The sequence below is a fragment of the Triturus cristatus genome, chromosome 9 (assembly GCF_964204655.1).
Source record: "Triturus cristatus chromosome 9, aTriCri1.1, whole genome shotgun sequence".
Lineage (NCBI taxonomy): Eukaryota > Metazoa > Chordata > Amphibia > Caudata > Salamandridae > Triturus > Triturus cristatus.
In genome coordinates, this window is record NC_140592.1 from 304,040,214 (window position 1) to 304,112,302 (window position 72,089).

At 44.7% G+C, this 72,089-nt stretch overlaps 1 long non-coding RNA gene and 1 other non-coding gene across 2 annotated transcripts; both read right to left on the reverse strand.

Annotated features, from left to right (window-relative positions):
• Positions 1–7,799: 7,799 nt before the first annotated feature.
• Positions 7,800–36,096, reverse strand: LOC146797783 (uncharacterized). Its single transcript, XR_014968534.1, has 2 exons — positions 35,940–36,096; positions 7,800–9,064 (listed from the first exon to the last, which is right to left on the reverse strand). It is a non-coding gene; the product is annotated as an uncharacterized LOC146797783 (long non-coding RNA).
• A 3,849-nt stretch (positions 36,097–39,945) lies between these two features.
• On the reverse strand, positions 39,946–40,021 carry LOC146797784 (small nucleolar RNA SNORD83). The gene has a single exon (XR_014969398.1). It is a non-coding gene; the product is annotated as a small nucleolar RNA SNORD83 (small nucleolar RNA).
• Positions 40,022–72,089: the final 32,068 nt, after the last annotated feature.

Here is a 72,089-nt window from a genome sequence, read left to right on the forward strand (position 1 = left end):
TAATACTATTGTTCTCTCTTAGTTCTCTTTCCACTAGCTCTTAATGCCTGATTGTGCTTTCTTTTTCTCTCTTTTCTGCTCCTACCGTTCTCTATGATTTATTTTAGTTGTTATATATACATTAATTTGGTCAATTGTGTTGCTTTTACAGTTTCTCATTTCGCTTTGTCTTCTAATAAGTGATAATTATCTCCGGTTCTTAGCTTTTAGATAGTGCTCTCCTTTTAAATGTATAACCGGTTATGCACTGCTCTGGGGCTTTTTATGCTGTTGTTGCTATTTCTCCTGTTGGCCCCTCTCTCTTTCTTCCATGTCCCCCCTTGTATGAATTTGGTCTTTTTCAGACCTGCCGGATTGGCTCTTCCCTCTCTCTTTCTCTGTACTCTCCTGCCTTCTCTTTCCTCTTCTTTCCTTTCTTCTCTTCGGATCTCCTCTTTGGTCTCACCCTGTGTTGCGCTGGCTGTTGATGTCTGCTGGTTAGCCCTCCTGGTTGTTGCGCTTCATTTGCCACATATGGATTATCTTTTTTTCCTGATGATGGTTCTATGTCTGGACTAAATATACTTTCCCTTAATGTGAAAGGGTTAAATCATCCAGTCAAAAGGTCAAAGATTTTGGATTACTGTAAATCTCTTTCTTCGGATCTCGTCCTTTTTCAGGAGACAAAGCTCTCTGCCAAGGAGGCGTTGTTTCTGAAGAAAGAGTGGGTCTTTGATGTTGCTGGTTCAGATGCTTGTGGTAAAAGGAATGGAGTAATTACCTTAGTTTCTAAACACTCTGGCTTATCTATCGTTTCCTCTGAACAGGATTCGGAGGGGCGTTGGTTACTATCTAAGTTGTCCGATGGTAATGCTGACTTATTTGTCATGAATATTTATGCCCCCAATAAGGATGACCCGGCCTTTTGGACTGCGATTACCAAAAAGCTCGAGGATACTCCTCACTCTGGTAATCTTATTGTAGGTGGTGACTTTAACTTGCCAATGGACCCTATCTTGGATAGGAATTCTGCCTTTAACTTTCGTCCCCCTAAAGCACACAAACAAATGACTAATATGTGCTCTCTTACCCATCTTCAGGATGTTTGGCGTCTTCATAATCCCACTGGTAATGACTTTTCCTTTTTTTCTTCCCCTCATTCGTCCTTTTCACGCATTGATTATCTTTTGGTTCATTCTTCTCTGGTTCAATTTTCTTCTTCTCCGCTTATTCACCCTATTTTAGTCTCTGACCACGCCGCAGTCACATTTACTCTTACCTCCTTTGTCCCTAGGGCACGAGCTCGCTCGTGGAGACTCAACACAGAAATTTTACATGATGAGTCCTTGGTGCGAGAGTTTTCCAATGACATTGAGACTTTTTTTATTGAGAATGTTGGGTCTGTCAGCTCCCCTGTTGTTCTCTGGGACTCTTTCAAATGTACTTTTCGTGGTCAGGTCATTAAATGTATGTCTAAGAGAAACGCAGCCATTAAAAAGGAACTCACGGACTTAGCAGATGAGATCAAACGTCAGGAAGCCCTTTTCCGCCACTCTCAGAACAAGTCCTGCCTTCAATCTATTAAAAATCTAAAATATTCATATAATACTATAGTTACTAGGAGAGCTCATATTGGCCTGCAGGCTCAGAAATCTAAGAGACTGCTATTAAAAAATCGTGCGGGCAAGATTCTTGCTGCCACTTTAAAGTTCCAGGAATCTTCTTGTAACACTTTCCAAATTCCTTCTATTACTGACCAGCTTGGTAGGAAAAAATTTCAAACTACAGAAATCCTGGAGGTGTTCCGCGACTTTTATAACAATTTATATACCCCGTCGGCTCAAGCTTCTTTTGAACAATGTCAGGAGTTCTTGAAGTCGGTTCCTTTGAAAGTTGTTTCGGAGGAAGATAATCAATCATTAAATGGCCCGATTGCTGCTGATGAAATCATTTCCGCGATTAAAGCTACTCGGTCTGGTAAAGCTCCTGGTCCTGATGGATATCCTATTGCGTTTTATAAAACCTTTACTCCCGTGATTGTCCCTAAACTCCAAGCCGTTTTTGATGCGTTTATTAAGGATGGCTCTGTGTCTGGTTCTGCGGCGGATGCTACTATTGTAGTTATCCCCAAAGAAGGGAAGGATCACGCAGATCCCAAAAATTTTCGCCCCATATCCCTCCTTAACATGGAAGCCAAGATCTTTGCTAAAATTTTAGCTAAACGATTAGAATCCTTTATTCCTCATTTGGTTCATCCCTCCCAAACAGGTTTCGTAAAGGGACGTCTTGCACGGGATAATATACGTACGTTTTGTCATATTCTTGGCGCCGCTAAACGATCTAAGCTTCCGGCGGCAGCCTTGGCCCTTGACGCTGAAAAGGCCTTTGATAAGGTTTCTTGGCCTTTTCTACGAGCGGTCCTATGTGCCCACAATCTTGGTGATTCCTTTATTCGTATGGTTATGTCTCTTTACTCCCGACCTAGAGCTAATATACGGGTGAATGGTGCTACGTCTTCCTTTTTTAACCTTTGCCAGGGCACTAGACAAGGATGCCCTTTGTCCCCTCTCCTATTTTTGTTGTCCATTGATCCTCTCCTCAGAATGATTGATTCGCATCCAGATATTAAAGGGTTCTCTTTTGGGTCTCATCAGATAAAAACTGCGGCATATGCAGATGATGTTCTCATTTTTTCTGATGATATTGCGCTGGCCATCCCTGCGATTTCGGACACGATTGCTCTTTTTTCAAAAGTTTCAGGATACACTCTGAACAAAGATAAGACAGAGATGTTTCCTTTAAATGCTTACTGCTTCTCTTCTCATATGGGCTCGGCGGGCTTTAAATGGCAATCCCAACACTTAAAGTATCTGGGTATTTATTTTTGTTCCACCCTATATGCTACGGCTTCTTATAATGAATCCCAAACTATTCTTAAGGTGAGACGTCTTTTGGAAATTTGGTCTCCGAAGCATATTTCTTGGTGGGGCCGTATGCAGACTCTAAAAATGATGATCACTCCTATTATTAATTTTGTTTCATCTATGCTTCCAGTAAGGCTTTCTGATTCCTTCTTCCATGAACTTGATCTGCTCACTTCTAAATTTTTATGGAATGATAGAAGGGCTAGGATTGCTTACAAATTTTTACGGAAATCTTATGATATGGGGGGCTGTAATTTTCCTGATTGGGGAAAGTATCAAACTGCTTTTCTGGCGTCCCAGGGTGCCCTTTGGTTTTCTTCCCCATCTACTCATGCTCCAGCTTGGTTGACAATAGAACAGGAACTGGCCTCCCCTCTTCCGACTGCATCTTTTTTGACCACAAACACCCTTTCTATTCCATTTTCTCGTTCTATTATTTTAGACACTATTGCTGCGGTTCGTAAGGTTGATAAGAAGGTAGCAGTTCCAATACATAAAACTAGATGGTCGTCTATTTGGCGCAATTCTAAAATCAAACTTAATATTGACCCTGAGTTGATGTCTTACTGGGCTGGGAAAGGTGTCTCACTTGTTAAACATCTCTATGAGTCCAACAATGATCCTTCCCCTTTCTCATCTCTTGCTCAACATTTTTCTTTATCTAATTTAGATTTTTATACTTTTCTTAAGATTAAGGTTGCACTTGCTAAAGTACACCTTCATCCTTCTTCCCCGCTGATTACGCTCTTTCAGCTTTGGATTAGGACTGGTCATGTTGCGTCTCGGATTTATAAATTTTTATCGTCCTCTACACTCTCTTCCCATACTGTCACACAGCAAAAATGGTTACAGCATTTTGATCATTCTGTTACTGCCCATATTTCTTCTGATACCTGGCAAGATATTGGCAAAGTTTCTCTTCGTAACAAAATTGCCCCCTCTCTAACACAGTCTAAGTTTTTCTCTATTAATCTTCTTCACTGGACTCCCAGTCGTCTGTATTCACTTACTCTCAAATATGACAACTTATGTTGGAGTTGTGGGCTTCTACCTGGCGACTTTCAACATATGTTCCTTGATTGTTCCCTTCTCCAACCCTTTTGGGATTTGGTTCACAAACACCTTATGCTCATCTTTAACATCAAATTCCAACTGTCTCTTCCATTAATTCTCTTAGGTCCGTTGGCGGCCCCAGTCCCTCTGCCTTTAGATCCCATGGAGTTACAGTTGTTGGACCTCTTGTTAACTATTGCAGTCAAAGTAATTCTCATGGAGTGGAAATCCTTTTCGTCTGTCTCTTACCATACCTGGTGGGCTTGGGTTTCCTTTCTACGAAGTGCTCATACGTCAGTGGACCATGCTCATCTTTCTCCTTCTATTTCCTCTGCTGTATGGGAAGCCCTAGATTCATACATGAAGTTGGCCTCTGACGGGGTGGTGGAACAATATCCCTTTGATTTGTCTGGTTAGTGTTGTCTTGTGTGTTGGGTGATTCCTCTGGAAATCCTCTCCTCTTCCTTTCCTTCTTTCTGTCTCTCTTTTTCTTTTCTCTTCTCTTTCCTACTCTTTCCGTCTTTTCTTTCTTCCTTTCTTCTCTTTCCTCTTCTCCCTAATTTGCCATCTGTAGGTGATACTTTTGATATATATCTTTGCCAGACATCATTTTGGGTCTTCCCTCCTTAAGTATTTATTTATCTGATGTCTGCAGATTATTGAATGACAATGAATTGTTCTTCTACCAATTAATTTTATATTAATGTATTTATTATCTTATTGTCTGATATCATTTGTATCACTTTGGTTTATATCTTATGTGTCATATTTGCGCTTTTAAAATAATAAAATTCTTTTGAAATGAAAAAAAAAGATTGAAAGGCAAATTGCAGAGGTACAAGGCAGAGGTAAGGCAGGGTGTATGTGTACAAAGCAGTCCCTGAGTTCCAAAGTGGAAATCTGGCAGTAAACACCCAGGGGTGTAGGTACCAGTGGTGCAGCAGGTACAGTGGAACCAGGGTCCAGAGCCCTGAGGGACCCATTGAACCCAAATAATTGCTGTATTTTACTGTTCCAACAGCAGTCAAATGGGCCTTTTCTCTGCTTGCATCAGCACCCATGAATCTTTGGTATATTTCTGCACACATCTACAGTCTCCAGTGCTTAATTTGTAAAAAAAAAAAAAAAAACATAAGTGCCAGGGCTCCAGTCAGCAGGCCACTTCCACTAGCACTGCCCATTGCCGCTGTCAATTACAGTAACAGCACAACCAATAAGTCACACTCCTACAAGTGTGATAATTCTGACAATTTCAAGACCTCAATGTTAAAAGAATGTTTTTGGCAGCAGGTGTTAGTCATTCTTATTGTATATTGAATTATTGTTGTGCTCAACTCTGAATTAGAAAAACAGCGCCACCGTGTGTGTCACAGACTGTCATAGGTACCGGTGCTGAAAATTAGGTGCCTGTGCCAAGCACCGGAAACCACCGGCTCAAATTAAGGACTGCAGGTTTGTCTCCAAAATGACTGAGAGTGACGAAGAAAGCCCCTTTGACATCTTCCTTTCTTGTCCTTCACTATTCTGGGACAGGGCAGATAAGAGGGGGGGGGGGGCTGGGTGATTTCTGAAAGTTCTGATGAACGATAGCGCAATAAATAAGTTGGTTCATGTATCCATTACTCCGTTTATTCACTGCACACAGGACTCGCCAGGTGGGTTTTTAAAGCCTAGGCAGGCGTCCTCAGTCGAGTCCTCATGTGACCCGTGAGGCCACCAGGAAGGAACTGGGACAGCCCGAGGCAGCGAGAGCTCCTGAGTGAGATCTCCTCGTGAGAGGGAGGCGGGGCGGGGGGATGAGCATCGCGATGGGCGTTGTTAAGTATCCCACATCCTCCTCAGCGTTTACTGTTGACTCATCTGTGACTGGATTGGAAAGAAACGTTAAAACAAACCGACCTACTCCACACAACACCCCGTGATACTTCTGAGCCCCCACGTCTCTCGTTTACACCAAACACGGGCTCTCTCTGAGGCAAATACTTTCCTTCAAGAGGGGCAGTCTCTCCTCTGGGGCTCAGAGTTCCACCCCCCTCCCTGCCAAGCAGCTTCTTATATGATGCAAAAACGTCTGCCACTCCTTGCACTTTAACCAATAAGATGCATTCTGGGACTTGTAGTTTTACTGTAACATTGCAATTATAGGCTCAGAAATCCACTCAGAGCTCCGCCGGCTGAAATGCCAAGCGTGGTTTAAGGTGTCACGCGGCGTGGGACCACTTGACAACGTGACATCCAAGCAGGCAACCTTTGTTCACAGATAGCTATAAAGAACCGGTGACCCCACACACCAGAACAGCCCTTTGTACGTGACTGACTACATATACACACTTAAGCAAAACTCACCCGGTGACCGAATACTCTACAGGTGACCTCCTTAAAGTTTTCTCTGAACACAGTAGCGGTCAATTCCCTGCGACAGGGTTACTTTGATGAGCAAGGGTTTCCCAAAAACTCATCTGGGGCAATAAATGTTGTCCTTTTAGGAAACATACATACTAAGGAAAGTCAGTTTCTACAGTTTTTAGTCACAGTGGTGCAACGAGTCACAAGCCAATTGCTATGTGAAAAAGTATTACATTATATGCGTCAGAGATATAAAAAAAAAAGCAGGCTTTGTTACCAGTTAGTGCTCTCTTTCTATGCAAGCTGATCGGTCAACAGTACCTAAACATTCCATTGCGTGCCCTAATATAACAAATAACCATGAGTGGCAGGTGTTCTTTTGATGTTTGGAGATACCCAAAAGGTGCTTTAGTGAAATGCTTTAGTTTTAGCCTAAATGGAAGAAAAACACATATTTTCACACAGGTTGGGCACAAGGCACTCACGGAGTCTTCCATAGGCCTTTTCATGAAGTCACCTGTCACACAGGAGCAGGGCTGACTTTAGCGCTGGTGGGGCGCAGCGCGCCAATCTTATTTAGTGCCTCCTCCCCCCATGACCTCCTCCTCAGATTCCCTCACTAACACCCGGAAAAAGAGCCCCTCATCTCTCCATAGCCCCTTTCTCACATACATTTAATTTATTTTAAAGCACTGGTAATGACTGGCTTTATTAATCCACTCAGCTATCCACATAAAATACAGATTTGTTCTTTGCAGCAGGCATATTAACCCTCTGCGCTACTTTACGTGCGAGTCAAAACCGCCACTAGACCAAATATAGAGCTCTCTTTCTAGCAGGAACATTAATCACAAGAGTTATCTTGACATTTTTATTGCTGCAGGTTTACACGCTCCTTGCTTCTCTGAAAAGGCCTCAGGATCACACAATGAAACGACAAACAATGGTAGACTAGGACTGCACGTTCAGAATTTAGTGCCACGCTTAGTGGCCACCAGTACCGACAAGTGTGAGGTGGTGCTCCACCACAGCCACGTGACTTCTATGCCTGTGCTTGATATGGCCCAAGGAGTTGACTATAAGGTGCCCTTTGATGGTAATGGGGCGGCTCTGAGGCTCTCTGGAATATCCTACCATCAGCGGTCACACAGTTCGTGAGTCTATCCTGACCTAAACATGGCTTTTGGGCAATGCCACTGAAATTATGCGATTTCGCGGCCGCTGTATATTTTGCATCATTATCAGTTTGCAGCCTTAACCACATAAGCCATCATAGCCTGCATATTCTTAACAAAAATAAAACTTTCTAGCTTTGTTGGATAACAAGTTACTAAAAACACGGCAACACTTATTGCAGCACAGTGGAAGGTCCTTCCAAAGGATGTCTGGTCCCCTTTCTGTTGCTTACTGCCATATTTGGTTGTTAAACTGGTATTACAGAGGTCAAATATTTGCCCCGCCTATGTTAATCTGTGTAAAAATGACAAAATAATGAAGTAATACTATCACAAAATATGCAGCTTTATGCCGCATAATTTGGCTTTTATTGCAGCATAATTTGGTCAACACTGCAGCATAATTTGGCCCTTCCCTGCTATATAATTCCAGTAGCTTTGCTTTTGGGCCCCTTGAGTGAGCTACATATGTGTCACAGGAGACAGTGCTTCTCACAGAATTTGAGTACATAGCTACAGTCGATAAAATTCCAAACACTAATCTTCAAATTCCTGTTTCAAGTAAGCAGCACTGTTCTGTGACAAAGTTCTAAAGTTTCTGCCTTAGCACAACTAATGTCCAACTAAAGTCCTTCATATTTTTCACTATCAGGGGGCCTTGTGGCCTGTGCACTTGGATTTCCACTAAGCTCCCCTTGTGAATGATTTCTTGACACACCAAAGACAAGTCTCTGGTCCAAAAAGTCCCTGAAAAGTTCCCAAAGCAGATCCACCTGAGACCTGTAAAGCAATAAGGTCGTAGAAGACAAGCACCTTGATATTCCTCAAGTATTAAACCATGAAGTAACAGGCAACAATTCAGTCATTGAACAACGCCCTGCTCTATGCTGCCTGGACCTTCCAGCCGATGCTGTCGGGTCTCCAGTTCCAAGCTCAAGCTCTGCTGGAGGACAAACACTGAGTCGCAACAAGAAGGGCGCAGACGGACATCTGGTCAACAAGCCAGCAATAGGATGGCTCCTTCATCTTTAGACTTGGGGAAGTCTGCCAACCAATCATCTATCTTTACTTAATTGTGTGTCCCTCCTCAATGTCTTCTGGACGGACTCGATGCCTGGGCAGTCTGGCTCCCAGTCCCCATCGAAGCGGAGTCTCAGGATGTGATATATAACCAGTTTCTCCAGGAGAAGGGCGCCAAGGAACCAAAAGATGGCATACTCCAGTGTGATGAGCCCCATGAAGTGGTAGTTGTAGTGGCTGTAGTCCCAGGGGCAGGCGTTGAACTGCCTCAAGGCCAGGCCTGTGCTGAATTCCCACATGTAAATCCACAGGGTGTAGAGAAGGCAACGGGTGAAGGTGCTACTGTGGTCCTTGAGTCGCAGGTACATCTTCTCTACCACCAACATGAACGTGCCGTAGATGAAGAGGGCCCAGATGCTGGTCACTCCAGTAAACTTCCAATCCCGTGTCAGGATGAAGTCGTATATCGCCGTAAACATCACCTCGCAGAAGTAGCCATGGATGGCATAGATGTACCATCGTGAGAGGGTACCCAGAGGCTCAGAGCCACGCATGGTGTCGCTGCACCTGCCAAGGAAAGAGAGAAAACAGCAATGTCAACCAGCATCCAACATCCAAGCCTTTACCCACACCCTCATAGAGAGAAGCAATGCTTGGTTGTGGGTAGAATTAATGAACATGTGGACAGAGGCATGCTAGCAACTATGTACAAGGGGGCTTGGGCGCATAGGGGAGAAGGAGGAGGGCAGGAGAACTAAGGGATGGGATGGTACCAATGCCTTTGGTGTAAGGAGATGATCTATATTCATGATGGTAATTGCACCATCAGTCATGAGGTAGGGGGCAATCACAAGTGGCTAAGGGGCATGAAATCTGTGGGAAGGTTTGGGGCAGTTCACATGGTGGTAAATAAAAGGGGGTGAGTGCCCATGATGTCACAAGGACCCACGTTTGTTGATACAGTCAGGATCTGGGGTACGAAGAGGCGCTAATACATGCGTGGAAGTGGTGGGATAAAATAGGCCACTCAAACAAAGAGGAGTAAGAGAGAAAGAAGATCTGGACCATCCCTACTCATAGAAACACAAAACAAAAAATCCTGGAACAAAGATAACCCTGTGTTAGATGTCTGAAGTCCTCAGGTTATCAATAGAAAAAGGCATAATACTGCAATATTCTAACTAAACAATTCCTAAGGGAGTCAAAAAGAATTTTCTAAAAATTCCAACAAGGGCAACACCAATCATACAGAGTAAACTGTGTAAAACGTTTAAGGTGGCAGAAGAACATCAATAAGGGGTTCAACATCAAGTCAGGGACACCACTTGGGTGTTGTTTTAAGCATTGGTGCATCCTAGGTAGTAGCAAAGGGCATGGTGTGAGCAGGGTCAAATGTGGACAGATAGTAGGCCTGGGCACCAAGATAAAGGTGGCCCCCATGAGTGAACTAGAAAGCTAAAAAAGTGACCCATGTTTGCAAATTGGGATAGTTTTGAACTTGTAAAGACACTCCGTATAAGTGTGTTTGCAAGTGTGGAAGGCTGCGTGCATTTGTGTTTGCTATAGGCAATGATTGTTTTAATTTCGGAGAAGTCAACAATAAAAACATGCCCATCAGACCATAAATCAGGCCCGCAAACAGCCAAAAAAACCTGCTCACACACTGATCTGCCAGACTAGCCCTTCAGAAACTAACTGATTGTCTACAGGTCAGACCGACCCTGTGGGTGAGCGCTAGATGATACGCCCTACCATTAATCCTAGCTAATAAAACAGTAGTGTTCTGCCTCAGAGCTACCACTATTAAATGTATAGCACCTCAGGGCAGTCTAAATGTCTGAGCATAAAACGAGAAGGTGGGATCTCGAAACACACTAATAAGGGCTTTAATAATTATGTGTTAGCACCAGTTGAAACATGTAACACATTTAGGTTACTTTATGATGTTCCTATGCCCATGTAACCAGAGGCGCAACAAGACCTGTACTTCAGGGGGTGGGGGGGCAGTAACACTACCAGCCAGGGCTGGGTCTAGTACTGGTGGCACCCGGTGCGACAGTCTTTTTGGCACCGGCTCACCCATGACCTCCTTCTTCATCAATTTCCTAACTACCACTCCCCAACAGTGCACCTCATCTCTCCACAGCCTCTCTCTGATGTCCACTGTTTTTATAGTGCTTCTATTAGTTCATTCACAGTCAGTTCTGTGATCTGCATGGTACACAGTCTTTGCAGCAGACACATTAACCCTCCGTGCTACTTTACGATGAGTCTAAACTGCCACTAGACAAAATTCCTATCTCTCGCCAGTAGGAACAATAATTACCAGAGTTTTCTTGACATTTTTATTGTTGCCTGAAAACTGCTGGATGCACAAGGAAGTTCATGTGCTTTTAAACCAAAAGTTATTTTTTAAACACAGCACCCCCCACCAAAGTCAGCGACAGGTGCCGCTGCACGGGTCGCACTGCCCTAAAGCCAGACCTGCTTCCAGCAATGAAACCGGACAGGCATTTTCAGAATTGGGGTCGGAGCTAACCTCATAGCCATTATGTGAGGAAAAAGAAGTGACAGATTCTGCAGTTTAAACATATTGGACAAACTTGATAGTAAAACAAAAATATGTTTTGTAGATTTTACACTGTTCCTAGGCTTAAACTCCTTGCTAGTCCAGAAAAATGTTCCTCACCAATTGTTGGCTGAAGGTACAGTTTAAGTTTACAAAATGAGATGTTGTAAAATATTTTAGGTCTGGATGCACATCGCATCAGTCACCTGACCATATGTGATCAACAGAAAAAGAGCTTTAAGAAGCACACATGTTGGTTACCTTGAGTATATTATTTGATTGGGCGGAAGGCGTTTGCTGCCTTTGACTAACTTGTCGTACTCATGTTGGATCCTGAGGGGAGTTCAGTCTCCTAAAATAAACATAATGATGTGGAAGTCTGCAATGGGAAGACTTCTTTACTATGTGGTAATAGTATTGGCTAATAATATTCCTAAAGCATCATGGCAAGCTCACCATGTGCATTAACTATATTGTGGACCATGTTTTTATTGATAGGCTAATCCTATTGGCGAATAGAGGTTTTCATTAAGGATGTTCCCTCATTCAAAATGGGTGTGTCACCCACATTAATGCTGCAAAGGCTTCTGTGCAGTTTTTTTCTTCTCCATTTATATGTGTGGTATGAAGAATAAGCAATTGGTTCTGCCCTTCCATCCCAGTACTCCAACGGACATGCCTGTTGCTGCAGCCCCAACATGCCTCATGCTGATCCTTTCTGCTGCATCAATGTACTGTCTCAGTTTGCTCTCCTAACTGCAGCTGCGTGCACCCTTGCAGCTCCCCGAAGCCATGGGAGCCAGTTTCACAGTTACTGGGATAGCCCAGATCACATAGCTCACTTTTGACTATAAATTGGGAAAAATTACAGATCCGTTAAGAGAGTGACAGGCTTAGCCACTTTTTAAATGTGATCAATTATATCCATTGTACGAATAGATAATGCTCTAATTTCTTTACAAAATCTCTGCTCCTGTCCTTTCTGCAGAGACAGTGCACACTCAACTCTTAAATTGGCCTCTCTACACCCGGTAAATACTGCTCACTAGTGCAGGGGTGTGATACTTCCCCCACATTCCGGCAAACAAAACAAGTTAACAGATTTCTTTTAGGTGGTTTAAGGAGAATGGGCTTCTCCCCTGAAAATTGTTTTGTAACTTTTGGGGTAACATTTGCTAAAACTCCTCCTACCCTTATAGGGCATTCACCAAATATTCCAGTACTTTCATGGTGCACCAGGTTTGCCTGACCTTTCCTAGGAGGAGATACAGTGTTTTCAAATGCCATAAGTCAGAAATTACTTCCACTACATCAAGGTCAGCATTTGTTCATGGGTGAGACCCTTATGCCAAAGAGTACATACAATATGACAGTGTCAGAAATGTACCATGGATACTTCAGCCTTAGTCATGGGTACCTGTAAAAATTCTGTCCGGTATACAAGGGTCAGCATTTTGCAATTGACACCCCTATAAAATGAGTACAGGAAATCTTATGACAAGAATTACCCCAAATATCAGTTCCAACATTTACCCTCCGCTATCCAACACTTTCCCTACTATGACACTCACTGGAGTGGGAATAGTAATTTTTACTCCTCCACTATCCAACACTTTCCCTACTGTTGCAATCACTGGAGTGGGAATAGTAAGTTTTACCCCTCCGATATCCAACACTTTCCCTACTGTTGCACTCACTGGAGTGGGAATAGTAAGTTTTACCACTCCGATATCCAACACTTTCCCTACTTTTGCACTCACTGGAGTGGGAATAGTCATTTTTACCCCTTCGCTATCCAACACTTTGCCTACTGTTTCACTCACTGGAGTGGGAATAGTCATTTTTACCCCTCCGCTATCCAACACTTTCCCTACTGTTGCACTCAATGGGGTGCCAATAGTCATTTTTACCCCTGCGCTATCTAACACTTTCCCTACTGTTGCACTCACTGGAGTGGGATTAGTCATTTTTACTAGTCCGCTATCCAACATTTTCCCTACTGTTGCACTAACTGGAGTGGCAATAGTAATTTTTACTCCTCCACTATCCAACACTTTCTCTCCTGTTGCACTCAATGGAGTGCAAAATATAAGTTTAAAGACTATTAAATATTTTAATGTTTTAATTTATAATATAATGTTTTTATTAGATTTTATGTTGTAAGTGTATGTAAATATATATATTTATTTGTAAATGTTTATATATTTATAAAATTGTAAAATAAATTAAAATTAATAGTTTATTAATTGTTTTAAAGAAATTATATATATATATATATTACATTTTATATATGTAAGTTTAAATATTTTTTAACTACATTTATTTCCTATATTTGTTAAAATGTATATTACATCTAAATAAAAAAATGTACGTTTATTTTATTATTCAATATATTTAACATTAATTTTGATATAAATAAAAAAAATCGATATTTTGTACATCTAGATTTTTTACATCGGTATTCCCTCCCCCGATATTTTTATACTTACCATTATAAATATAGGATGTTGATATTTTTGACATCGATATTTAAAACTCGATATTTGTGTATGGGGATATTTTGGGCTTCGATATTCTATCAGTGAACCTCCAACCCTTATGCTAAGAATTTCGTGCATCATGTTAGCGTCTTCAGCCAGGTGTAGTGGCGCGTGCTCTGTGTCCCTGCCGGTGGGTATGACTGGGCTAACAGCTTTCTCAGTTAGACAGTTCGATTCTCCACAGCCAATGATGGTGTCTTAATAGAAGCATGTCAGGGCCTGCAGTTTGCCATAAGTAACAACTCCCATCCATATGCCATTTGTGCCCATAAGACAAAAATAACCTCCAGTATGCCAAACCAGCAGTACACTTGCACACATAACACACATACTCACACACAAACGCATACTCACACACACATTCTCTCACATGCTCATTCTCACTATAAATCTTGCTCCCTTTCGTAAATTTTTACTCTGCCACACTCACGCTTCCATTAGTCAATCTGCTGATGCTTCTGCTATACTTGTCTTGCCTTTTAGTGAAGTTTAATAACAACATATTCTCTATAACCTACTCAAAAATAATAATATATTGCCGCGTCAAGGTTTGTTACAAGTATGATATGACTAGTAAGTGCACTTCCTTAAAATAGCTATTCATGGCTTATAGTTGGTTTTACATGTGGATCAAGCAGTTACAATATTGGAAATTAACGAATCCACTTTCTAACATGTAATATCACAGCATCCAACTGATTTTATGAAACGCTTAACTTCTTCGATAACCATAGATTCTTCCAGGAACACTTTGCATTTTGGAATTTCCAGACCCAACTTACAATGTAGTAAAAATGACATGTCCCGGAATGAAGTATTGTGGTGAACGGAAAGCCGGCACTAGCCGAAGCTGTCACACAATCCTCAATCCAGCACCATACCCCAAAGCCTCAGCCCTATCTGCCTCCTCATGCCATCCCACATTCTCAGTCCACTCTCCTCTCTTGCACCAGCCCCGTTGTTGCAGATTGAATTAAGTAGGCATCTAGTACTACGGAATGAACAGGTATTCTGAGGTTGCCTTTGTAGAAATGACGTGTATATTCATGATAGTTGTGTAATTTTGATATGTGCAAAGTAAGAGGTCTGCTCATGTGAGTGCTGGGTGATGGTGAATAGTGTGAGTGAGCGCAGCGTGAAAAATGTGCAGATGTGAGTGTTGGGTGAACTGCATGAATGTAATGTAAGAGGATGGCCCATGTGAGTGTTGGGTGAGAGGAGTGCGTGCAGGGTTGTGTGAGTGGTGTGAATGCAGGGTGAGTGGTGTGCCTATGTGTGGTGCAGGGTGAGTGCCGAGAGTGAAGGGTGGCATACGGCGGACTACGTGTTTTGTGTTCGGTGCACCTCCTATTGCTTTAAGCAAAACTTTTATGTGCGAAAAAAATCTCAAGATTGTATTTATTTTTGCAGTCTTTTTCAGCTAAACTCTTCTTTGGAAAATGCTTTATAAAACGTTTCCTCCTTCACGCGCTTCATTAAGTTGGCCAGTTTTGAAAAACAGAATCCTGAATTTTGCATAGGTTAAAGGTGCTGCTTCATATATCTCTATTTCAAAGGCATTGGAGGCTTGTGAAGCTGCAGTTGAGAGTTTAGGCACCTAGAATGGCCTCGTCAGTGAACATTGGAGGGCAGCACTCACATGGGGTGGGAGGTGCCCATGGGTAATAGACTAGAAAGCAGGTTCCCTTTGTGTGTAGATACAGTTTGTAGGCGATTGGGTGAAATAACTGGTAGATACATTCGACAAAGAGGCCACTTGTTTGACTGTTTCACTAGTAACAATCAGACCTTCTGAACAGCGAAACATGTTCGTTCTATTTTAAGTCGTGTTACTGTGTGGTGCACAACGTGACCTGCTTATTATCAATGTTGTTATTTGGTTTGTTTGTCAACCCATATATTAATCTCCAAAAAGAGTTCCACCTTTTATATATTTTCGTTGGTGACGCTGCGTTGCGTAATTGTTTTCCAGTGTACTCGCATAGATTACTTCTTTGTTTTATTCTTCATTGTTGCTCCTCGGTGCTACTTTGTTCTGTGTTACTTCCGACCTTTAACCCCTACACCCTTTTCTTTATCTTTGTTTTGTTTGTTCTCAAGCTTGGTAAATATTATGGTGTAAGTACTTGTGTTCCTTACTTGGGGTCCTTTTTCGTTTTCTTCAGCTCCGCACTTGGCTTTACAATGAGCCTGTTTCAACTGTCTTCAAGTACTTGGTAGCATGAAGGAATTTTCCTCGGGGTAATATTCGTTCATGAGTTATGTAACACTTGTCAGCAGTACGAACGTCATATAGGTGGTCATACGCATGTCGTATTGAACTTGAGGTTTAAATGGCAGCAATGGCGTGCCAGGCGAGGTAAGGGGGCTGTAATCTCAGAAGTAATCTGTTTGAGGCTCAGAGTGCCGCGCATCACCCTGAGGGGTGTAAAACCTGAGACTGGAGCTGTACCCTCCATTCTAAGACTGTTTACCACGCAATACACCATTATCCCTAAAGTTACCACCATGGTGTGTGCCCTTTACCGAAGCACTCCTTTCTCCCCTTGTTGGGGAGGGATCCAGCATTTATTCCCTGGAGTTTCAGAGACCCCCCTGAGAGAGTCCACAGCGTCAAGGGAGCCACACACAGCGGTGGTGTGGGAATGGCGCCCCTTGCCAAAGCACTCCCTCTCCCCTTGTTGGGGAAGGATCCAGTATTCATGCCCTGGAGTCTCAGAGACTCCTCTGAGAGAGTCCACAGCGTAAAGGGTGCCACACACAGCGGTGGTGTGGGAATGGCACACCTTGCCAAAGCACTCCCTCTCCCCTTGTTGGGGAAGGATCCAGCATTTATTCCCTGGAGTTTCAGAGACCCCCCTGAGAGAGTCCACAGCGTCAAGGGAGCCACACAGAGCGGAGGTGTGGGAATGACACAATTTCCACTGGGATGACAGCACTCCGGACGTTGGACACTGTTTTTCCTCGTCTGCAGTTTGTTTTTACTTCACCCCCCCACCTCTTTCCCTCTTTCATTCTTTGTCTACCTCCCCTGCTCCTATCCTCTCTCCCCTGAATCTCTCCCCTTGCCTGTTTTTTCCCTTACATATATGATTTTAACACATGTAACTACGCTCCAGCAACTTGTAACTATGCTCTGAAACTGTGTAACTTGTAACTATGTAACTGGTAACTATGCTCTGAAACAAAGCTCGTCCTCATGTAAAGCGCTCTGATACCTCCGGGTCTAGCCAGCGCTATATAAAACTTTTCAAATTAAAAAACAATAAAAGTCTGTGAGAGTGGTTGGTGAGTACATAGTGAGAGGAGTTAGTGCAGGGCGATAGTGTGTCCCTATGGATCTGGCAGACTATTGTCCCAATGTGCAGGCAGGGTGAACAGAGTTCCTGTGTGAGTAGTTTGTCAATGTGAGAGCAGGGTGAGATGAGGGAGTGCAGAGTGAGTGGTGTGACTCCAGGGTGAGTAATGTCCTTGTTCGTATAGTGTGAGCGCAGGGTGAGTGCTGTGCCCATGTAAGTGAAGGGTGAGCTATGTGAGTGACAGGAGTGCCTATGTGAGTGTACGGTGAGCGATGCAATGGTGTGAGAGTAGGGTAAGAGGAGTGACTGCAGGCTGAGCAATGTGACCATATGATTTTGGATGAGATTGAAAGTTCAGAGTAGAAAGAATTAATGCATGGTTAGTGATGTGCTTGTTTGAGTAGATTTCAGAGTGAGCAGTGAGTGACAGGTGAGTGAAGTATCACATGAGTGCAGGGTGAGTAGTGTGCTTGTGTGACTGCAGGATGAGTACAAGGTGATCAGTGCAAGTGCACGGTGAGTGGTGTGAGTGCAGTGTGATCACTGTGAGTGCAGGATGAGCTGTGTGTGCAAGGTAAGTGGAAGGAAAACGGCGTGAGCTCATGGCAAGTGGCATGAGCGTAGTGTGGTCCTTGTGAGTGCACGGTGAGCTTGTGTGAACGCAGCAAAAGAGGAGGATGAACGGAATGAGTGCAGCATAATAAAGTGAGTGCATGGTGAACAGTGCGAGTGCAGTATGATAGTTGTGTGGAGGGTGAACGGTGAGAATGATAGGTGAGTCGATTGTCATGTGCGTGCAGGGTGAGGGGTGTGCTCGTGTGAGTGCAGGGAAGGAGGAGGTGGAGGTGGAGTGGCATGAGTATATGGTGAGCAGTATGATCGCTGTGAGTGCTGGGTGAGTGGGAAAGTGAAGGCTACGAATGAGGAGCGGGTTGTCTGAATGCAGGATGTATTCCCAGACACTTGGAGTAACTCAGCAATAGTTTAATATATTTGAAACCCTATGCCAGCCATCAATAACATGTTAATATGGCATCAATCAGGGATGGAGGGTGGAGGAAATAAACAACGTGCTAATCCTTCAACAAACTTTCAGTCTCGTGATTAGGGTTTCCAGCTAAATATTTTGATGTCCCGGCCAGGACATAAATAAGCAAAATCACCTAAAGCATGTATTTTTAGCACTTATCTGTGCAGAAAATATAAATAGAAAGCACTTTTAAATATGTACTATGGCTGCATTAATGATCCATGAATAATAAATAAAGGAAACAAAGACAATTTATTTACAACCCTATTTAGTTCCAATGCAAGGCCTTTCTTTGCAGGCTCCTTAAACAATAAAGGGCCAGTATTTTTCCTTTGGAAAGGTGGCATCCCTACTTGTGATATGCCTTTTCATCAAATGCATTCTTCCACAGTGACAGTAAAATACAAGTGTAAGGAATAGGCAGAGTGGGGACCAGGGGGTACTGGGACCAGTGAAAACAAGTATTGGCACTCGCCTTTGGTACCTTGCAAGTGTTTAGCCATAGCTATTGTCTTTGCCAATGCCTTTAAGCTATGTTGTAGAGCATTGTGGTTGCTGTACACCATATTGAAAAGTTATAATAAAAGTGTCAGGAAAGCAGTCACAGACCAGGACAAAAAGTAGAGCAGAGTGAGAGAGCGAAGGTCACAGGAAGTTAAAGAGAGAGTAAAAGAGACCTGCTAGATGGAGGAATGTAAGCAGGTGCTCGAGGCTGGGGGCCTCGAAATCCCCATAAATGTCACTGTTAGCAAAACCATGATAGAGGGATGTGGCCTTTGAGCTGCTGCACAGTGAAGGAAATAAAAAAATAAAAAAAGACGAGAATAGGGAAAACCAAAGAGAGGGAGACAAATTGAGAAGGTAAGCATGAAAGAAAAACGTAAGAGGGAAAAAGTGTGGATAAAAAAGGTGAGGTAGATTGAGGTAAAAAGGAACGGGAGGAGTAAGGAATGGTGGAAGGAAAGAAAACGTGAAAATAAAAAAGGAAAAAAGAAGAAAGTTTTAATTGATGGGTGCAAGGATGGATAAGTGGAAGGGAGAAGAGATGGAAGGTTGAAATGGAGAATAGATGGAGGGTGGAAGGATAGATGGAAGAGGAAAGGATCACTAGGTGGAAGGATGCATGAATGGAAAGACTGGTAGATGAGTGAAATGATGGACAAAGGGATAGTGTAAAGGTGGATGGATGGATTAATGAATATATTGATGAGTGGAAGGTGAAATGCAGGATGGATATATGAAAGGGTGACAGGATGCGTGGATGGAAGAACGTATGTTTGGATGGGTGGATGAAAAGGTGAAGGGAAGGGAAGGTGGATGAACTAACAGAAATTAGTAGATGGGGTGTGCATGGAGGCACTGGTGGAAGTATGAAGGGAGCTCTTCTAAGGAGGGTCAGATTTGCCGACTTCACGTGCTTTACAGTTAGAGGAATCGTTCGTCGTTCAAGTGGGGGGTATTTACATGTTCTGGCTACTCGCTGGCTACCATCTGTCTGTGTGCCAGCTGAACTCTTGCCGACTACCATTGTCATGGTTCATCCTCGTCTGTGATTCTTCAGATCCTGTCAGCACATCCGGTTTAGATGGATAATAATGCCAGAGAGTCGGATACGGGGTCTGAGTGGGGGTACGCACACCAATGCCTTCACTTGAACCCACTCGGTCAGCGTTCGCGTAGAGCGCTCACCAACACTTCTGCATAATGACAAGTGTTGCTTTGCGGTGAGACTAGGATATGCCTGGAGCAGAATCCGGCTCGGCAGCGCTCTATTGTCATTATGCACCTCGTGCCTTCTAATCCACCTCTCTTCATGGCATCCTTTGCCATGGACTGCTTCCTGAGCCAGCTCTCTGTCTCAGTTGGCGTCGCCCTGCCAGCCTGGGGGAGAAACAAAATGTTTGAATAAACACCGAGGAGCAAGAAATACATTGTGCTTGCAACTCGGTGACAATTGCAAGGTTTCTTGAATCGGATTTTTTTTGGGGGGGGGGGGGAGGGGGGTTTGAGCAGGATGGCCCCTGGGCCCCGCCTGGGTGAAAAAAAACACCTTGAGCTGCAGGTTTGTTTTCATGTGTCGTTCAGAATTTATATATGAATAAAGACCTAATGCCAGCAGGGCCAGACTGGAAGCCAAAACCGGCCCTGGCAAAGTGCTCGGCCAGCCCCCCCCTGGGGCTTGGGGGTGCCGCCGAGCTCTTTGCCAGGGTATTCGGCCGATTTTGTTACAGGGCCGATTTTGCAGCTATGCCACAAAAACGTCCCTGTAACAAAAACGTCCCCCAGGGGCCCAAAACCGGCCCCCATCCTTGCGGCGCACCGGGGGATTGCCCGGTGCCCGCTACGGCCAGTCTGGCCCTGAATGCCAGCAAGGTGCATATAATCTATCCATCTATCTATCTATCTATCTATCTATCTATCTATCTATCTATCTATCTATCTATCTATATATATATATATATGACGCATTTCAGTGTGTTGGTCCACAACCCCGCGTTGAAATGCATTGTCATTAACATAAAGCGCCTCAGCTCAGCTGTCAAGTGGCCCTAGAGCACTGGCTGATTAGTGGTAAAACATGATTTGGTGAAAGCCGGAGAGAGGCAGGCAGTGAGCAGTGAGGGCTGCGCACGGCTCGGCAGGCTTGGGGGCTGGCTGAGCTCAAGCGCAACAATGTAACACTATGAATTCACTCACATGTGGTGCAGCATACTGGTCAGGAGTGTGAGTTTCTCTGAGACCCACAGTTATAGGTGGGTGGGTGGCGCAGTAGTTGAATCAGATATTTTCTTTTTGCTGCTCCTGAGATCATGTGCTCAGCTCGCCGCGGACGAGATAAGTCCTGCGACGCTGACACAGCCGAGCCCAGACTGGGCAGTGGGCCATCGTGGACGGCGGCTGAAACACACGGATCACTGTGGTGGCCGGCGGAGTGGTGGTTAATCGTTCGCAGCTCAGCTGTAGCTGTGCCGAGCGAGCCTCACCAGCACAGAGGCGACCCAGGCCGCCAGCCATCCCGTGTATGGAATGGCAGCTACTCACGCCAGCTGCCTTCGCCTCAAAATTAAGTTAGGGTGCCTAAGCGCTTTACTGTTCATGCGCTGCAGTTATCAGGTGAAAGCTTCCGCAGTATTCAGATATGTTGCCTATAATTGTTTGCACATGGCTGTCTGCAGCACGCACCCTCACTTATCAAACTACTTCAGCACGCAGCACTGGAGTGGAGGTGCCTTCAACACCACCCAGACGACTCTGCAAACGACAATCGTATAAACTAACTTAGTCCATCATTTAAAGCGTCACGAATCCCTCAGCCGGACATATTGTGCAGAAATTAACACTCATATCTCACTTATCATTTACTTCATTGCAATGTCATTTTTTGCTAAGCCTCATGTTGGTCGCTGACCGGCTCACATCAAATCCTGTGCACTGGGGCCCGCCCTTCTCAGCGCTATTTGCATGCCTAAAGGCGAGGGCGAAAAACCTTGTCGGGAGTGGGTTTTATCTGCCTAGCTGGTATTGCTGGACCCTATAATGCATATCGATCAGTCTGCAGCCCACGATGCAATGAGAAGCTTGGTTAGTGGGCAAGGGTGTGGCGCAAGACTAGAGCAGCCAACTGGCGAGCGGGAGAAACATGTTCAAGCCCGAAGTTATGCGTCGCTTTGGCCTAGTGGTGAAAGTCTCTAACTCTTTTTAGGTCTCGCCTGATCCAGCGCTTGCGCTGATCTGGCCGAGATATTTTGTATACAGGCTTTTCAAAGTGCTGCCGTGGCCTAAAGCTTCAGTGCACATGAACGTGCACGCGCACAGCGCCATGTGTCTTTCCTCCGTAGCACGCGATCGTAATCGCGATCACTTTCACTTTCGTGGCCGCGTTGCCAAATCTTGTTAATGCTTGTTTTTTTTTTATTGCCGAGGCGCATTCTTCTCAGGCCGCCAGCTCATAAATTTAAAAGGCACGGCGAGCGCTTTCATTACTCATTTCTCATTACCATGTTGCCCGCTTCACGGGCTGCCACCATGCGTCTAACTTATGTACACAGGCGCCGTGATATCTTTCAGCACGGCGCTGCTTTCATATATTTCTGGAAGCCGTATGCTTAGCCTGCTTGTGTGGCTACGTTGTCACCAACTGTACAGTGTTAGGTTTCTGTTTCACATAAATATAAAATGCACGGCGAGCGCTTTCATTACTCATTTCTCATTACCATGTTGCCCGCTTCACGGGCTGCCACCATGCGTCTAACTTATGTACACAGGTGCCGTGATATCTTTCAGCACGGCGCTGCTTTCATATATTTCTGGAAGCCGTATGCTTAGCCTGCTTGTGCGGCTACGTTGTCACCAACTGTACAGTGTTAGGTTTCTGTTTCACTTCATATCTCAGTTACACAGATGGGAGCTGAGGCTTCAACGTGTGCTTAAAGTCTGGAATCATGAAAAGGATATGTGAGTTCAGGTATTCAGTGTAAATTAAGTCCGCTATTTAATGTAACGATATTTATTTGAAAAAAAAGACTTTTGGCAGCGGTGGGATTTGAACCCATGCCTCCAGAGAGACGGGAGCCTAAATCCAGCGACTTAGACCGTTCTGCCACGTTAATACATACGAATTTGGTCTTCCATCTGCTTATGGGTCTGTCCTCTAGTTTATTGATGGCAGTTTTTCTTTCCCCATAGCCAAACGCTATTTCACTATTGAGGCCGCAAAACGACCCAGTAAATGCTGTGGCAACTGTCTCCCCTTGGACTGCGAGTACAAAGCCATGGCATGGCCTGCCACTGTTCAACCACAAACATGCAGCGTGGCTCTGTCAGAGCGTGTACACTACCATAATACAGCAAAGCACACCTCCACAATCTGAAGCCTCGCGGCGCTATGAAATATCCGATCCATTGTGTGCATCTGGCATCACGTTTACCATTAAAACCAGCAACTCAAAATGATCGTCACTAGTCACGCATACAACATGTAGAAACCTGAAATGAGGGGAAGAACTGATTTTTAGTAGCTAATTGATTGACTTGGAAGCAAGATGTAAGTAGTTCTAAAACTTGGTTTTCGGACACCAAATTGTGTGATCTTGGGCTAGCAACTTTCACGCGCCTAAACTTTGTGTTGCATTACGCAGTTTGTCCACTGCTACAGCGATACTTAAGCATCTCCTGGCCATAAAAAAATGTCATTTGAGGCAAGGCATTTTGGCATTGGATACACCGAGAGCCTGGGTGGTAACGGAAAAAGCTTTGATAACTGGGGAAAGAGCTAAATGCGCCTATAATATTGTCAAACATATTATGCCTAGGAGAAAGCAAATCGACTGGTAGATTTGCCACCACATTTAGCACGAACTCCGTAAATCCTAGCGTTTTCCATTACCACATATCTCTAGACCCGGAGCGGTGTTACCCTGATCCAGTGGGAATAATTCATCCAGTCCTGGTTTTTCATTTGCTTTTATATGTTATTTTATTTTGGGCAGTTTTATATAGCGCAAACTCGACCCAAATGTATTGGAGTGCTTTAGATGAGCATCTGTTACATTACCCAATGACACATTCATTTTTTGGCAGGAACGGGATTAAAGGGATTTGCCCAGAATCACAGGATGTTGAGCTGACACGGAGACTTGAATCTGGTTCTCCAGCTCCAAAGTCGTTAGGTCTGGCCGTTACGCCACCTCCTCTTCCTGTAATCCTGATAATTGCATTATACAACCAGGAGTACTACTACCAAACTGCAAAGAATTAACACGGACTGGACAAGCAGCTCACACATAAAACTGAGATTCTTCAGCACACTGGTCTTAGATAGCTTCAACAATCACAGACACTTCTTATCTTTTTGGCGCTCATTCGTTTGTCGTTGCTAATCTGCCTTAAAACATGCTAAGTTTAGAGAGAGTAAATAGAGGCAGTGAAAATGAGCGAAAATCAGAAATGATGTTGCTTACTGTGATCGCCAGCATGGAGGGTGCTCTTCCCAAGGACAGTGCCCAGTGCGACCACTATTGAATCCAGGCTCCAGGAAAGCAGCAAACGAGCGATTTGGAAAAGATACCAGAGGATGTCATTACCAGCTGCGAGCCTCCAATGAAGAAGCAGGAAATAGGATCTTAGTGGCATGTACAACAAGCATTTGCAATGCAATCGGGTTCGCATTCGAGCTATTGGCATTGTAAATGACAATGCCTTTTATTTTATGTGTTTTGAAAACCTGCAAGCGGTTTGTAAACAGGCACCTTGTACTTATAGTCGTTGCTTAAGAGAAGCAAGGCTGGCAGTAACTGTGCCTCTTTTACTACCAGCCTTGCTTCTCCTAAGCAATGACTATAAGTACAAAGTGTGTCTTTACGCACCACTTGCAGGTTTTCAAAACACATAAATAAAAGGTATTGTCATTTATAATGCCAATAGCTCAAACTCTCGCAAATGCGAGACCTATTGCATTGCAAATGCTTGTTCCAAATGTTCTGTGTTCAAATCCTGGTATTTCAAAGGTTTTGGTTTCTGAGGTAAAATTATCTGTGATTCAAAAATTTAGTATGTCCTTGTGTACGATAACTGGTGTCCAAGTAAAGCGCTCCACGCTTGCGCTATACAAAACCGAAACACGAGTCTCCATGAAGTTACATTCTTTGAAGTACAGCAAAAACAGTGACGGGTTGTACTATACAGACAGAATGTACACATGTAAAGGGTCAGTAGGGCCCCCCAATTTAATGAAAAAAAAGAGAGAAAGGTTAAAATATGCTTATACGCATTTGGGGCAATTGTGCACTCACTGTGTCACCATTCAGCATGGTAACCCCACGCAAGCATATCATTGCTGCGATACCCGGGCTCCAGCTGTTGCGGCGTCCTTGTACGACCGAAGAGAATGCGTGGGAGCCAAAATCCGGCATTGCTTGCACCACTGTTAATGCCCACAGTAGCGCACAGCAAGTTTTTCAGAGTTAAAGAGGGCGGTATGCAGCCCCCAGCTAGCAGCATGCCGTCCCCCTCCTGAGGCACCGGTTGTGTTGGTAAGCATGCACATGCCCCCGATGCCATGCCAAGTCGCGGTTGGCATGGGGTTGGCTGAGTTATAATTAAGGCTGACGGTTTTCCGTTTTTGCTGATTTTTACAGATAAATACAGACAGAAAACAAAGTGTTTCCTGTCTGTATTTATTTTTAAAAGCGGAAAAATACTGAAAATGGTCCTTCTTGTGAGAAATTCGACATGCCGGCTTTCATAAATTCTAGACAACAGCTGAGCAGGCAGACAGCAAGGAGGGTTAAAATACAGGATGAGATTTCCTTAAATACAGGCATATGTTAACATATATTTGTAGTATGATGCTAATATGTACCTGTGAGTGTAGTCTTTTGTTATACTGGCTGCTTGATTTGCTAAAACGTGACAGGCATCCATGTTTGTGTGCACATCGAGGAGTTCTATAAACGCAGAAATATACCATTTTACAGCTACATTTATTCTTGAAACACAAAATAAATATGGATAAATACCAATAAGATGGTGAAAAAAGAAATATGGATAAATACAGACGGAAATGTTAAAAAAATAAATACCATAAAACCGGGAGCCCTAGTTATAATGCTACTATTATTAGCTGGTGCATGAGCACACACTGCCATTGATGGGTCATGGCAGGGCATGTCAATAGTTTGATTTGGCTTTCCACTCGTAAGGCAAATGGACGAGGTCAATCCACCAATGCCATGCGGAGTCAAGGCAGGTATGGAGATGGGTCGCGCCCAGACAGACTCATTACAATTAGCTGGTCGGAGTAAAGACGTTTTGAAGTTTTCTCCCTAACGTTTGACACAGTTGAGATGTTAGTTCAGTAGGGGAACTTCTAGCCTTATGTATAAAAGACTGTTGCGCAGCTTTGGATGGAGACATCTGGTGTTAATTAGAGAGGATAAGCTATGGCGCTCTCGGAAGGGACTGAAAAGATATATCGTGAGGGGTATACGGGTGGATCACAAGGCACGCCTTTACAAGCCTCAACTGGTTTCTGAAAAGGTGACCCCGATAGACGCTTGTCAGTTTGATGCCTGAAGGCAGGTTTTAGGGGGTGAACTTGATGGTAGAATTGAGCTCGCTTTGATTTTACAACCAAATTGACGAGTCAGAGGAAGGGAGTCACAAGTAGTCTTGGGAACAGCAGCTAAGTGATTTACAAAGAGGGAAGACAAAAAAAAAAGTGTCCTGCTGCCAAGTGTCATAAGGCAAAGAGTCATTCGAGCATTAACGTTGCTTGCAAAATCTTTCAGGTTACAGCATCATTTTCAATTGCGGTGACAGTAATTGTGCCCGTATCTCAGTGGGTACGCACACGTTCTATGTCATTTTTCTAGATAGGAACAACATTGTTAGGGTCACTAATTGTGGTGGAGCAACGAGTATCTGTGGTCCATATTCCTTGAGTTTTGAGAGGCCAGTTGAGGTGACGGAGAGACCGCCTCCCAGCAGAATGCCAAGGAGGTCCCTGTACTTATACATAGGTTAGCTTGGAGGCCCATGGATCAGGTCCTATGTAAGAAATAACCTTTGCTTAATCCGCGGGTAGCTTGACGCAGAGCAATTAGGCTTGGGGGCAATGTGTAAAGTATTTGTGCAGCACTGTGAAATGGAAAAAACAAGGAAAACAGCACACAAAAAGATGATTCATTATCGTGATGTTGCAAAACGGGGAGCATTTGGGTAGAAATCAATTTTAGCTTTGAGGAGTGTTTTTCCTGCACAAGCCGGCTGAAATTATACTGCCTGTCAGTACGGATGATGGGTGAAGGCTCTACCTTGCAGTAGTCAATCCTCTTGGTTTAGTTGCCCCCTGGAGAGTCTCGTATGGCAAGATGTGGGGGCAGATTAACAAGCCCCCTGCGCCGCCGGTGCGTCATGTTGCGTGACGCACCGGCGGTGCAACCAGCTGAGTGATATTTACAAGCACAGGCAAAGCCACCCGAGTAACCTATCGATGAAAGCCCAGGTCCAAACGGTAGTGGGGGGTATGTTTTGGCCTATTAAAATAGCTTTACATTTTTCTGCCCTTATTACCAGTCGCTCACAGAAAAACGTTAGTCCAGGCTCTTATTGACTGAAGACTGGACTACGTCAACGTTCTATATCTGGGCCTTCCAGACTATCTATTGAACCGGCTGCAAGTGGCTCAAAATGTGGCAGTCAGGGCGATTCTCTTGCTACGCCCTAGAGCGCGGATTGCCGCCCACATGAAAGCCTTACACTGGTTGCCGGTTCGTGAGAGAATCTGGTTTAAAGTATTGGTATTGGCATTTAAGGCCTTACATGACTCCGGTGCCTCCCACATCAGAAAGAGAGTCCAGCACTACATCCCAGGCCGAACTCTGAGATCACCTCCGCAGCAGCAGGCGACTATTCCTAAGTTCTCCCTGGCCTCAGGGGCTGCCATTCCTTTCAAGCACAGGCCTCGTATCTGTGGAATTGCCTGCCATTTCCAGTTAGGCAGGAGCATGAGTTTTTCACGTTTCGGAAGAGGCTAAAAACCTGGTTATTTCAGCAATAGCCGATAGCCTTCCCTTTACTAGTATGGTTAGCACTCTGTCATGAGGTCATGCAGCGCCGGGACACTCTTCTGAGTAGCCGTGCTCTTTTATAAATACCAATTTACATGACATTACATAAATAAATAAATGAAATAAAATAAAAGATAAAAAGCCACAGTGCACCATAGAGCGTGGTAGGCAACCTAGTTAAGGGGTCCGCCCTGGTTGTTCAGCCGCCCGGTTTAGTAATCAGCGTGATCTACGAAAACAAAAATTGTATAATAAAAGGAGCGCACTGGAAGTTTCTCGATCATCTTCCAACAACCGGTGGAGGCTGCCTAAGCTCGGTGCGGAATTACCGCAAGCACCCGTCGCACCCCCCTCCCACAGCCACGGGCTCGAGTTGTATCTCAGAGGCACTGCCTTTAGCCTATGGTGTTAGGTCCCTGAAAGGCCGGGTTTCAAGCCCCAGCAATGTTAGAAAGATCATCTTTCAGTGTTAAAATCTACCCAATATTCTCGGCGTCCACACCCGGGTGATTCAGGGCAAATCACTTGTCCTCCCTGTGCACTGTGAACATGAGTGCAAATGTTTTCGGAGTACTACCATGCACTCAGGGAAGAGGAGGCAGGGAGACCAACTGCAAGACCAATGGCCAAGAGAGCGTCAGGCATGGCAGCATCCACCAAGGCCGCCCGGAGCTTTATGGGCAGGACGGGGTTTCACCTGTCAGAGGAGGGGATGCATGTGTTTGGAACAACCTGTGGGGCACGATGACGTTAGCAGGCTGCACCTAAAAGGAGAGCAAAAAAAAAAAAAAAACAACAGCTCAGGGGGGAGCTGCAGGAAGACGTGAGCCTCCCTGGTAGCGTGGCGGATAAGAGGGGTACAACGGATGGTTATGGAGACACACCAACAGGGCGGTGTGTAGAAGGAGGGCCGCTCACTTTGGGATGCCTTATGGCAGGGTGAGTAGGCCTGACAAAAGGGGGTAGCAAACGGAGACGGCGCTCGAAGCCCAGACCCCCCCAGACGGCAGGGCCCAAAAAGCAACTAGCAAGGTAGCGAGTTGGGGCCTAACTCCGGGGAGAGGCTACCCCCCACACACAAGGGGGCATGGAAACCAACAGAACAATTTTGACCCCAAAAGTGGCAAGAAAGGAGGTACGCCTACAAAAGAGCAGAATAACAAACTGTCAGGGTGATTTATGGTTTTATGATGTGCAAAGGAGGTAAGACAAATAAATGATTTATGACCAACGAATGATTGAGGACAAATGATTTATGACAAAGTAACGCACATGATTTATGACATCCCATTTATAGCTGTTCATGACACAAATGATTTATGGTACACAAATGATTTATGACACATGGTGTATGATTATATGATATGCAAATTAGTTATGACAAACAAAAGAATTATGACCAACGAATGATTTATGACAAATGATTTATGACAAGTGACACAAATGATTTATGATGCCCAATTTAGGGCTGTCATGACACAAATGATTTATCATACTCGAATGATTTATGACACATGATTTAGGATAAGCCATGATAATGATTTATGACTCTGGCCACAAATAATATGCCCAGGGAATTGCAAAATAAGTATGCATATAATGATAATGGTGATAAAACTGCAGCCAACAATGACCACAAAACTACACTGTGTTTTAGGACTCCTAACTTTACTACTCCTAAACTGAGAAAAATCCTAACTTTAAGACTTTTGGTATCCACAGAAGGCGTTTAGGAGCCCTAAAGTTAGGAGTCCTAACTTTACTACTCCTAAACTGAGAAAAATCCTAACTTTAAGACTTTCGGTATTCACAGAAGGCATTAGGAGTCCTAATGTTAGGACTCCTAACTTCTGTGAATACCGAAATGAGTAAATGCCTTCTGTGAATACCTAAATGAGTAAGTGCCTTCTGTGAATACCAAAATAGTAGTAAGTTTATGATTTTGTCTTAAGTTAGTTCTGTGAATCGGGCCCATTGATTCCAAGTGTTAGTCTAATTAGTTCAAAGGGAAAAAAAACGTCGACACCCAGACTGCATTTGGTGATCACACAAAAGTTCAGGACTGTAAACAGTATCTTAATGCCCTGAAACAAGGTGATGGTGTTAGATAGAGATCTGTCACGGGGTAGAGGATCAGTGATGGTGCGGACAGAAGGCATCCGGATGAGGGATGAGAGCTGCTGACAGGTGAGGGCAAACAAAACAGCGATGGGTGAGGGAAACAGAGTCTAAAAGATGCAGGTAGGTGAATACAGGCAAGGAGTAATAGATGAGGGGAAAAGAAGCATGATGGAACAGTATGTAAGACGTTAAGGGGCACAGGGGAAGGAGGCTGAAGACAAATATAGTGGATATTATAGGGAAATGTAGCATTGACGGTAAGGGGGTCCAGGTGGGTAAGAAATGATGGCTGGGCTCAAAGACAGTGATGTGTAAGGAACGCGCAGATAGATGAGAGCTGGTAGGGCAGCAGTGGTAAGGAGAGCCGAAATGTAGGGATACAGGTCCCTGAGAGCAAGTAAGGCAGCAATGGTAAGGAGAGCAGATAGAGAGGTGCGGGAACATGAACGCAGAGGAGGCAGCGATGGTTGTTGACTTGTTTCCAATGTTTTTCTTCACACTTGTGCTTTGAAATGCTATATTTGGATCCACTTTTTTCAACAATTTGTAGTAAATATGTGCTGTAAAATCACCATTTTATTCAATTTTTTCAAATTTTCTTGTGAGGGATAGCACCCCCCTCCCGCATCCTCCTTTTGCACCTTGGACTAGCTCACTTTAATTGCTTACCCAATAAACACGGGTATACAATTTCTGTCCTACCACTTTGAAAATCCACTAGCCGCCCTGGGTGTAACCAGGCACCCCGCAGTCCCTAAAGTGCAGGGGACCCCCAACCCTTCAGGGGCCCCCAGTCCTTCAAGGGGCCCCTTATTCACCTAATTGACAATACAGATTTCTAAGCTAGAGGACACTCTTGCATGGGAAACATCCATTACAACGCAGGAATTGCAACACAATGCCTTTAAAACCCAGGCAATACAATGCAAGTTCCTTTACCATGCATGCTATTACAATGCATGGCCAAGGCCGGACTGGGAACCCAAAGCAGCCCAGGCAATTTTGTCAGACCAGCCCCCTGGAGGCTGGGGGTGGAGGCTGCAAGTGCAAAGCACTGCTGCTTTTGTTACTGGGGGCTGATATTGCAGAGCTGGCCGACAGTAACAAAACCGACTCCCACCACTACAAAACTGGCCCGTACCCTTCCAGCCTCCCGGAGATATGCTCGATGCCCACTACAGCCAGTCCGGCCCAGCGCATGCCATTACAACGCTGACCAGCACCTTACCTGTGGTAAGCACCAAGCGTTGTTAGACTAGTACATTACGCTGTAATGGTGCATGGGTTGTAATGAAATGCGTTGTAATGGCTTACATTGTAATAGCATGCGTTGTGATGGAAGTTGTGTTGTAAAAACCTTGTTGTAAAAGTATGCGTCGTGATAGTTTGCTTTGTAACATCATACATCCCTCTCGCATCATATTCCACCGGGGGTCCCTTTCATTTTTTGTTCTTCCACTGTCGCCTCGGTGCTCAAAGTGACACATTAACCATGGCTTACAGCAGGGTGGGGTTTTAAGTGGGTTGCAAAATGTGTGGAGTGCTCTAAAAGCTGTGTGGCCTATGCAATTAAGGGTGTGGATTGAACATGTAAACTACATTTCTGTGCTTCTTATAGTGGGCCACCCAACAGGTATTTTGGTGTAAGATTAAGTGAAACATGTCAACTATAAATAAGAACTAAATAGCTGATATGGATTATCTTAACATTTTTTATATTATTTGCTTAGAATTCGATCAGTGTTATTTGCCACTGAAGTGAAGGACACAAATATAGGAGTCAAAAGGGACCTAATTCACTGTCTGTTTTTAATTACTAATGAACTTAGACCCAGAGGGACTCATCCCACTTAAAGCCCTACCTAGGGGTGTTAGATCTGTCACCCCTAGAGTTGTCTTCCCCAAAACTTTTTTGCCTTGTTCCTCCATTTTTGCTGATCTTGTATTTGTTGGCCTTATGACTATGTGCACTTTACCACTGCTAACCAGTGCTACAGTGCATGTGCTCACTCCATAAAACATCATAAAATAGGCATACACCCAATTGTCACATTTAATTTACTTGTAAGTCCCCATTCAGGTGTTACTACATGTACCCAGGGCCTGTACATTAAATGCGACTAGTGGGCCTGCAGCATTGATTTTGCCACCCACTTAAGTAGCCCTTTTAAACATGTCTCTGGCCTGCCATTGCAACCTGGTTGTGCAGTTTTAAACAGCCATTTCGATCTGGCAAAATAAACCTTTTGCTAAGACCAAACCTGCTTTTTAATGCATATGTCACCTCTATGGTAGGCCCTAAACAGCCCAAAGGGCAGGGTACAGTGCATTTAAAAAGTTAGACATGCAGTTTTAACTTTTACATATCCAGTTAGTAAAAAACTCCTACATTCGTTTTTCACTAATGCAAGGCCTGCCTCCCCCATAGGAGAACATTGGGTTACCTTATTGCATTTAATAAGTGATAACGTTCAATTGGGAGCAGGTAGGAATTTCAAATTTTGTGTCTAAAGCATTGTAATTTAAATCCTCTTTAATGGTATAGCCTGATTTCAAGTCAATTCTGAAAAAGCATTTTTTGCAAAGTTGGCATTTTGTTATCCTAACCATTTGGTGCCTGCAGCCTGTATCTTGGGGGTCACATGACTAGGTGTAGCGGACTGTTGGTCTTTGTGTATTGCTCCCAGACAGGTGTTGGCAGGATGAGCCATCTGTGACTTGATAGGGGGAGTGGAGTTGTCACCTTCCACACTTGCACATCACAAGGCTTCTGCCTGAGCACACTTACAAAGGGTTTGACACTAGTCTATAGTGGCTCCAGACATGCTGGGGCCAGGGTAGGTGGGCAGAAAATTCCAAGCACCTCTGGGGATAGAAACCTCTATAAGCTTCTCTTTTTGAAAGCTGGCACTAAATATAAATATTGGTCAGTCAGACCCACTTCTTCAGTACACATCTGGGCCTGTTGATACTACAGAAGAATGAGTGCTTTGCTGCTCTGTTGCCAAAAGGACTGCTACCCTGCTGCCCTTTTAATCTCTACCTGCTGCCCTACTTGCTGAGAATGAAAACTTGACCTGCACTCTTCAACCCAGGCTGAAGTGACTCCAAAGGTTAGTTGACTCACCTCCTCTTCTGAGCTACAGGGACATAACGTGCTCCAGAGGACTTTCTGCATCTGCCCAGCTGACCTGCTGCCTGGACCTGCTGCCTGGACCTGCCTGAGGCCTGCTGACCTCTGCTGGTTAATTCTTGATCCCCAAGAGGTGCCCTTAGGTCCTGGACCCTTGGTGTGGCATCAGTTGAACCCTCACTCCAAGAAAAAGAGAAATCCTGAAGATTTGGGCTGTTCACGCTAAGATCCTGCTGCCCGCGCAGCCCACGCCACCCGCTAATGTGAAGCTCCAGTGAATTCGACTCTTCAATCCACAGCAGCTGCCAGCGGTGTCCAGAAACAGGAGATCTGCACTTTGTGCTACAGTATTGACAGTCCACAGTTACCACCAATGCGAATCTCCAGCAATGACTGTTCACAATGCCCAAAAGGATCTTTGTGCTACAGCAACGACAGTCTGTGACAGCCGGCCTGCTCTTCTCTCGACAGTGAGGACCATCTGCAGCACTCTTCCTGCTCTTCGTGGTCCCCTCCACTCGTGCTGAACATTTGAATGTAACTCAATTGTGGTCTGCCTGATCTTGTGACTTTCACAGGGTCTCACACAACCAGATAACCGCGAGTGGCTCTTTGTGCTTTTAAGTGTTACACTTACGTAAAATCTGTAAAATTCCTCATCTCCGGTTCTACTCATTGGATTTTTGTCATTTTGGTCTCAAATAATTTATTGAATTTTGCCCTACTTTCCTAAATTGGTGTGGGATTTTTCTTGATTTGTATTTTTACTTTATTACTGTTTAAAGTACTGCATACATACTTTACACATTGCCTGTAGGTCATGCCTGACTGCTTTTGTGCCAAGCTACGAGAGGGTTAAGCACTGGTTAATTTGGGGTTGCTAGTGTTTCACTCTTAACAAGAATTTTGGTTGCTGCTTGAGTAGGGTTTCACCTTCCTCAACCAGTAACCCAATTTCCTACAAGGGGTAAACCAAAGACTGAAGGCAACTTATGAAGCCGGCCTGAGAGTCCATCCAAACTTTAGTGATGAATGACCATGGTTTAACTGTTCCAAAACAGAATTACACATAACCAGCGTTTGCATTCATAAAATGACCTATATGAAGTGGAGGGACAAGAAATGTGCCATGGTGGGCTCTCTCTTCAAGAACGAGCAAATCCAATCATTTGACGATATCAAGTGCCAAAATCAGCTCCCTGAAAGCGATTACTTCCCCATAACTACATGTCATAAATTGGGTTCTCCAACCAGGGATAACATAAGGGGCCTTCCCAGTAACTGGCAGAGTGGGACAAAAGGGAAGAGGAAACATATTGATGGTTCTGGGGACTGTGCACTTCAAACTATTTGTTGTGGCACTTACTCAACTAGGACCAAACTTGGATGCAATATTGCTAGACCTAGAGGCATCTTTGAATCCCTCACTAAGCAGGACCTAAGCACCTTATTGTTTTGGATCCCCACACCAAGGTCAGAGATCTTATAGACCACTATGGGTAAACAACTTTCAATGGATTTGACAGTTGCTGTACAAGCCATACTAGCTAAATGGGGCACCTACAGTTGATCACTGGCTTTTTTTAGTATGTGGAACACATTAGCCATTGGTAAGATGACTCTTCAGATGAAACAAAGAAAAAATATATGATACTGACTGGGCAAAAATTCTGCTCCTCCAGCAGAGTTTGCGTAATTTTGCCCAGTCTGCATTCTGCCACAAGGCTGAATTTTTTCTCGCCCTCGGCTCACCAGTATTACATTGGCGAGGGCAAGCGAGAATTTACATTCCCTAGCGTGATCTTTGGGTGTTACAATGTCTCCCGATGAGATTTCTCAGCACGGGCGGTCAAGGCAGGTCACGGCCATTCGCGTTGAGAAAGCTGCCGCTCAAGTAGAAAATCCACTCGAGCAGCAGAAAGAAGCAGGACCCTCTGGAGCACCGCGTGGTGTCATTCGCGCTGATTTTACCACATAGAACAAGCTCTCGGTGCTAAAATCAGCGCAAAATGCCGAATTGCGCCCGCTCACGGAATTCCGCTGATTTTCGCTGAGTTTTTATGTAACTCTGCGGAATTCCACAAAATGAAACTCCACGAGTTCCGCCCAACCCAAACCATACATCACCGTCCTCTCTAAAGATTATAGTGAACTATGGCAACCTCGATAGCACAGACTTTTACATATACCGGATCATCGGTCCTCAACCACTGCTTAGACATTATACGAGTGAGTGACTGCGGTGCTGGTCAGGGGCAGGTGATGCTGAAAACCCTAGTGCCACTTTACACCTCATGCTAGAGGGGGAACCCTACACTCATTGCTTGGAGCGAGTACTGACAAGTAAGAACACAGGGAAGGAATGCCGGCCTGAGGGTGGGATGATGGTAAGAGGGGTTTAGGGTTATCTATTATTAATAGAAATCAGAAATACAAGACTCCTCGCCAGCTTTTGTTGTAGGCAAAGGTTTCTGTTCCATAAAACTAATAAAAAGATTTGATACTAAAATATTGGAATCTTTTTAATATGTCATGTTGAAAACGCTGTGGCTGAGTTTGTGCAGAAACATGCAGATATTCTATCTTTCCTGCGATGACCTGTGATAAAAAAAATAACATGACATTCTGCTATTATGTTTTTTTTCTCCAGGAAAATATACCAGTTCCTGTTTTCCTTCTTTAAACGGTGGCTTTGTTTATGCTTTTTGACCTGCCTTTACCCTTGGCTGCTGGTTCTGGCAGGAGGAATTGTGACGTCAAAAGTATACTGTAATAACGTATTACAGTTGACAAGCTACGTCATTTCTTTGTTACAGGTGACTAGATACGTCACGGGTAGTCTATAATATATTATTCCTGTGTCACAACAAAGACGAGGCTGTACCCATAAGAGACACGTATGTGACCATCAGAAATATTCTGTGCTCAGCAGAAACGGGATGAGCAGAAAAATAATGGTGTCCCACAGGAGAAACAGGGGCCATGTGAATAACTGTCCCGCAACAGAAATCACGATCGCTATAAACGTTGTGCCGGAAGAAGGCGCAAATCTGTCCTAACCACTGTGGAGGGAGAATTGATGCCGGCGACGAACTCTGTTGGCAGACAACGTTATGTACCCAGTTACCAAAGAGGACAGGACAGTAAATACGAATTTTGAGCATAATTTTGCCACCCTTACCTTAAAAAAGGTTAATCTGGACTTAGATATAAGTTCTTCAGGGTAGGGTCTCGATATGCGCCCTTTCACTCCCCAGTTGCGGCAGGTCGGTCGCGAGCAGTTGTTTCCAGTGAGACGCGGCAGGCGACAGCCGAACCTGATTACTCAATCCAAATATGCTGTCTCTGTGCTGTGCTGCCAAGTTTTATGTCCAAGTCTCAGGAGGGATGCACCTGTGCGCCGCGGCCTCCCAGGGAACCAATCAGAGCACTTCTCGTCTACCCGGATCGGGATATCATTTCAATGCCACATTACTTAGTCACCTGCCGCGTTCTTCACTGCGGGCGAGGCTGTTTTGGCTGCAGCCCGCGCTCCTTTAGACACGTGTAGCAGGCACCACGGCTGGCTTAGTGTTTAAGACATGAATCCTCATGCTCTGGCCAAAACAAGCACCACGCGGAGGGGAGGATCAACCAACACAGGCCTGTGATGTCACCAATGAGCCCCAAAGCACAAGCTAAAACAAGCATTTACAATGCAACGGTCTCGGCATTGTTAAAGTTAGAGCTATTGGCATTGCTCATGACAATGCCGTTTCTTTAAATGTTTTAAAAACAAAAACATAAACAAAAATAATGTCATGAGCAATGCCAATAGCTCTAACTTTACCAATGCCGAGACCATTGCATTGTAAATGCTTGTTTACCTCTTCTGGGGCCCTCCTCCTTATGGGATGAGCCCACTTTCCCTCTCCTCTCGCTACGGGGAAGTGTCCAACCTCTGCAAATTCTTGCACAGGGAGCCCGGCTGCCCTTCAGATACCTACCGCGGACCCCCTACACCCAGGTTTGTCGTCCCCAAGGGCCAGAGCTAGGTTGTGCCCAAATGCGCCTGAGCGGGTGGTTGATAGGTAAAGGGCTGCGTGTCAGTGACTGACCAGAACCCCCGCAACCCTGCCACCTCCTTCCGACCTGGTGGCAGCACCCCTTGGAGGGTCAATGGATGCAGATGTTAAATTTGGTAAAACAAAATGCCGTAAAGGACCCGAAGTGTCCCCCAATCTAGACCTCACCCGCGAACTTAAATACGACAATTCAAGAGAACCAAAATACCGTTACTATCAAACCAAACAAGAGAACAAAACACATGATTAAACACCACACTTATGACATGATCTATCAAACACTACATATAATGCTACCATTAAATAAAAACCCTTCATTGCCCTAAACCCCAATGAGCACCCCTGTGGGCCCCTTGCTCTGGGGATGGTGGGTGGGTAAAACTCGAGCCCCGGGCGGCTCCCGGTAAGGCAATGTGAGGGGAAGTGGCCCACAACCAGCCACAACACAGCACGTGGGTTCCCAGGGCGATGGAGGCGTCCAGAAAAAAAGGCGACCACACCTTGCCGCGAGCAGGATACAAGAGACCTTTTCTCGCAGCCATTTAAATAGGGGCGGTATCAACACCACCTGCCCAGCACTTCAGTGCTTCCGGGGCAGCAGGTGCGCAGACCAATCCGCGACATCCCCAGCCGGAAGGTCAATGCGCCCACACCCGTCCATCCTGCTGGCCCCCGGGTCTCCGTCACATCGAAGGCTCTCCCTAGGTGGGGAAAGCCTCTGTCAAACTCACTTCAGGCTGACAATAGGTCTTTTAGCAAACAGACAGCTGGTGCTGTCTGGTCGCTGAAACCTAATGAGTGTCATTGAGTCCCACTACACTCACTGACTCACTAATACATCATTTCTACGGGTAAAATCTTGCAAGCTTAATGCAGTAATTAATACTATGTTATTATCACTGTATTAAAAACAAAACCAATACTGATATATAACACACAAACAATGGCCTTCTCTCATCCATTAATATCAAAATTAGAACCATTAAACTTTGTTCTGCAAAGCGGTCTGGAACATCAACAAGAGGCAGGGAAGCACTGCAGAAGTGCTGCAGTACAATATTATAAAGGGAAGATCGAGTAGCGCACCCAAGGGAGTGCTCACTGCCATGCTGTAGGCCCTGTTGCAGCTTCAGGTGTAATTTATACATGTGAGATGTGTAAACAATGTAGGACAAAGGGATACAGCCTGTACATATTCTTCGGGTATCTGCTCACGTTAGCAGCAGTGCATTGAGGCACGCACAGGAAAAGAATGCCAGTGCTTTGCTGTACATGTAAAAAACACAACGTATTAACCAAGCTTGTTTTTTGTAAATCAGGAAGTACATATAAACGCGTATATAAATAAGCAATCGATTAAGACGCAATTTCAAGCCGACGTATTGGTTTTGTTGGAGATGCAGTCAGTGTGCAGGGGAGCACAGCCCAGGGCTGGTTACAGCACGAAAATATATTTCTAACATACACAGCTGCATTGTTTGTATGCCTCTTTGGTAACATACAGTAACAACTTGTTTTTATATAGCACTTCATACTGCGATTTTGCTATTTCTAAGCACTGTAAGTATCATGTTGCCATCTAATCCAATAACCTTAACACAACTAAATCTACTGGGAAAAGAATGCAGAGATTACTAACATATTACCTATTTGCCGCTAACCTTGGGTTCCGGAGTAGCGTCCTACTCGCAGCAAAAGCCTAGTCAGTGGGCTGTAAGAGCTACATAAATACAATTTAGAATTACATTTTAAAGGACGTACCACTCTTTCTCCCCAGGTTGGCCCCAAAGCAGACTGGGGGAATGCAGCCAGTGGAAGGGCTAAGACTACTGCATTAAGTGTGCGACGGAGCTCGAACGTGCACCCAGCCCCATCCTGCCACTGCGCACAGCCAGGGCTGCCATAAAGGACATTCCTGGGAGGTTCCACGTACACTAACCCAATCACCACGCAGCACCCCGGCCAAACACCATAACAATGTGAAACTTCCGCAGACAGTCAGACTATAATTATTCGCAGTTTATCTGCGGTCAAACCTGCAATTTTAATCAATCACTCATTCGGTCCTCGCCAAATCCCCCATAAAAGAAGATAGTATGCGGCCCTGCTGGATTCCACACTCCTGGGAGTGAAGGGTAGGCTTCGCTTCAGAGCACTGGCGCCGTGCGTGGGGTACAAGTGTCGGGGTGTCTGCTAAATCAAACCGTGAAATGCGTGAGGAGTCGGGGATTTGTTCGAGGGGAAATTTCACACTCGGGGGCGTGAAATGAGTCTGCAGAGCAGCAACATATCTCAGTGAATGCAGTTTGACACCTAAAGAGACACGATTCATGAGGGTTGCTTAATTGATATTTTACCTAAACGGCAGTCGTTTACCTGCAAAGGCACCCTCTCAGACAATGCTGGCAAACGCTGGCCAGGTCGGTTGTCATAATACGGCCCCAGGAAGCCAGGTAGACACAGACAGCTGGGCCTGCAGACGGTGAACTCACAGACAACAGTATGTGTATCAGAGGTGAGAGCATCCTGAACCAAGTACCAAAACCCTGGCCGCTGCCATTGACAGCCTAGATACCCGGAAAGGGAACCCCCCTTGAGAAAGAAGCTGAACTCACGCGGTGCCTTCACAGCGACCGCAGCAGACCGGACGCCTCTTTAGCGGGCCAGTCATTGGGACGACTTGCTTGGGGGGCGGGGTCAATGGTGGTGTTGGAATTTAAGTCCAAACATGCGCAGAGTTGAATAGTAAATGTAGCTATTCCAGCAGCCAGCGCCCCCTGAGGCACGTCGTTAAAACTAACCCCGGGCAGAGAACACCGCACCGCCATCAGAGTTTTGGCTACTCCGAGTTCTGTTGAGAACACGATCTTTAGGCAAACACTCCCTAATTTAATTATTTAAAAAAGGCACTTACCTGCTCTGCTGTAGCGTCCCAGGCTGCCCTCCTCGCATGATCTCAAGATGTACAATGCAGGTGTTTACGAGCAGGGGGCCTTTTTTTTAATAATTAAATTAGGGAGGGTAGAGGGGAGCGGAGTTCCAAATCGACCTGCACGCAGACCATTGCGCAGTGCTAAAGGATGCATTGGTTCGCAGACGCCACACAGTCCCGCCACGCTGCAGTGCCATCAGCCATGGGTGATAGATACAAGTCATCCTCGCACAGCGTGCTGATGAAATCTAGCTCACATCATGTGGCTCTGCAGGTTCCGAGGCCGACCACACAAAGTGCCCCCCCCGTGCACTCACCCAGTCTCCTCTCAGGGTTGTATTCGAGCAGTCTGCTCTCATAGATCGTCCTCACTCTCAACTGTCTCTTCACTGCAGCTACCACCGGGGGGCGCTGGAACAAAGCCCCCGTCAGGGTTTCGAGTGTCTGAAGAAAGAAAAATCATCAAGTCACCTCAGCGGCCAAGCACAGAGCTCCTGCCGTACAGTAGGAGATCAGGTGAGGGAGCAACGCCTTTCTCCGAGGCACAGCAGAAAATGCCTCGGAGAAAGGGAGTGTCCTTTTCGGATTGGGGGGCGTGTTTTGCTGTTGTCTCCTCCCTGAGACTTCTCGCAAAAAACACGCCCCCCGATCCGAAAAGGACGGGGCAGGATTAGAGTGACGGGACCGCTTCTCCAATGGCTGGCCAGCATTTACTAGGCCAGCCAATGGAGAACAGGGAAGAAGAGGGGCGGGTTCAAGCCCCTCTTCTCCCAAGTCATTATGTCTCGCGAGCGAGACTGCGCAAGCGCAGCCATCGCTAGCCGAGATCTAAAGAGGGAGAAAGATGGGTGACAAGGATGGAGGCTAACAGCATTCACGCTCCTGCAGTCAGTGCTGGAATTGGAAAACATTTACCCTGGGAATCCATACAAGGGGGTCAAGGTGTGGCAGAGGAAAAGGAGAGGAGTCACGATGGGAGGACAATTTATACAGTTATTAATTTTTTTTTTTAAATAATCTGCTGCAACAAATTTGGCAACTAGGACATATGCGAAAGGAAATCTGTTCTACATTACTTAATTGCTCACGAAGAGGCTGCTTTTTAAAATATCTTACAGGGTTAAGACACCTGCTTCAGAGATCATTGTGCACCCATCAATTTTGACGGTATTATTATAGCGGTAAGATAACTAGCGCACTTCATAGAAACTAACAATATCCTCGACTCATCTCAATCCAGATTCCGCAGCAACCACAGCACCGAGACCGCCCTCCTAGCCTCCACTGACAACATCCGCACCCTCCTCGATCAAGGCCACACAGCAGCCCTCATTCTATTAGACCTCTCAGCAGCCTTTGACACCGTCTCCCACTGCACACTAGCCGCCAAACTCCACGACGCTGGTATACAGGGAACTGCCTTAGACTCGATTTGCTCTTTCTTCTCCGGCAGAATACAAAGAATAAGACTGCTGTCCTTCCTCTCCGACCCCACAGAGATCAGATGCGGAGTACCCCAAGGATACTCCCTCAGCTTTCAACATCTACATGGCCCCCCTTGCAACTATCATTAGAAAACACGGACTCAGCTTAGGATACTACGCCGGCGACACCCAGCTTATCCTCTCCCTCACCAAGGAACCCAACATCACCAGGCACAGTTTCCAGGAAGGAATGAAGGACGTCGCATCCAGGATGAGCAGCAGCTGCCTGAAGCTCAACTCGGAGAAAACAGAAGTCCTCATCCTCGGACCCACCCCCGCCGAGTGGGACGACAACTGGTGGCCCCTCGCCCTCAGAAACCCTCCCAGCCCCACGGACCACACCCGCAACCTCAGCATTATACTCGGCTCCTCACTCACCATGAACCGACAGATCAACACCCACCACATACTCCGCAAGACCTTCAAATGGATCCCCTAACTCCAGGAAGACCGTCACCCATGCACTCATCACCAGAAGGCTGGACTACGAAAACTCTCTCTACGCCGGAATCAACTAATCACTCCCTCACAAACTCCAGACCCTCCAGAACGCCGCAGCCAGACTCGCCCTCAGCATCCCACTACACAACCATATCACCCAGCACCTCCACGACCTCCACTGGCTCCCCGTTGAAAAAAGAGTTACCTTCAAGCTGCTCACACACGCTTACAAAGCCCTCCACAACACCGGACTAATACCCAGTGCTTTAAATGGGCCGGTACTCACCGGTACTGAGTACCGGCACTTCTTAGATTTATCACTCGGAGTACCGGCACTTCTCTGCTGCCGAGCAGAGTACCGGTACTCATGAAACGCTGGTGCTGGCGGCCTTTCTTTGATAGCTAAGGCACTTCTGTAGATCTGCGCCAGCCTAGCTGAACAATTCAGCGTGCGGTCATTTGCATACCATCCGGGTGTTCACAGACATCGAGGCAGCCCAGTGACAGAGTAATTAAGAGAGCCATGGGAGGTAACCAGGTTCAAATGGCTTTAAGCCCACCTGATACTTTTGTTAAGTGTCTGCTTATGTTTGTCTGCTTGCCTGTGATTGTTGAGAAAAACGAGAGAACGGGGGAGACAATAGAGACACTCTTGGAAGTTATATTAAAGGAAATGTGTGGAATGCGTTGTGGGTGCATGTCTGCTTGTTTCTTTCTGTGCCACTCGAGAACATATAGAATTGTGCAGAGCAACAGCAATTAACAGCATTGATCATGCCGCACATATTACAAAACAAGGAAATGTTGAAATATCGAGCGTTTGGGTTTCGTTTTTTTTTGTAATAAGTAAACAAACCTGCTTTGTTTATTGAGAGACATTTCTCATGTGTTTTAGTATGTGTGGCAAGTAGTTTCAAAGTCAATAAGTATCGGCATGTCTTGTCCTAAGCCCCGCCCCCAAGCCCCGCCCACTCGCCACATTTAAATGAGTGCCTGCACTATTTTGCCCCCATTTAAAGCACTGCTAATACCCCAACAAAAGAATCTCCTGTCTCAACCCCAAGAGAAACTTCCTCTCCGCCCACCTAGCCCTTGCCAAAATCCCACGCCTCCACAGAGCCAGAACGGGGGGCAGATCCTTCTCCTACCTTGCGGCCAAGACCTGTAACAAATTCCCCCTCAGCATCAGGCGAAGCCCTACACTGCAAGCCTTCAGAAAATACCCCAAGACATGGCTCTTCGGATGACCTCGGAGCTGCCTGAACTGCCTCCCAGTGCCTTGAGACCCTTACGGGTGAGTAGTGCACTCTATAAATCCGATTGATTGATTGACTTTAGTGGTTAAGACAGTCAAGGCAAGTTCTGTGTTTTGTCCAGTCACAGTTTTGACTCATAAAGTAACATAGAGGGTTAATGTTCGTGCTGCAAAGCACATTGTGTAACATTTAGATCAAAGATTTTATTTGATTTGATCTTGAGATAGATAAGTAGGCTACTGCTTTTGACACTGAGATCAGTTTGTTACTTCCAGTTCATAAGATGCAAGCCTTCTAATATAGCACATTGCTATATATATCAGCATCAAGGAGCTGCATGCAAACTGTAAGTCACAGGTTTAGATCCTTATTGTTTTTTTTCACCCGTTTGTTATTCTAAGATTGCAAGGAAGGGTTCCTTTGGTAAGTAATAAAGTCATATTAGTGCATACAACCACAGGTACAGCATTAAGTTTTAGACGCTGACTTTGTGTTTCTTTCTACCGTTCAATCTTTTTTAAAACAAACTTTATTTAGTTTTGTCATATTTGGAAAGAGATAAAGTGAAGCCAGAATACTGTTATGTCAATGTACATTTTACATATATAGCAATGTAAGCAATAGAGTTTGCGTGTCAAGCAATTTGCTCATCATCATATATCGAGGAATGTGATTTTATTACCGGCATAAATGGAATATTTGAAGGACATCATTTTTGATGAAATGCTTTACAAACAAATAACAATACCATTCCTCCTACACTAACCCCAACTTATATTCTGTCATGTGTGCAATGATAGTAAATGGAGATTGTAGGAGGATCCTGAGAGGGAAGGGAGGGCACAGGGCAAGTCCCATTGCCTCGGGTTAGCTTGGGGTGAGTGCCCACGCGAAAACTCAAAGCCGCCCCAGCTTCGCGATGACGAACAAGGTGAAATGCCAGGGAGGATTCGGAGTTTCCGCCAGGGAGAGCCCCAGTCCACACCACCAGCTCCCTATTCATTGGTGGTCTGGGATTTGAACAATTCTACAAGGGTGACCCATGTCAAGGCAATTTGTTGCCTCCGAAGCCTGCGATATTCCTCCCTTCGCAGGTGAGGCTCTCAGCTGTTCCCCAATGTATGACCGCCTCCCGCCAAAATGTATGTTTGAATTGATCCTTTTTATTTGCTGATCATTCCCTCACAATCAGCTCACAATCATCTTGTTGCCGCTACTAATACTATGATCTCCATTATAGTCTAGTGATTCAGTGTCATATGCATGTCGCCCTCATCATATTTCATCACTTGCATCCTCAGCACTCTGCCATCTTCAACTATCTCATATTATCATTCTAAGCCCCGCTCCCTCACCTCTATCGCTACCTCTCAAATTCTCCTACATTTACCTACTAGTTTACGTTCTACAACCAGGGGAGATCCTGGGAGAAGTCTCTCAGGAGGGTGCACATCATGTCCTCTGTGCCACTGCACCTGCAGCACTGTTTATATCCACGCCCTTGCAGAGGACCACTCTCCGTTAACCCTGCAATTCACCCACATGGAAGCGATGAACTTCATTGATTACCCTTCCTGGGTGTTTTTGTTCCTCGCTTTCTGCACACTGTGCACTTCATCTCTCACTTTGTCCACAGACTGGCTTTTGTTTTGCCATGCAAGCTTTTCCACCTCAGCTGCTCCTCAGCTGCCTTACCATCTGAACCCTCATCTATAGTAAGTGTTCCTGAGACTGCTAAAATAGCAGCAAAAAACACAAACACTGTCGACAGGTGAGCACTCCTTCGCTGGGGCAAGTGCTGATACTGGAAAAACTTTACTCGGGGAACGCATAAATTGGGGGTTAAATTATGGCAGAGGAAAAGTGGCAGAGTCATGAAAAGCAGAATCTGGCAGGCAACTTATACATTTAAAAAAAATCTGCATGAAAGAAATTGGCAACAAGGTCAAATGTGACAGTAAATCTGTTCTACTTGATTAAGTGTTTGCAAAGAGGCTGCATATTAAAAAGTCCGATGGGTTAAAACATCTGCAGCTAAGATCTTTGTATGCCCAACACAGTTCAGGGGATAATCATAATAGTAAGATAACTTTGGGGCACTTCCTGAAGAGATTTGTGGTTTTTCTACTCACAATTTTGACTCATAAAGTAGTATTGAGGGTTAATGTGCCTGCTGCAATGCACACTGTGTAACATGTAGATTACAGATTTGTATTTTATGTTGATAGGTAAGTGGATTGCTGCTTTTGGCACAGATATCCTTTTTTACCTCCAGTTCATTAGTTTCAATTCTTCTAATGTAGCACATTGACTTATGAACCTGCATCAAGGAGCTGTATGTAAACTACAAGCCATGGGTTTAGATCATTATTGTTTTTTTCTCAATCTGTTTTTATTCTAAGTTTGCAAAGAAGGGTTCCTTTTGATAGTAATGTGGTGGTGTTATTACAGACAACCCCAATCAGTGTGCTACTTTTAAATCCTGCCTTTGTGTCTCTCCCAACAATGCACTCTTAATATATAATATCTGCAAGCATGGACTCTATTCGACACGCACTCTATTTGACACGCACTTCAGAACCCTAAATGTCTAATGTAAGATTTTCTGGAGATTTATTTACAGATATTGCATGATTTATCGTCTCTCTGTGTGTGATGTAAAGTGCTCTGACTGGGATGATAGCGCTAGAAAAAGCACTTTGATGCCACGTCAGGGGTAGTAAGCACTATATAAATACAATCACAATACAATACAATAAAATAAAAAAATAAAAAATACATTAGTAAATACCATTGCAAATCGTTATTTGTGTAATTACTCATACACACAAATACGTCTGGCATTCTTACAGAGCATGTATGTCTTACATACAGGGGTTGAATAAAGTCAAAAACCTATCTCCAAATCATAGTTAAGTACTTCTGAAGTAATAAGCTGTGTGTTTTAGTTTCCACCATTCCACTGGCGTCTAGGTGTTAGGCTCCAGAAAGTTCCCAGCCGGGATGATACTTAAAAAAAAGGAGGCCTGATGGCCCTTTAAATCCGTGATTTGTGTTGGGCCCAGCTGGTAGGAAAAGTAGGAAAGCTCCTCATCCCCCACAGGATCTGCTCCAAACATAAAGCAGACAATGTGCGGGCGCCCTTAATGTGTCCCAGAGTTGGCAAATTACACCTGGACAAATTCAGCCTTTTTCACTGGGTCAGTCGGATTCCAAATCAGCTTTAGAAATAGCTTCCAGAAACAGAATCCGGCAGGATCCTCCACATTTCCTCCATTGGATGGGGCAAAATCACACAGCTCCAAAAGCACAGAGATGCTAATGTATATAGTTGCACTGTTTGCCCATAATTCCTACCTAGCCATAAAGGTCATCATTCTAGAAGGAGTTAATCCAGCTTGCAGTGCATGCATTATGTCTGGTTGTTTTATCTTTCTAATTCATCCGCTGTATAAGGTGTTGTCTCCCGACAGGTCATCTGTTGCCTGCGGTCACACATAGCTCCTACATCTCTACATCTCTCTAGTTACTATTTCTCTTTACTATAGTGAGGTACACTCAAGACAAGGTTTCCACAAGCGGGCATGTCATCATGAATAAAATCTCCTCGAGGGTCTATGCTTTTGAGTACAGACTCATAATCCCAATCCTTCACTGAACCCTCCTACTCAGAAGGAAAAAGGAGTAAAGGCCAACTATCCGTTGTGAAATGTATATTACAAGGAATAACATTCCAGTTACAGGGCACGCTGCGGCCGAGGCCATCACCCTTCACATAGATGACAATACCCTTCTAATCTGAGACAACAGAAACCCATGTCTCCTGATCCTACTTGTCCTTCCTGTAGTTTTTGATACAGTCCACCACAAAGCCCTGAACCATCACTGGAAAAAAATACTGCTTATCCAACAACTTGCCACTATGCTTCTCCTCTCACCTCATCAACCAACATCAATTTGTCGAGATGGGAGCGTCAATATGAAATAAACTGCCAGTCGCCTTTGATGTACCAAAGGGCTTCATCCTGCCCTCTACCACCTTCACCCAGTACATGGACTCACTAGAATCCTGCAAACTGACAGCAGTATGAAAATCCACAACAAGCCAACACAAACAACTCTACATGAGAATCTCCAGTGCTCACCACATTCAATGACTCAAACACTGCCTCAAGCTCATTGAGAACTGGATGTCTAGCTCATACCTAAAACCGAAGGCACATTTCCTCCTATTTGCTAACAGCAATAAACAACCACAGATGTAAGCCTGGCTCTCCAAACGGAACCTGGATGGCTTCACTTCTAAGCTGACATCCAGCACACAAAATCATAGAGAGTCTCATTTGATACAAGCTCCTCCTTCAAACAAAACATTGTCAAAAAGCAAGACAACATGATCTCAACTGTCCTTCTTGGAAAATGTGAAACCTTTCCTCCCTCAAGAGTAATTCTCTAACATCTGGACAGGGGCAATGCCCTACTCAAATGCCTCCTCCACACCTCGCTAGCGCCAATGAAGTGCACCCTACATACTGCAGGGTGTCTCATCAAGGGCCTGCAAGAGCTCAACCATATCACCGCATATCGAAAGGAATTACACCTGCTCCCCAGGCCCATCTTCAAAACTAGCTGCTCATTTACAAGGCTGCCAGAAACAGAATCTTGCTCCTCATGCCCCCCCAATAAACCCTAGATGCTAGCCAGTACCTCAAAAGGATGAAGGAGTTTGCCAGACAAGATAAGGAAAACTGAGATAGGAAATCTGATACAAGTCCTTCTCTTTTCATGCTCCGAGGATCTAGAAGAGCATCGCTGCGGAAGATCTACCTGGGGATAAGAAGACACATACTCCCTGCTTGAGGAGAAGCCAGCTGCCATTTTACACCTGGGGCTTTTGGAAGATGTCCTGAGGCCAGGGACTGCCTGTACCGGTGGACGCCAAGGTGGGGAGGAGCCCTGCTGTGGACTTCACCTGCTGCTGGTAGGTGCTGTACGGGCACACTTGGTGGCCCACAGCATGGGGGAGTCGTGTTCGCTGCCGACGGGAACCTGCCTGTCCCTGTAAACAACATGGAAAAGAGGAGCCTCGCTATGGACCTCACCTGCTGCTTGTGGAGCGCTGTGGACATCACCAGCTCGGGGATCCCTCCAGGCCCAAGATCACCACCTCTGAATGTAACAACACCCTGAAGGCCTGGCTGAAAGCAAGAACCCAAACAATGGCAAGGAGATAATGCTGTGTAAATATTTATTTTATATTTATCCAACCCAAACCCACTTTAACTTTCATTAAAATGTAATCTTGAGGGAATTTGCAAATTGTATAAATTTAACTCTATCCACTAGTATCTGTAGTAGAGTTATGTACTTACTACCATTCTTATGTGAATTTAGAGTTTATTTGTTTTGTATCTTTTCATTGAGTTAATTTGTAACTTGTATATATGTAACTCTAACCACTAGTATCTGTAGTAGTCTTATGTACTTACTTCCTATTCTATTGTGAACTTAGAGTGTATCTGTTTGTACCTTTGCCTTGAGTTAATTTGCAACTTGTATATACGTAACTCTAACCATTAGTATCTGTAGTAGACTGTTGTACTTACTACCCTTCTTAAGTGAATTTAGAGTTTATCTGTTTTGTATCTTTTCCTTGAGTTAATTTGCAACCTGTATATATGTAACTCTAACCACTGGTATCTGTAGTACTCTTATGTACTTACTTCCATTCTATTGTGAATTTAGAGTGTATCTGTTTGTACCTTTCCCTTGAGTTAATTTGCAAATTGTATATATGTAACTCTAACCACTAGTATCTGTAATAGACTTTTGTAGAGTTTTTCTGTTTGTATCTTTTATGTAACTCATGTACTCTGAAGTCCTTATGTAATGTAACTGGTCCTTTTGTATAAAGTGCTTTGACACGTTTGTGTAAAGTTTGTACTATATAAAATCGCATTAACTAAAATAAAATAAATAAACCACATCAGATGAGCTCCAACACTCCTGCAATGTGAAAACAATATGAAGGCTCACCTTGTCGGAGAACGCTACAGCTCAAAACAATAGGAATCAACTTTTATGACAGAACTTTGACAAATTGCATCTTTGTGCTCATACACATATAAAGACCTCCAGTGCTCTTATGTTAGTTTAGCGCTCTATAAGTACCCACAAAAACACACAAAGACATACAAGGCACAAAATAAAACTGTGATAGGAGTTCAGACCCACAAAATACTTTGCTGTGGAATATAATCCCTCAAACTACTGTGACATAAAAAATGCTGATCATAATTATTGTATACGAGAATGTTTACTCAACATAGCTATTGTGTAGGTTATTTTACTGATCATAATAATTGCAACACAGCACTCGCTGTTGCTCACCATAGCTATTTTAAAACCGATCGCAGTCCATGGATTTGTTCTTACAATAGGAGCGTTTACCCTGACTATGTAAGTGCTCGTTAAAGTGATGAACCTAGTACTGAAGATGAGGCGAGGGGTACCTGAGAGAAATGCCAATCACTAAGGAAGGGTTGTTTGTTCTATTTAATATCAACCCCCAGAATATCATGGTACAAGAATATCGAGGACAGAATATCGAGGGACAAAATATTGAAAGGTATGTGCATATCATGTAGGAAAAAATAGAATTACTAGTCCTAACTCCACGACTAACTACCTTGAAGATATATGGATCACCAACATACATATATGCTGAGTAAGGTATAGAAAATGTAGCCTTACATACCTGTCACAGAGTCGGACTGGGACAGAAAATTGGCCCGGGGAGAAAAATAAAAGTGGCCCAATTAGAGAATCAGATAGCTAAAAAAGTGGCCTACATCTGCAAATAGGATAGTTTTGAAGACACGTTGTATAGGTGTTTTGCAAGGCATGGGACCATGCATGCATTTGAGCTTGCTACAGGTAATGTTTGTGTTAATGTCAGGAAAATAATAATAAAAACAGTTCACCTGACCATAAAACAAGGCCCACAAACATCAAAACAATCGGCCCACACTCTGACATATGAGACCAGCCCCTCGGATACTGCCTGTTTGCCCGATAGGCCAGTCCGAGCCTGCATGTCGATTTTTTATTTTCGAAACTTGACCTCAATATTGTGTCCCATCGATATACTGGTGTCGATATTCAGGGTGCACACCCCAAGGGAACATACCTATGAGTAAATCAGGCAGACAGGTATGCTTCAAGGAAGACTGAGCCTGCACGTGGATCCCTTTTTAGCAGCTTATTGTTGCTTCCGCACCCACAATTAGTTCACACATACTGACAGGTTGCTTCTTGCACACTCTGAGAAGGCTGACGGAACTCACACATGCCTGCCACCAGCATGTCAGCACGAGAAGTCTTAGAAGGTTAAATGATGTCATTAGGAATGTGAAGCTTAAATCAACTGCCCTGTGTAATTAGGTATCTTAATAAGATCACGACTAAGGGGTGGAACGAGAAAATGGGACGTCAGTATGTTTGGAATGTCTTCCTGAAAAAGACACCAAATATCCGGGGAGGAAGTGGACTTGGGCGTAGCTACCATTGGTGCAGCAGGTGCAGTGGCACCAGAGCCCTGATGCGCCACCCCTGATAATTGCTATATTTTACTACACCAACAGCAGCAAATGGGCCATTTTCCTTGCTTGCACCAGGGCCAATGCCATCCTTGCTACCCTACTGTAAGTGAAGGTATGGCCTGGACTTTGTGAAAGTGCTATATTTTCTTAACGTGCCTTTTTTCTCTAAATCTAACTTCGCACATGCAGTTGCGGCGTGTGAAGTTTACTCACGTGGACAACTGCAGAAGGTGAAAATACATGCTTGACTTGTGACCAACCCAGAAGAATCTTAACATTGTGTTTGGCCTCCATCACCCATGCAGAATTAAACTCCAGCCTGCACGGTGAGTGTGCCTCCATCAAGAGGCAGATCTGCACACTACTTCCATAACAATGTAAGGAACGTCCTAAAGAGACACCTGCGCCATCATGACTAATGATGACTGTAGTTGCAATAGTAATGTGACCAGCGGTTCCAGTTTAATTATAATCCTTTTTTAATTTGGTTACTTTAATCACACAAGGTTTATCTTCTGCTAGTGGTGTTCATCTGGCAGGATCAGCTTCACAAAGGAAATTGTTTGAATAAACCAATAGGAGCCATATTCTCTTTCAGCATAGCTCCTGTCTAGGCCCGCTGTCTCTCCCCGGTTGAGTGCTCTCAGTTTTCGAGTTTACAAAAACGGTCTTTTGATCAGAAATATGGGGGCAGATTTACAAGCCCCTTGCGTCATTTTTGCGCCCCCATTGCATCACTTTTTGTGATGCAAAGGTGGCGTAAAAATGCGGTCCATTTACAACATGACGCATCTAGGGAGATGCTTCACATTGTATAGCCCTGCGTCACATTCCTGCGTCAGGTATAATGTATGCAGGGTGGGCGTTCCCACAGAAGAGAGCCTCGTAGAAGTGAGTGAAATCTACAAGATTTCATTGCGCCACTTCTAGGACACCACTCCGTCAAAACCTTGCGCCTGCTTGGAAAAGGCGTAAGGAGCGATGCAGCACAATGAGGATAGGCCTCCCATGCATTGCTGGAGTTGCGTCGTGCTTGCGACACAACTCCAGCAGTGCGTGACTTTTGCTCCAACAGATGCGTCAGAATTTCTGATGCATCTGTCAATCCTTGCGCCATGGTGCGCCGTATGGCACATCCATGATGGCGCAAGGGTTTCTCCCAGTGGTGCAGGGAAAGAGACGCATCTTTAGAGATGCGTCACTTTCTTGTAAGTCTGTCCCACGGAGTTTAGACTATGGCACTGATACTGAACAGTTCTGGTAAATATGTTGATAAAGGCTGAGCCAGTAAAACAGGTCCCGGAAGCCCTTTCTGTCATATTTAGATCTGGACCCCATAATTTGGGAAATAACTGGCAAACTTTATGTCTCCATGCTTTCTACTGGAGCACAAGGCTCTGAAGATTAGAGAGACTTAGGGTATTAGCAGGATGTTTCCGGTGTAACCAGTGCATTTTCTGACGAAACGGAATATGTTTTCATAAGAGGATAGGCTTAAAAGTGTTCAGTGACATGGCAATAAGACAATGTTAATAAAAATATCTGGCGGCTTCAAAATCTCACTCAGCACTGACTCTGTCACTTTAGAGCATTTGATATTAAAAACCACTGAAGCTCATAATCAATCATTTTTAGTCTCGGCTGCTATTAACTGGAAGACCCTTCTCATCCCAAAAAAAACTAAATACGCACAGGCAAATCCAAAAGGGCTTGGCGAGGCGAGAGCTGTTGGCTTTGTTAATGTTAATCTTTTAGCCATGTAGACCACAAGCTCACAATTTAAGCAGGGAAGTCGTGATTTATTATCATTTTCTGGCTTTGCCCCTTTATTTTTGTTTATTTTCTGTTTTGTACGCAGTGCGTTGAAGCAGCTGTAACGACACAAGACATAGTCCTAATTTCTCTGGGTGTTTATATGTATTGCCCAACTCTGACCCTGCATGTTATGTGAAAAGATGGCTGGGGCCTTTGATCTTAAGACTACGCACGGATGCCAGGTGAACTGAGGCAGTATTTTAGGAGTGGTACACTTCGGTTGTCACGTGGCTCAGTTAGGCCCGGATAGAAACACTGCCATTTTAACATGTACACTTTTCTTATGTTGCCTTCTCTTTCACACAAGGACTTTTGACACACATTTGCTTGTGTGACAGTCAGGATTAGGTTCTCTGAAACCACATTGCTTACAAAACCATTTCATAAATACACTATCACAACACTTTGAACATTTCTTCCAAGGCTTCGGCACACATTGTTCAAATGTTGTTATTTTGTCCATAAAGGTGACATTGTTATCAAAGAGACAATAAACAATGTCAGCTCAGCTGAAACATCGACACGGAAGCACGAACACTGTTATTATATATACACATGTATTTCCGTACTCAGATTAGTGGAGCACTCTGCTGCCATTATGGGATCACAGTTGTGTCAAAGTTTCAGCTTAGCTGGTTCCTGTTGTCTCCCTCTGTGAAGAGGGGTTTCCAACTTGTGAGCAAGAAGGGAACTTACATACCTTGCCTTCAGGTAATGGTGGGGGTTAGATCATCCAATTGAGGACTGTTAGCAGAACACCAGCCCTAGTCAAATAGGTTAGGGAACGCAAAGTAGGAGTACACTATACCCAAATTTATATGCCAGCATATACACACTGTTTTAGCACGAGGGTGAAATTGTTCATTCTGTTCACTGTCCTTATACTGCTAATCACTTTTATCTGCTTCTGTCTATTGATTATTGCAGCGCATATATTTTATACGGGAAACAACTTTTACAACGCAGTCATTACAACGCACTACCTTTACAACGCAGTCATTACATCGCAACATCTTTTACATCGCATGCCATTACAATGCAGCCATTACAATGCATGTCACAACAACGCATGCCATTACAATGCATACCATTACAACACATAGTTTTTACCCCTACACTATCCAACATTTACCCTACGGTTGCACTCATTGGAGTGTGAATAGTAATTTTTACCCCTACACTATCCAACACTTACCCTACTGTTGCACTCACTGGAGTGGGAATAGTCATCTTTACCCCTGCACTATCCAACACTTACCCTACTGTTGCACTCACTGGAGTGGGAGTAGTAATTTTTACCCCTACACTATCCAACACTTACCCTACTGTTACCCCCCAAAATTATGCGATGTAATGGTATGCGTTGTAATGGTATGCGTTGTAATGGCATGTGTTGTAAAACATGCGTTGTAATGGATTTTGCAATATAAAAACTGCATTGTAAAGGCATGCGTTGTAAATGTTTGCGTTGTAACGTCATACATTCATTTTATACAACAATCATGCTGGTTCAATAGATATTGAATACATTTTATACGGGAAACAACCTTTACAACGCAGTCATTACAACACACAACCTTTACAACGCAGTCATTACATCACAACATCCTTTACATCGCATGCCATTACAATGCAGCCATTACAACGCATGTCACAACAATGCATGCCATTACAATGCATACCATTACAACGCATAGTTTTTACCCCAACACTATCCAACATTTACCCTACTGTTGCACTCACTGGAGTGGGAATAGTAATTTTAACCCCTACACTATCCAACACTTACCCTACTGCTGCACTCTCTGGAGTGGGAATAGTAATTTTTACCTCTACACTATCCAACACTTACCCTACTGTTGCACTCACTGGAGTGGGAATAGTAATCTTTACCCCTACACTATCCAACACTTACCCTACTGTTGCACTCACTGGAGTGGGAATAGTAATTTTTACCCCTACTCTATCCAACACTTACCTTACTGTTACCCCCCAAAATTATGCGATGTAATGGTATGCGTTGTAATGGTATGCGTTGTAATGGCATGTGTTGTAAAGCATGCGTTGTAATGGATGTTGCAATGTAAAAACTGCATTTTAAAGGCATGCGTTGTAAAGGCATGCATTGTAACGTCATACATTCATTTTATACAACAATCATGCTGGTTCAATAGATATTGAAAACACCCCTCTGTGTATTTCTTATATATCTCTCTGAGAGAACACGAGTGACTGAATGAAAAGGTTCTAGATCTGCTACCACGATTCCTGGGGGATCATGCTTGACATGTTCTGAGGTTGCCCAAACCATTTGTTGCCTCACTAGGGTTAGGGTTACTTATGGTGGCAGTGTAAACTAGCTGGTCTATAGGCATACATATCCTGAGGGGGTGCATATAATTTGTCTGGTACCAATCCCAATGTTTATGATGTCCCACAAGCGCACAGTTCACACTAGAAAAAGTGGAAACCGTACAACACTGTGAGGGGGCCTCAGACTTAAAAGCTCATTGAAATAAAATGGTTTAGAAGCGTTGACCAGATTCAATCAGGCTCCCTGATATACTCCTAGAAAATTAACTGCGGCGAGAATAGTTTGTGAGCAATTCGTGTTTATAAAATAGATAACCTACCACTACTACATGCATGCAGGGTAGGTCGGCCGCAAATCGCGAGCATCAACAACAGATTATCAGAAAGCTAGTGAGGGTTTGTTCAGGACGGGCAACTGGGCCTCTTTAGATTCTAATGTTTGGGTTTTTACCCTGAAGGTATACTACATATATTTGTGTTATCGTAATAGGGTATGGTTTTAGACACTTGCACTAACCACCCCTCTGTGAGTAGATAAGGATAATTTGTCCTGCAGAAATGCCATGATCGCATAGACAGCAATAGACATGAAACATGTTGATCCACGTCCTTACTCAGAAGGTGGCAGAGTGGACCATTACATCCACTTCTTAAGATAATTGAAGGTTTTTAATCATAACATAGGAACCTAGTGATTAAATTAGTTCTAATGGGCTCTTATAGTTATTTTTACAGCACATTCCCTCCACTCTACTAACCACTTACATACACCCTTCTCATCGCACCCCAGACTCATCATCAGCAAAGAGAAAAGAACTGTCAAAGAGCACCTCCAGGGCCTGTTGGACATTGCAGCGGCGGCCTAACGAAGAGCTGCCCGATGATGAAGCATGACACTCTTCGGGGTGTGTGATAGCCCTTGCTCCTATATGGAACAATCCCCTCTAGTTTTTTCTTGGTAAAACCTCCTTTACTTTACAGGAACTGCATACCTCTTGTTGAGTACATAAAATAGATAATACATAAGAGGTATTTATTTATTTAAACAGTTTTATATAGCGCTGGCTAGACCCACAGGTATCAGAGCGCTTTACAGAAGGTCAGCAAAGTTACAACAATAATAACAATTACACGTTACATCAAATATATGAGACACATTAACGGGAGAGAAGGGGAGACAAGTAGAGAGGGATGGGGGAGAGGGGGAAGTGAGAAGGGAGTGGACGAGGGAGAAGAAGGAATAAGAGACAAAGGTAAAGTCAGCACAAAGACCAAATGGGTAGGTGACGGCCAGGGAGGTAGTCCACGGCCAGTCTCCGCTATAGCTCTCAAGGAAGCTCCAACGGGTATCGGTCAGAAAGGTGGATAGAAAGGAGACAACGCAAAAGCAGAACAGCAGAAATACGATGAGGGGGAGGGTGGTCGAGACAGGGAGAAGGGGAGAAACTGTGCCCAAGGTCCGGCTGGGCAGGTGACCGTCAGGGGGTGAACCAAGTCCGATCTCCTCATTAGCTGAACAGAGCAGCTCCACCGGGTGTCGGACATAATGCTCGGACTCCGCTGTCAGGATAGAGGTCATGTGTACTCAGGGATTGTCAGAGTAGTGCGGGGGGGTGGGGGGTGAGCCATGGTCCGAAAGAATTCTAGACGTCCTCTTGAGGTCAGGCACCGCCCTGGAAGGGTTGAGTAAGTAAAAGTTCAGCAAGGGGGAAAAAGTCACCATTATTGGCCATGTTTGGGTCGGGCATCCTGGGACCCTTTTCCACAACGAGACTGTGCCGAGTACGACAGAGCTTTGTAGGGAGGGAAGGGTCAGACTCCCTTTAGTTCTTAAAAAGGGCACAAGATCTCCCCCGGTGTCCCTAGGTGCTCGAGGCGTAGCGCAGACCCTGAAAGCTTGCTGGGACACATCTCCCATTACGGTGGGCAGCGCGGTGGGAGCTGCCATTTTGCCTCACGCAGGGGGTAGGGGGGACCGCTCACCTCAATCTTCGGCAACAGGTGCCTCTGGGCTCCGGGCAAACTATCCAGCATGTCCGCTGCAGCCAAGAGATGTTTTTCACATGCAGCGGACGGGCAACACAAGCGGACACGGGCAGATGGAGGCTCGCCATAAGTCAGGATCGAGTTGTGGGCAGGTCTAATGTTTAGGGCTGTGCCTACTGTGTAACTGGTCAATTACAGCTGTGGGAGTCCACCGGGAAAGCGGGTAGTGGAGCCCCCGATAACGCCGCTAATCAGGAATAGGTTCCCATGGATCGTATCCCCATGACGCAGCCCCCGCTCCGATACTTCTAAAAGCGGGTCAGTTCCATCCCAGGTGCCATCTTGAGGCAATATCGCCGGGTGGGACTTTTGCCAATATCCCGGCGTTGCAGCGTCAGGCTGGAACGGCGGCCACAGCGACAGAGCTCCCGACCTTCCGATGTCAGGAGATGGCTCAATCAGCTGTTTAAGTGGGGTTTAAGCGCCGCGCTTGGTTGTTGAACGTGGGGCTTCAATGGAGCAGAAGCTCCGAGCAGCCATGATGGATCCTGATCGGAAGGACTTTTTCAGGTAGCAGCACGTTGTGGCCCTGGAATGCCCTGGTGTGGATGTGAAGACATGCACTAAGACAAACCTACGCATTGTATCACAAGTGCATTTATATAGCGCTTACATTCCCCGACAAGGTGTTAGAACAGTTTGACACATCTTTTCGAGTGTTGCGGACGAGATACGTTTTCCTCGAGTTGCTGTCTTTGCTGTAGCACACAAAGTCCGCTGTTCATACACAAAGATATTTTGGCCCATTTTGAATTGTATGTAGTCCAGAAAATTTCAGTTTGGTATTGCCTCACCTGTGCAGCGACACACACCAGAAAGCGATTTTATCCCATGCTTGCAAGCCGAGTACATTACGATTCACACTGGCATGAGAAGAGAAGTTACGAGACATGTATAAAAGAAGCCTCGTATGGGACGTCAAAACGAGAAACACTCTGTGTGTGTGAGAAGCTTGCAAATGCTAAAAACTTGCAGTGTGCCAGATGCTAGGATGCTTGTATGTGAGAAATAGGCTCACACGTGAGAAGCGCGATGCGGAGTAGGAAATGCACACAAACAAGTAGCATAGTGAGATATACAGTACTAGATATGTATGGGTGATGTTAAAAAATGTGGATGAGAGGCCCAGTCAGATACTGGGAAGGCAAGCTGTGGTAAAAAATGCATACAGCTATGACAATGAAGTATACTAGATCCTTTTGGAAAATCACCTCGGATATTGTCACTGGTGCCTAAAGGGATGTGGAACTTTTTTATCCAACCCAGGAATAGGTCTCTCATTTTGGTGACATATATTCATGCACAGATGAGTTAGGAAGGGGAAGAGAGGATAGGGGCAGACAGTTATATCTGTATGAGATTTGAGCTCGGCGATACCATGGCTGCTATAAAATCTTGTCTTGCCTCTAAAAGCCCCAAGTCCACATATGCTACCCAATACTTATATATGCCTGCCCCAGATGTTTGGGACCCCTAAATAAATTTACTTTCCAACACTCTATTACAGGGAATGGACATCTCTTTATCATGGCAGTCTGCAGAGATTATTCCAGTTATTAAAAAGAGTTCAGATAACGAACCAGCATTTTACAGACCAATCACTTTGATTAATGAACTACAAAAAATCTTCTGTAAACAGGGATTGGCCCATCTACAATCCTGAATACAAGACAATAATATACTATCAGATCTAAAGGAGCGCTTCCGTAGTAACATTAGCACCTTAGACCAAGTGCCTTGTTTTAACTGTATATTTTGGAATACCGCAGTGATTGGTGGAGGCAAGCTATATGTAGCCTTCGTCGACCTGCGTGCTGCGTTTGATTTAGTACCCAGGGATATATTTTGGAGGGAGCTTCAAAAATGAGTTTACCAGAGAGCCTCTTGGATATCCTCATTTGGCTCCACTCAGTAACTGCGCTAGAGTAAAATAAGAGAACAGGGCCAGTATACCATTAGGATAGATTGAGGAGTCAGACAAGGATGTTTCCTTGCACCAACTCTGTTCTCCTTGTTTCTAAATGGAGTAGTTGACCACTTGGCCAGGGATGGGTGTGACTCACAAAAAGTGGAGGGTCTTTGGGTGCCTGCCCTACCTTTCCCAGATTACACGATTCTACTATCGAAATTTCCTTAGGGATTGCAGCAGTTGTTAAATGATTTCACTGCATTTTGTGGGGAGCCGGGTTTGAGCTAAACAGCACAAAAACGAAGTTTATGGTTTTTAGCTCAACACACTAATAGAAACTGGGAAGATTGCAGATTCAAGTTGGTTCTAGTCAATTTGAGTGTCTAGTTATGATTATCTAGGTATGATATTATTGCCTAACCTGAACTGGGACATATGTATCTCTAGACTACCAAGCTGCTAATATTGTGAAATTACAAAAGAAGACCTTCACAAAGAGAGTGGCCCCATCCCTTGAGATATAAAATGTGAAGGTATTAGGAGTTGTTTTATACTTTTCAGAAATCTGGGGCTGTGTGAATATCAAACTTTTGGAAACAGCTGAACATAAGCTCCTAAGATCTTTATTGGCTCACCCAATGAGTACCCCACTGGTTCCAGTTTACCATGATCGGCGGAATGCTAAGCCTCGAAGACCTTTGCTTCCTTTTAATACTTTTGCTTGGCCTGTACACAAGTCCCGCTCCTTCTTGGGGTTGTTTGTTTATGTGTCCATTGACAGCAGAAGTCACAGATCCCACCACATCCTGGGCAATGTTCGCGGCCGCCACATTATCGTGGGGTTTTGCAATTCATAGCCTCTTCTCAGGAAAGGCACTGCTCTTCTAAACAAACTACGGAAAAAAAACAAGTCCCGCCCCATACATAACATGGGCGCCTTGAAAGAATGGTGGCCCTCTATATCTGGCCTAGTGTCTGTAATAGTCCCTGTACAGAGCGGGGTTGTTGTATGATTTCTTGCTCACCATGATGAGTTCTCAATATTCGCTTTCACGTCGCGGTCTTAAATGAAGCTTAAGAATAACTTTCCCATATTTAAAGGATACTGGCGTAGATTGATCATCGAAGATCATGAAAGTCATAGTGGCAAAACAGTTTTTTGAAATTGCTACGTAGTCAGGTTTGATATATTGAATATTGATCACTGTGTTATTTTCCCCCTTCATCTGGACCCATCTTGACAATGGTGATTATATTCCCGATCCTCTGCGGCTCTACAATGTCACTATATACATAGGGGCAGATTTACAAGAAACTGACACATCTCTGCATTATAGCAGAGATGCACCAGTTTACTTGTGTCACGCAAAAAACTCCATGAATGCATCGCATTTACAATGTGTCGCACCATAGCGGAAGGATTGACAGATTCACCACGCATCTGTTGGCGCAAAGGTCATGCGTTGCTGGAGTCATGTCGCAAGCACGATGCAACTCCAGCAATGCTCAGGAAGGCCTATACCTATTGTGCAGCATCGCTCCTTACACCTGCTTCAAGCAGGCGTAAGGTTTTGACGCAGTGCCGTGGTAGAATCTTGTAGATTTCATGGCGTCACTTTTAAGAGGCTTTCTTGCGTCGGAATGCCCACCCTGCATACATTATACCTGACACAGGTATAATGTGGCGCAGGGCTTAGCAACATGACGTATCTCCCTAGATGCGTCATGTTGTAAATGTGTAACAATGTGGCGCACTGTTTACGCCGCTGCTGTGTCACAAAAGTCACGCAACGGCGGCGCAAGTGTCGCAACGGGCTTGTAAATCTGCCCCATAGAATGTATAGAACCCTCCATTAATATCATGGCACGTAGGTCCAAGTCTACCTGGCTTTTTATATGCTGTACTGTTCCTAAAACTCTTCTTAATTTATCTGTACAGCTAAACTCTGTATCACTATTTGGAGTTTTAAGAAACACCTTCCTCCTAACGATATCTATACTAGCTGAATATTCCAATAAGTTTTGATGCTGGCTGTGGATTTGTTGATGGCCTCGACAGCTGCCACAATGCTGGAGTAATAGCCGCGTGAAAAACCAGAGTGGTTTCATACATTAAATGCTTGAGGCCAAATTCACTGTAAAGCGTGATCAGGACCCCTTGAGCATCCACGCTGGCTTTCATCACGGCTATTACTCCAGCATTGTGGCGGTAGTCGGGGCCATCAACAAATCCATATATATGTATAATTAAGTATATAAATAAAAAAGACTTCCCTAACTACCAAAAAAGATAAAACTATTAGCAACATATATAATTTCAAATAATACCTAAAAACAATTCAAATAACAAATATCATAGCACAAAACAAATTTAAAATAAAATATATTAAAAATGCTAAAAAAATTCTAAACTAAAACATATATATAATTAAATCCCAGTTAATAAATGTATATATATTAATTATTATACAAATATATATTGATTTTCTTTTCAACCAATTCATCTAAAAAAAGTAAAACACATTTAAAATACATGTGTAATATATATAGATACTAAAATACATAGAGACATAAATTAAACAGTACAAGAATTACATACCTACTAAGGGGAGAGCATTTGCTTGCTCTCCCCTGAGGCGGAAGCCGGGGGTTCTTTGCTCTGTACTCGAAATATTTTTAAAACTGCTCGAAATATTTTTAAAACTGCTGTTTGCGTGCCATACATTTAATAAATTAATTTTAGAGAATGTATATATTTTAGCTTGCCTTTTTATTTCTTCCTTTTACCTGCTGTGAGAGGCTGTTCTTTTGTCTGCCCTGACATCGCGCTGCTGTTGCTGGCCGCTGGCTGCTGCCTGCTCAATTTTCATTAGCCGCCATCTTGAGCAGGGTAAGGCTGCCGGTCTAGTTGCTCCTCCCTCCCGCCCTCCCAGGATACTTTAGGACGTGTTCACTGCCTCGCGTTGCATTTGCTTGCTCTCCCCTGAGGCGGAAGCCGGGGGTTCTTTGCTCTGTACTCGAAATATTTTTAAAACTGCTCGAAATATTTTTAAAACTGCTGTTTGCGTGCCATACATTTAATAAATTATTTTAGAGAATGTATATATTTTAGCTTGCCTTTTTATTTCTTCCTTTTACCTGCTGTGAGATTGGCGCTTTCTTTGAGGCTGTTCTTTTGGCTGTCCTGACATCGCGCTGCTGTTGCTGGCCGCTGGCTGCTGCCTGCTCGATTTTCCTCAGCCGCCATCTTGAGCAGGGTAAGGCTGCCGGTCTAGTTGCTCCTCCCTCCCACCATCCTCCTACATGTATAAAAACAATGGACTACACCGTCCGCGCAGCGGGCGGGCGCAGCGGGCACGCCGGCGGCGCGCCGAAGGCGCGCCAAAGGAAAGCCCGTCTGCGCCCGTCCGCGGCCGACCGGGGCTCGGGGCCAGGACCCCTGCCCCTGATACTGACACTCCCAGTAAGGAAAGCAGACTTATTCATTATACCACCAATGATTTGTTGGCCCTCCGCCCAAAGGCTGCAGATAGCTGTCGCCATACCATGTCTGCAGACTTAGACTAATTTTCCCCTCACTGCGCTACCTGCCATTTTTCCACCAATGGTTGGAGTAATGACGAGTTGATGCTGTGTAACATGAAACTCATATCATTAAATTGCAGATCAATGAAAAAGCACAAACAGGAGATACATGATCTAGTATTAGACAGGGATCTCGATGTGCTTTTTTTAACGGAGACATGGCTAGATGATGCCTCTACCCCAGAGACTTTGGAAGCTGTTCCTGTAAACTACCACTTGCTTAGACTTGACAGAGAAAAACAGAAAGGGGGGGGATTGGCTATAATTTATAAAAACAATCTCGATTGCAGCTTAGAGAAGGCCACACTATCCCACTGTGAAGGTGTTTTTTTTACTATTGTAGCTAATCCTCAAACTATTATTAATGGACTTCTTGTGTACCGACCTCCAGGCAAGTCCTCACAATTTGGCAATCAACTTGCAGAACTTATAACTCAGCATGCACTGCGGTACAAGAAATTCCTTATTTTGAGGGACCTCAACTTTCACTTCGAGGACCCCAACTGTAAGGAGGCACAGGGAGTAGTAGACAGATTCAAATCCTTAGCACTTAAACTTCAATCCACATCTCCGTCACATCGACTAGGACATCTTCTGGATCCTGTTTTTGCTAACTGGGAGGGGATCACAGTTGCAAAACCGATTCAAATAACATGGTCAGATCATTTCATCATCCCTATTGAGGTAGTTATTGCCCAACAGAAAGACAGATCTACCAAGCCAAAACCCCAAAAACGCAGAGATTGGAGAAAGTTTACGCCGGATGGCTTTAAATCCGCCCTATTAATTGACCCTCCTCCGCTCAGCAAGACTCTGCTTAAGGCATGGAACGACTATGAGATATGGATGTCCAGTGCTCTTGATTCTGTAGCACCATGGACATCTAAGCCACCTGCTAGAAAAATCAAAACTGCCCCCTGGTTCTCCAAAGATCTGATAGTAGCAAAGGCCAAATGTAAAAATTTGGAACGTGGCTGGAGGAAAAATTATTCTCCAGAAGACATGTTGAATTATAAAAGAGAATTACAAATATACCACAAACTCATAAGAGCAGCCAAAAGCGCTTATTTTAAGAAACGGATTGAAATGGCAAAAAACCCAACTAAAGAACTTTTTTCCATCTATAAAGAACTTACTGTTCCTATTAGATTAGTGGCCCAAGATACCTACTCCAATGAGTTATGTGATGACATTGCGGACTTTTTTGTGAAGAAGGTAGATGCAATACATGCCACATTTGCTAACAACACGCCTAATAAACACATAACAGTGAGAAATGACCATGCCTCTAAACCCCTCCTGACATGTTTTAAAGTCCCTGAAAGGCAGGATCTGCTTACTATTATAAACAGTATCCAGTCGGGCTCCCCACTTGATGTGATCTCTCCCAAGCGTTGTAAGGGTGTCTTTGAAGGCATGATTGATCAGATCGAACACCTTATCACCTTATCTCTTCAGGAGTGCTATGTGCCAGATGTATGGAAAATGGCTCAAGTAATTCCTTTGAAGAAAAAAGCTACAATGCATATTTCCCACCTACAAAATCTTCGCCCTATTTCCCTTCTCCCTTTCTGTGCGAAAGTGGTAGAGAAGGTAGTAAATATACAAATCATGAAATTTGTTGAGGAGAATTCTCTTCTCCATTCAACACAGTCAGGATTTAGAGCAGGCCACTCCAAGGAATCAGCGGTCCTCTTTTCCACTGAGTGTCTGAGACAACTAGTTGATGAGGGGCAGACAGCAGCGTTGGTTTTATTAGATCTTAGTGCAGCCTTCGACACTGTGCTGCACTCAACGCTGCTGTCCCGCCTCTCAGACATGGGAGTGGAGGGATCTGCATTGGAATGGATTGAATCCTTTTTAGAAAACAGGAGCTTCCAGGTGCATTGTCCCCCTTGTAAATCCGCCCTCGGAAAGCTCAGACATGGAGTCCCTCAGGGCTCCAGTCTGAGCCCTACGTTGTTCAATCTTTACATGGAGCCGTTGGCCCATATTGTGGAAACCTTTGGAGTGGATATCGTCACATATGCTGACGATACCCAATTAATAATCAAACTCACTCAGAATCAGGCAGAAGCGGCCACCAATTTTTCAAACTGCATGCTTGCCGTGGCAGGGTGGATGAACAACAACTGTCTACGCCTTAACGGCGACAAAACTGAAGTTTTAGTGATTGGTAAATCTCCCTCCGCTTGGTCGCATGCCTGGTGGCCTACGGAACTAGGGGTTACCCCCCACCCGGTGGAGTCTGTTAGAAACCTAGGGATCATGCTGGATACGGAGTTTTCCTTTAAGCATCAGATTAGTAAAGTCACGGGCAAATGCTTTGGAATACTCAAAACACTACGCAAAGTTCTTGATCTACTCCCCATCAGTGCTAGAAAAACACTCATTCATGCCTTAGTCACTCCTCATCTTGACTATGGCAATGCTCTCTTTCTGGGTCTTAGCAAAAAAGGTATTCACCAACTGCAATGCGTACAAAATGCTGCCGCACGTATGGTGTTAAACCTCCCACGTAGAGCATCAGGTAAAATGGCACTGTATGAACTCCATTGGCTCCCCATTGAAGAGCGAATTAGGTTCAAGGCTCTCTGTTTTGCCCATCGCATCGCCCAGGGAAAAGGCCCTGGATACCTGCGCAACCTTCTTATTCCCCACCGTCCCATCCGCAACCTCAGATCTGCAGGAGCAATGTTGATCCAACTCCCCCGCGTTCGCAAGACCAAGATTGGAGGTGCTTCCTTTAGGTTTCTAGCCAGCAAACACTGGAACAGGCTTCCTCTTGATCTTCGCATGGAGCCCTCTGAAGCAAGATTCAGATTAAAATTGAAAACTTACTTATTCCCACGTAAATAATAGCCTTTTTCTGGGACCCAGACATGCCCCGGACTTTGGCCTTTCTGGGAGGAGTAGCACTTGTTAGCGCGGGGACACACTATGCTAAGTGTAACCAGGCGCTTTAGAAATGGTTTTATTATTATTATTATTAAGGTAATTCATTTACATAGTTAGTAAGCAAATAACATATAGGTGCCGATTCCGATCCTGTAAAACCCGGGTACAAATGGTCGTATGGAGCGTTTTCTCCATACGACTCGTACCCGGGAATTTCACCATACAAACCAGCAAGTACGATTCGTACAGAAATACCTTTTCCGTACGAATCGTAAAAAACACCGTGCGGCTAAAAAATACATACAATTCCGATCCTGGACAGCGCGTATGCGACGTCCGCACGGAGTCAGGCAGCGTTTTACGGACCAGCAAGTACGATTCGTACCCACAGCACTCCGCACGGCGATATTTTTACGGGAGCCAAAAAGTGCTGGAAAAGCTAAGTACGCCACGATGCACGAGGAAAAGAGGGCCCGGTACGCGCCATACCCCCACCCCGTGTATGTACGTGCCGTACCCCCACCCCCGTGTATGTACGCGCCGTACCCCCACCCCTTGTATGTACGTGCCGTACCCCCACCCCTGTGTATGTACGCACCGTACCCCCACCCTGTGTATGTACGTGCCGTACCCCCACCCCCGTGTATGTACGCGCCGTACCCCCACCCCGTGTATGTACGCGCCGTACCCCCAGCACTGCGTACATACGGGGGGCTGGGGTACGGTCCTGGGGTATGGGGCGTACAGGTGCGGGGCTGGGAGACGGGCCTGGGGTGCGGCGCGTACAGGTGCGGCGCTGTGCTACGGTGTTGGGGTACGGTGCAGAGGGGAGGTACTGTGCTGACATACGGGGGTACGATGCTGACATGTGCAGGGTGAGGGGGGGCTGTACGACTCATATCCGGGCACAAGTGTACCCGTGTACATGTGTGCTACAGCGTTCGCTCCGTACGGGGCCTTTTACATGAGGTTGTGTATTCGGACGGGCGGTACGGATCGTACCTGCGCGCTCGGACTTCTGTTTTACAATTTGCACGTAAAAATGTCCGGCTCCCTATCGGACACTTTTCCCGACGCTATTCGGACGTAAAATTTTACGGCTCCCTCTCGGACCATTTTCCCGACGCAATTCGTATGTATTTTTCACGTACGAATCGTACTTCGCAGTTTGTACGGTACTTGTACGAATCGGACGTGAAAATATACGGATACAAGTCGTACGCAATTTTTTTTACCCGGATCGGAATCGGCACCTTAATGTAAAAAAAAATCAACATTAAATTACGTTACATTTCATTTTATGTAACTTCCCATCCAACATCCCTACAAGTTCAGCAGTCTGCACCTAAAATATACCTAAAATAAGTCGGTATTAAACAATTTACATAAATAATAACCAATTAAATAATCAATAATTAATAAATAATTGTAAATGAATTAGTTATTGATTAACTGCCCAACCTATGCTCTACAAACCCAGTATCCCACTCCTAAAATATTACTAAAATAATATTAAACAATTTACACCAAATTAAGAAAGCTCACTAAAACAGCCAGAATATGAAATAACACTCTTTCACAGACAGGACTTGCTCTCCCATTCCGCAACCTCAGAAAGAAGGCAAAACACCTCTGTTAAAGCAGCCTCTTGTCAAGTGCTGATAAAGAAATGCACAGCTACATATCAGGACATATAGATTTACTGTTCTTAACGCCACATCCATATACCTTGAAGATATACATATTGTCAAAGTACATGGCTTCAGAGTTAGGTATGAAAACCTATACATACTTCGTTGTAGATAATTTTGTCCTCAATATTTTGCCTATGATATTATGGTATAGCGATAGTCCTTACCCGTTATTTAGGACACACACACTATAAACAGAGAAAGAAAGGTATTGATGCAGCTTACCCAAAGTGAAGTGATCCACGGAAATGGAACCCGTGGTTTTCCATGATTTTGCAAACTGTTCTAAGACAAAGGAGCATATTTACAAGCCGTCAGCGCTCCTGGAGCATTACTTTTGTTGACGCTTCAGTGGCGCAGCGCCATTATCCCTATTTACTAAGCCCCTTTGAATGGCTTAACACCACCATATAAATATGCCCATTTTCATAACAGTTCTCTGGAGCAAAGGGGCATGCAATGGGTGTTGCTGTGGATGTTCCACCATAACACCCATGGCTTTTTGACACTGCTCCAGGTTTACAAGGCTGAGGTAGCACCAAAAACGTATGCCATGGAATACCAAGCATTAGAATGGCACAACAAGGAGAAATTAATTATTTTTCCTCTCTGTTTGCACTTTCCATGTGAGCTGCATTCTGCAGCACACATAGAAAGTGCAAATCAACATTATTGATTGTTTATGTGCAAGAAGGTGTCCCTTCCTGCACAAAAGCAATCATCCCTGTAACTCAGGCACCCTTGCAACACAGCGGCAGAGGGCCTGCACTGGCGCTAGGCACCAGTGCTAAGGGAAACACAGCGGTGCACCGTATTCCTGTGAATATGGCACATCCATGCCTTTTGAAAATATCGGAGTATGGCGCTGCCCAATTCGGCGCAGCTCCATGCTCCAAAACTTTCATGTGAATATGCCCCATAGAGTATAGATACGTGATGCAGATGAGATGAGCCAGAAGGCTGGAAGTCATTGGTGATCATGCTTTTAATGGCTTCCTCCATCGTTTCCAAAGTGACCCTTGCCAGTTATCATTAATCCACTATCATAGCAATATATTTTAGAACCTGACAACCTACTTTAACATTGTTGGAAGCTAGTTTTGGAGGGTTTGCTGGACTCCTCCATTTATCAGACAGTCAAAAAAGCAGGAACCCATTTTAGTGACTGGGTATCATGCATGGGAGTCTTTTATGTGAACAAACCATAGTAAAATTAGGCGTGTGAAGATTGTTGTTATGCTGGCATAATCTTGCGCAATTTTGACAAAATCTGCAATATTGAAAACTGTAGAACAGGCACAGAAACTCTACGGTGATACAGGCAGTGGCTTCAAAGTGCCAGCTCAGCTCTTGGGAATGTCTGGGATGACTCACCTGACATCAAGAATTCATAAACACATTCACCTTAGGGCTCTGGCTTATATTTAGCATTAGAGTTTCTGAGGAAGGTGGAGTACCTGAGAGCTTTGCATCCTGACTGCGCTAGTATCAATGGTAGTATGTATCAATATTGAGTGACGTGCTATCAACTTGCAAGAATGTTGAGTGCAGAATATCGACTACCTCTATGTCACCATTGTAAGTATATATAGGTTAGAGTAGATTTGCTTCGCATGTACGTAACTTGAAGATATATTTATATTGTGATATTGATATGTCTATCACCAATGGACCTGGATGATGGGTTAATAGTGAATCTATGTATACTTTGACCCTCATTATGAGTAAACTGTTAAATTCTAATATGTGTGGTAACTCCTGATGCCGCACATTTCGGAATAACAAGTATTGCAATAAAAATCACATCCTCCTGGTGAATTTTAAAGGGTCAAACCTGCTGTTATTTATTGGTGGGGATGACCAGTAAATACTGGGGCATACACATTTTGGTGCATCAAGCACCAAGATCAGCATTTTGTTACTCATTATTGGAGAAATACCTTATAAATGAGTAGTGTTTATCGCAGCCAATAAATTCCGACTCAGCACAGTATAATTGTCTCAGATGCAAATAATGATCTCATCAATTACCATCAACATGTAATGTTGGCCTCTCTCTGACAATTTAGTGCTAGCCGATATTCTGCACTTACGGCCTTATTAAGATGTCGGTCGGAAAGCATTCCGACCGACTCCTTGTCGTAATCATTTCCGATGGACTCGGGTTCGGGGAGTCCGACCGACCGATTACGAAGTTTCCAAACACCATTTGGTTGGACTCCCATTGACTTCAATGGGAGCCTGTGTTCCAACTGACAACTCAGGCTCCCATTGAAAAAAGGGGTGGTTCCGGAAAACCTTATACCCTGTTGTGGGCACCCCATGGTGCCTTCCACACTGTGCATGGTTGTACAGAGGGGTCCCATGGGTACCCCCACGGGCCCCAACCGAAGGCGTCCTGGTGAAGGGGGGCCTTCTATGGGCCCCCAAAGTCAGTTTCCAACAGTCGTTTCATGTCAGACAGACCGATTCGTAAAGGCTAGCAGAATCCAACATTGTAATATGTCGCTCAGAAACGCGGTCCATAGACCTGTACAATTCGGCTCTGACTGACTCGGAATCTCCGAATGCCGGTCGGAACTGAGTCAGAAAGACCGAACGGCTACCATCTATTGTAATCGGTCAATTGAAAAATGTTCCAGAGTTGGTCAGAAACATGGGTTCTGACACGGGTTAGGAAATTCCGAATGCCATTCGGAGCTTTTGCGACCGACATCACAATTAGACCCTTAATGTTGATTCTGCACTTGATATTGCTGCAGCACACCATATATATTGGGGTTTTCTCATTCTGCGGGTGAAGCTTTATAGTTTATTTGCAACCTTGGAAAATATTTATGAAAAATGTTGCAAGTTCAAGAAAGTTGCAAAGTCCTTCACTTTGACACATTTAAGATATACTTTGCAGAAAACAGGTAGGGTCACCTACCATGCAATACCGTGGATCATAGAAAAACTTTGTAAAAGTTAAACTTGCGGTGAAAAATTGCACATACATTTGCCAGTACATACGTAGGAGTAGTGGTGGCTGGTGGATTTTCAAAATGGTGAGCAGAAATTGTATACCCTAGTATAATGATCAAGCGATTTAAGCGATCAAGGCTGAAGAGCTGAAAAATTGACTAAAATGGTGAATTTTACAGCCCATATTTATCACAAATTGTTGAAAAAAGTGAATCCAAATATAGCATTTTCAAAGAACAAGTGTAAAGAAAACATCAGAAACACGTCAACAACCATCGCTCCCTCCTCTGTGCTCATGTTCCTACACCTCTCAATCGACTGTCCTCGCCATTGCTGCCTTACATGCTCTCAGGTACCTGCACCCCTACATTTCTGCTCACCTCACCACTGCTGCCTTACCAGCTCTCATCCATCTGCACGACCTCACACTTCACTGTCTTCTAGCCCAGCCATCATTTCTTACACCTCCTCACCCCCTGTATCCCCTTACCCTCAATGCCACATATCCCAACAATATCCACTATATTTGTCTTCAGCCAACTTTCCCTCTGCCCTTTAAAGTCTTATATACTGTTCCATCGTGCTTCTCTTTCCCTTAACTATTACTCCTTGCCTGCGTTCACCTACCTACATCTTTCCCTCGCACATCGCTGTATTGTTTGCTCTCAGCTATCAGTAGCTCTCACCCCTCAGCGGGATGCCTTATGTCTGCACCATCACTGTTCCTCTACCCCAAGATACTGTTCCAGTCCTGAACTTTTGTGTGATCACCAAGTGCATTCTGGATGTCGTAGCTTTTTTTTCCTTTGAGCTAATTAGACTAACACTTGGAATCAATGTTTTGTAAATGACAATTTCAAGGCTAGAGACAGTGTCAATAATGGCCTGGGGTGCAGCGATCACCCTATTACTCAGTGCTGCACACTGACCCCTATCTCATGTAACATATCCATCTCACCAACCAGTACACAATTACCAGCCCCACCATTCTGCTCACCACTTTTCCTCCTATGACGCTCTGTGCTCAAGCCCTCTTAGCCCCTACCTCGACCTAGAACCTTATGTCATTCTCCTGTCTACGACCCCTTCCAGCACTGCACCTCCTCACACATCAACCACACTCTACCAGCTTACACCAACCACACTGCACAAGCCAACAGCGGCCGCATTTGGTTAACGTGTCAAACAGTGAGTTAAAATGGAGCCTGATCAAGGAACAGCGTAAGCAAATCACTGACCCACTCCTGCCTCACGTCACCAAATGTAACAAGTTTAGCTAAAGCAAGAGAGACCCAGGCGATACAGATAGCAACACCCAGGATGCACACATTTGCGGTAGGATGTTGGCACATGGTTTTGGATGTCAACATCCGACTGCAGATCTAAGTGGCATAAACCAGCTGCGAACTGTGGCTTCTAGAATATTTACAAAATCGTGCTGATGATATAGACTGATTCCAATATATAATTTCAGAGTAAGGTCTATTTCACTGGGTAAATAAATTGGCATATTCTTCATTATTTCCATAGGAGGCAGCGTATGCCTGTCAAAATAATATGATATCTATTTTTTTATTTTAATCCTCATTACCTGCAGATGCATGTAAAAATCTCTGCCTTTCTCTCTGTACCATATTCAAACATAATTGTATCGCTGAATTACGCACTGCAGGTTGAATGGTCCGCATAATACAGCCGCTGTTTGGGTGCAATCATTGGACAATTTAGAGTCTCCACTCATTTTCGCACCCAAAAGTGGTGGTATCTCTAGAGAGCAGTGGCTCTCCCACATACATCCCAAAGCCTCCCTTCCTCTCACACACCGTCACCAGCATCCTGTTCTACCCACAGGCCCCCCATGCAATCTCTGCACCCCTACCCTCTCCAGGCACTCAGCCTTCCACACCACTACCCACCTGCCCTAGCTGCTGCCCCTCCATGCCATCGGGAGACCATTGTGTGCACCTCTGAGCAGAGTGCCCCTTCTTACCTGTGCCTCTGGCCCCTCAGCCAACCTGTCCCACATCAGGCGCCGCTGGCCTTGGCTCAGCAACAGCCTCCACGTGTCCTTGGCAGTGTCCCTCCCTGACCTTAGGAGGGCTCCAGTGAGCATGTGGACGGGCTTCCTGCGGCCCCCCAAACACTCTCCAGGCACCCGTAACGATGTCCATCCAGCAGAGTCTTCCTCACCAGAATACCTCCCCCCCCCTCTTGGTTGATACAGCCCTGCTGCCTCCTCTGTGCCCCTCCTAACAGGTCCCCTGAGCCCCTTCTGTGCTCCTTCCCGTGGTTCCTTGGCACCAAAGACCTCTCTTGGTAGCTGGTGGCAGCT